General features: G+C 35.2%; 1 pseudogene; it reads right to left on the bottom strand.

Annotated features, from left to right (window-relative positions):
* Positions 1 to 40,055: 40,055 nt before the first annotated feature.
* LOC100712941 (L-lactate dehydrogenase A chain-like) lies at positions 40,056 to 40,647 on the bottom strand (annotated as a pseudogene).
* Between the last annotated feature and the right edge of the window lie 31,442 nt (positions 40,648 to 72,089).

Below are 72,089 nucleotides of genomic sequence, written 5' to 3'. Positions count from 1 at the left end.
AGTGATGCTGAAGATCAAATCCCTAGTATATTGTTGGACAGTAAGAAGACCCTTAAGTGTTATGCTGAATAGGTTTAAGAGTAATATAAACACTAAAATATAACCAAACCCCAAGACATATCACAAAGAGAGAGAATAACAAATGGAATCTCCACAGTAAGGACAAAGTTTCTGTTCCCCAACTACCCTTCAATCCACAGCACAAAAAATACTCAAAACAAGAGAAGACAAGGCACCATAATGCTGCTAAAAACTTCTAATTTTCCAAATGCTGATCTCATAGATTCTGATGTAAATGAAGGTATAGGCAAAAATTCAACACCTTTGAAGAGGTAAAAATATAAATGCATAAGCAAATACATATGATGTTTAATGAGTTCAAAGAGAAATTAATTAAAAAGACAAGGATCTTACCAATAGAATGTCTGATGACTTAAAAGAAGAAACACAATAATTGAGTTAAAGAAGACTAGATATGAATGATCACTTTGTTAATAAATTAATATAAAATGAAAGCAAAAAGAAATATATGATAGGAAAAGTTCAACATAAAACATGGGTATGAGACCTGATTGACGTGATGAAAAGGTGTCATAAAGAAGAAAAAATGAAAGAAGTAGCTCATAGACTCAGTGATGCCCTAGACCAATGAAACAACACACAAACTGGATCCAGAAGCTGTCAAATCAGCAATAGAATTACTAGAAAAAGGAAAAATTAGAAGATAACTAGAAAGGTATTATATTGATTTATTGACATAATAGCAGAAATTTTTTTCTAAATCTAGAGTAAGAATTCAATATTCAAGAAGAGGCATTGAGAACCCCAGTAACCCGGACCAGAAGAGAACTTACACTTGACACATCATATTCTAAATTCAAGAAATTTAACAAAAGGAACCAATACTAACAGATATTGGAGAAAAATACAGCAATCTGAAAAGAAAAGTCTACCAAGATAACTCAAGATTTCTCAGCACAAACCTTAAAAGCCAGGAAAGCTTATAGCAAAACTTTTTAATCCTTGAAAGAAAACAATTTTTAACATAAACTTCTGTATATTGCAAAATTAGCCTTCAACATTGACAGATAAGACTTTCTATGACTAGTAAATCCCAAAGAAGTATGTGACTACTGTGATAGCATTGCAGAAAATACTTCAGGGAATCCTAGGCAGAGATAGGGAGGGTCCCAGCAACAAGTAGCCCAAGTCAGAGTGTATATTTAACCAGATGAGTAATTAAACAAAGAGGCAAAAAAAAAAAAAAAAATCAGGAATGGAAGAATTATGCAATGGCATGACTCAATACAAATCTTACAATGTTATATTTCTAAGTCAGTTGTTTCAACTCTTTAATTGAAAGACACAGGCTGGTAGCTTATATAGAAAAACAAAATATAACCGTATATTTCCCAGAGGTGCCTGACTTCATTCATAAGAATGTACTGTACTGAAAGTAAAACGATGGGAAACAATATTCCACTCAACTAGAGTCTGTAAACTAAAGGCAGTAGCTATTCTGCTTTCAGACAGGGCAGACTTCAAGCAAAAAGTGATCAAAAGAGACAAAAATCGTCACTACTACTGGTAAAGGGAACAATTCAGCCAGGAAGAAACACAATTGTAAATAACTATTCATTGAATGTCAGCACACCAAATTTCATAAAAGAAAATCCACTGGATTTAAAAGATCAAAGCTAATAGAATCATCATAGAGGAATTCAATATCCCACTCTCACAATGATGTCAACCATATTTTAAAAAAAAGCATCAACCAAGAATCATGAAGGTTAAACTACACCTTTGCAGAAATGGACTTAACAGATAGTGTTCAAATATAAACAACATGGGGCCGGGGATTTAGCTCAGCAGTTTAAACACTTGCCTGACAAGTGTGAGGTTGTGAGTTTGATCTCTGGTGCCAAAAAGAAAAGAAAAAAACAATATATTTTTCTCAGCACACATGGAAATTTTTCCCAAGATAGATCATATGTTAAGCCATAAAGCATGCTTAAATAAATAGAAAAAAACAATTGAAGTAATCCTATTAAATCTTATTAGAATAAAGAAAAAATTGAATAGTAAAACAAACCTCATAAACTATGCAAATATGTAGAGATTAAGTAATATATTATTGAATAATGAATGAATCACAGAAGAAATTAGTGCACAAATAAAAGAGTTCCTAGAGTCAAATGACAATGGAAGCATAACAATGAAAGCAGTTTGAAGAAGAAAGTTTATAGCTATTGAAAAGAATACGAAGAACAAAAATAATAAAAAGAATAGGGTAGTCTTCAAAAATAAATAACTCAATGATTCATTTCAGGGTCCTAGAAAAAAACAAGAAGAATTCAAATCTGAGGTCATTATAAGGAAAAAAAAAAAACCCTTATAAGTGTTGATATTTAACCAGATGAGTAACTAAACATTAATTTCCATGTATGGAAATTAATGAAACAGAGGCTAAAATACAAAACAAGGGGTAAATAAATCAAAGAATTGGTTCTTTAAAATGAAAAAAGAAAATCTGGAGACAGAAAAAATGAGAATGAATAGATGGAGAAGGAGAAGTAAAAAAGATCAAGATATAATATGTATGTGAACCAACTCTTCCATGTCGAATGTATTTACTATGTGTCACAAACACATGCTAATAAAAATAGATTATTAAAACAGTTAATTTATTCAATAAAATTGATGAGTGACATTTTAAAATAAAATTATCAATTGAATAGGACACTATCCTGAATTTTTACTTAATAACTCAAAAATAGAAAGCCAAAAACCAAAACTCAATAAACATGTCCATTATAACATTATCATGAGAATATTTTAAACTAATAATTCCGAAAATTTATCTAATAAACCCTTTCTTTGAAAAATGGGCTCAAGCAAATTTGGAAGTTACATGTAAAGAACAAGTGAGTAAAGAACAAGAAAATATTACAGAATTCAGGAAACACAGTCTAAAGATGATTGTACTAAGCAAACCTACAAATCAGTCATCCAGTACTAGAGAAAAAGCACCTGCCATTGGAAGAGACATCTTGCAGACACGGGAGAACTGATGGAAACACTTGGTAGAATATCTGATAGACAACTGGTAACATTACCCCTGTAAGGAAGATACTGCAAGCAGTAAAAAAAACATAGAGCAGTTATAAAATTAAATGTAAAATAAAGACTATAATGTACTTATGATTTTATTTGACTCTGTAGTACATAAAAATGGTCCTAAGAACAGAAATATTTTCTAATGTTAACGAAAAATGATGTAACTATATTACAAGGGTAGAGCCAGAGAAAGTACATGTCTTGGAGACTGAAATTGACATCCACTGTAGTAAGAGAAAGGGAATATTCAAAATTGAACAACGAATAACATGATATGAATATTACTTAACAATATAGCAGCAACTCTGAGAAAAAAATATCCTAACAGGTGCCTAAAATCGGGTACAAATCTGGAGTAGGGGTAGGTTAATTCACATAATATTTTTCACTTATTTGCTGAATTTAATTATTATTTTCAGATACAAATTAAAATTGTATTTTAAGTGGGTAAAGTAACATTCTAGTTGTAGAAAATTTCAAAAAAAAAAAAAAGGCATCTTTACAATCCAAAGAAGACAGTTCAATTTCCAGTATAGTGCCTCAGTCATTTATAAAATTGACATACACTTTTTATAAACAAAATTGAAATTACATTGGATTAGTTTTTATGCCTAAAACTTTATTATGACTATTCCTCCTTCTATCTTATAAATCAAAAACACACATTTTAGTGTCTTTGTAGTTTTCTAATATCTATCTGTTGAGAATTTTATATCACCACTCACCAATGGTTGAATTTTTAAAGTGCTTCTAAATTTAGGAGTATTATAAATAATGTTGCAATAAATACCCTTTTACATAAACATTTCATATCCTTTTGCATAATCAGAGGTTGTATAAATAGTTGTAGCAATAATTGTCCTTTGCTCATTAAAAATACTGATTATTTCCTTATGATAAATACTCAAAAATAGCATCACCTACTCAAGTTTATGAATCACTTTAAACTTCGTGATATATACAAATCATTGCAAAATTGCTTCCTATGAAGGTTGAATGAATAATGCTGCAGTTTTAGAGGCCAAACCAAGTGGTACAGAGAATGAGTGACGCGAAGAAGGAGGCAGAGAAAGGTAAGCAGAAGTGGGAAGGCAGAGGTTGCAGGCACATTTGGATTTGACCTTCACAACCATCCTTTGCAAAGGATGCAAAATGTATGCTGTTCTGATCATCGGTGATGCCAAATATAATCAATAAAGAGGAGACACATTTCCCTGTAGTTCCTGCTGTTTCAACATTTCTCTCATTGCCCCCACTGCGGATCACAGGGCTTGTGCATGTTAGCCATGTACATCACCACTGAGCTGTGGCCTCAGGCCTGCTGCTTCCACATTTCTTGTGGAGAATCAGCCCCAAGAACCAAAGCACACTAATTATCCTACCAAGGAGCTTGGCATGCTCTTTGTTTACATCTATATCACTTGAGACATCTGGGTAACAACATGGATTTATTCTTACCTGCAAAGACTGTTTTTCTAAGATTAGCACACAGTCCAATAAAATGAGTTTAAAAAGGAGAGCTTAGTTCAGCTTGCTGCTGCGATGTCTGGCGAAGCCTGAAGGGTATAAAGCTGTCAATATAATTATGATCATTGGGTTAATTCATATAATTCTCCTCTGTTAAGGTACTTCCCGGTATTTTTAAAAAAATTCATTCATTCATTTACATAGACAGGGTCCATTAAATAGCTAAGTTGCCCAGGCAGGGGTTGAAAGTGTGATTGTCCCATTTCAGTCTAACATAGTCCTGAGGTTAAAGGTGTGCACCACTTTTAATATCTTCAGTATCATTTTATCACAACCCTGAATTTTCAAGGCTATGACTTACAAATCATATAAAAGCTGAAATCTGTTTAGTAGAACATAGGGGATGGTTCCCAAACAGTGGTCCATTCACTAGTGACCTTATACTTATGGAGGGAAATTTTTGAAACAATTGTATTGCAGGCTCCTGTCAAAGATTTTGATACTCCTGGTATTGAGTTGGTCCTAAAAGCCTGAAGTGTTAGAAAGCTCTCTGGGCTATTCTTTTTGATGTTCCATAGTGTAAAGAATAGATTAATCATAAATGGAGTAACTCTTACCAATAACCCAGAACTCTTACCAACACTGAGCTCTGTGTGTATGTGTATATATGTGTGTATGGATTTTATAGTGCAAATAAAGAAATATTGACACAGTTGAAATTTGCATTTTTCTTGGTCTTAGAATAAATACTCTTTTTTGTATTTTTAATTTTTGTTCCCTCATATTTCCTTTTAACACTATTAAAGTGTAAAACACTATTACAAATGCTTGTAACTTTTTTTATCGGTTTGTAAAAGTTCTTAAAATGTTAGATCCTTTTCTAATTCCTAAGAACTTTAAAATGGTTGCAAAAGTCTTATTCTCTAAGCTTTCAAATTAAGAATGAAAACATAGTAAAGTAGAACTGAAATACAAGAATAAATTAGCTTTAATTAGCTGTAGGTTAGCTTTAATAGAAGACTATCAAATTTGTTACTATATGTAAAACACGACTGTGGCTTTTTAAAAAATTACTTAACGTGTGAGTGAAAATGTGAGTTCAGTGTTAGGTGGCTAGTCAACATCATAATCTTAAAAACAGATATAGTTCTATCAACACATTACCTTAGTTTAATATTATTAGATATTCAAACTCTGCATCTAACTACTGTTTATTTGATTTCATTCTCCCCAAGGACCTTCTTCATCTGTTCCGTATGTGTCTTTAGGGAAACCATGTGCCAAGCAGAGGGCAGATGGGTTGATGTCTCAGCAATTTTGATTCTCATTACAAAATTACAGACTGGTGTTTTGATTATACTTTGTATTCTGAGTAGGGATGTGTTGATTGGCATTTAAAACTGCTTAGTTCCTTCTCCAGTTATATTTCATATTAATAATAAAACTGACATCTGATTTTATACACCAGTCTCATAAGCTAAGCAAATGAGTCCAGCCCTGATCAAATACATTTACTCTGTCACCAACAAACAAAACATCAAAAACATAGTCCAATATAGTCAAAGGATCCAATATAGTCTATTTAAGTATTTTTTGGAGATAGGCTTTTAGGCTGACCTTGGAGAGAGCATCCTGTAACCAATAAAGTGCCACCAATAAATATTGCTTATTAATCTGCAGTTAATTTATATAGCTCATCATTTATTTTTCATTGTGTTTTATTACTTAAGGATACTCAAAAATGTGGAATGTGGAATTTATAATTGTATGAATATGCTTATATTACATATTGGATGCTCAATAATGCTTAGTAATGCCAAGGAACATATTGCTTTTCTATTTTTAATTTTTTTTTTTGGTTAAATTGATCTTCACTAAGCAGAAAGTATAGTGAAAGCTAAACAGGAGCCCTGAAGCTGGCTTCTGCTTCACAAATTCTTCCTCCATTCTTTGTAATCTTGTGGCCCTTAATACGAGTTTAGTTGTTCTGGTAGATTCTAGAACATAAGACTTTTCAAGATGTGTGGGGAAGTTACAGGCAGGTCGGCATTGCTGCAGTGTGAAGCATCTGATGATAAGAGAAGAGGCTGGGTGCAGGGAGTCAGCAGCTGCGAGGAAAGTCTTCACCAACAGTGTTAAGACACTAGGGATTTACTCTGTGGCAAGTAAGAGCAACTGAAGGATTTTAGAGCAGAGTAATGGCAAAATGAGATACGTGTTTTTCAGCTCACTGTAACAGCACTGGTAGAAGTGTAGCCAGCCAGGAAACTGTGACTGTGTTTTATGCAGTAAAAGAAGAGGGAGCACAGGGAGGAGAGGTTCAGAAGGAGATATCACTCTGAACAATATTTGTGGTATGGAACAAGTAAAAATTAAAGCTTTTAGAATTTCATCGTTATCATTTTGAGGGCAGCATTTGAGGACAAGTACCTATAAGTTCAGATCATAAGAGACTAAGCGTGATTCAGAATGTGTGTAGTATCTTTTGAAATTTTCCACTAAAGGTGGGTATGGTGGTACATACCTGCAATCCCAGCACTCTTGCAGACTGAGGCAGGAGGATTATAAATTTGAGGCCAGACTGAGCAATATAGCAAAGCTCTTCCAAAAGAGAGAGAGAGACAGAGGGAGAGAGAGAGAGAGAGAGAGAGAGAGAGAGAGACAGACAGACAGACAGACAGACAGACAGAGAGAGACAGAGAGAGACAGAGAGAGAGACAGAGAGAGAGACAGAGAGACAGAGAGACAGAGAGGCAGTAAGAGAGAGAGACAGAGACAGAGAGACAGAGACAGAGAGACAGAGACAGACATAGAGAGAAAAGCAACAACAAAACAATCTTTCCACCAAACACCCAGGCATGAGGCTACTTTTTAAATAACATTGCAGACTAGCCCAAGCTTGTTTTTAGTCTTTTTCTCCTTTTTGTCTTAATTATCACTATGAAACTCTGTCAACTTCCAAAGTAAATTCTAACACTTTTCAACATCTTTTACTGCCTTTCAGCACTGCTTTTTCACAACTCAAGGCCTTTTCTCTTTTGTTGCCAGGTCCCCGACTTGGAAGGAGAAGTTGTAATAATTCAGTGATGTGCAAATTTATATGTATTTCTAGGAATTTCTTTTCAGATAAGATTCCAGGAAAGCAATTCCAAAGGTGCCAAAGTGTCATGGTGGAAGTGCAAATATCAGCAACTTAGCTGAGACATGGTTTAGGATAGAGGGATCGAACCTACCAATATTATTGCAAAGATGTCAGAAGTATTGCAATCTGGTCATTTCACTTATCAGAAAGGAGCTCATAACTCAGACTTGCCACTTTCTTTGCATGGTTTGAAAATGGAACATTACAATTACTGATTTGAACTTTTTATCTGGTTTTTATTCACTGAGGACAAAGTAACAGTAACTCTACAATTTCATCATTAATAGACCAGAAAATAGGGTAAAATAAAATCTCAAGTGACTTTATATCTATGAACAAGAGTTGCATTTAGCAGTCAGACAAAATCCATCCCTTCTTAATTAAAAGTCCTCTTCTGCCCTCTTTGATTCATCTGTAATGTCTATGCTGGTACCCCAGGGATGTCTCAGTTACACGACAGTCTTGTGCCAGTTTTCATAAAGTCACATATGAGATCTAAAAAAGACCTCACTAATGTCTGAAACTGTCCTTGTGGCCATAAGCCTGGCTTCCCTGCTGTGAGCAGCTGTCTGTCCATCAAGTCTCAGTGTGCTGCCTGAAATGATGGGACAGTCTCTATGATGGGCTTTATTTCTTTATATCGGCTTAGTTCTCTAGTTGGCTTGCTGGATTTGGAGGCTTTCCTTGAACTTCAGCCCAATAGTCTTGAGTCTTGTCAACATGCCTGGTACTTGACATTCCCTGCAATTTGGCAGCTAGATCCTGACTCCTTCATTCCAGTCACTGACAGGAGTCTTTTTCCAAATTAAATGGACCACCCAAAATGCCAAGGCTGCCACCCATCTGACCATGTATATTGCCTTTGCCTGGTACTTCTGGAATGTTTCCTTTTCTGCAGATGGGATCCTCATTAACACTGGAGATGCTTGGAACTGAAACTCCTTTGCACTGTGCTATACATTTTTTTCTATTCTGGTGAGGAGGGCAACTCAGTAGCCAGCCAATGCTCTTCTCTGTTCTGAGTTCTGCCCATTCCCAGTAACTTGTCCCCATTTTCACTCCCACCTTTCATGGATCACAGCATAGTATGCACTAGTACCTGCAAAATGAAACTTAATATATTAAGTTTCTTGTGTAAACTAGCTCTATTGACATGAAATTTAACCTTTGAATGATTTAATATTCCTTCTAGGGCTATATTATGCTCAACAAAGCATATAAAATCATAGAAGAAAGATTTGGGGTTTATAGTTCAATGTAATATATCTGGAAGGCAGCAGTTGACAAACCCCGTATTATACTGCACTCCCTTCTAAAGTTCATGTTAGAAATGCAACCAAGATTAATGAAATTTGAAAAGATAAGTTGAAAAAAAGGGTTCATAGCTGCTCTTCAAATGGGACTAAGAGAGAAGAAAAATGATTTTTATTACCAGTTTTCCATGGGGAAAACAACTCTTGCCAGGGGTTTTTCTTGTGCAATCATGTGTGTAGAAAACAATGGGATATGGAAACTTGTTATGGGAAAGAGAAGAACAGGTAACTAGCCCTTATAGAACATGCCAGTTATCAAATAAAACAATCAGTGGAAGTTCATCATAGAGCCCTTCATGAGAGTGGCTCTCAGAGGTCATAAGTACTTCCTTAATCCAATATTATGATGAATTAAGAACCGTAATATATTCTATGTTTGAGTTTCTAATTTGAAAATAAAAATGCATTTGATGCAAAACAGTATGAAAAATAAAGAACATATAATCACTTCCTGATAAATCAAGTTTATACGTTGTGTTGAGGTGAATCAATGATAAACTGTAGAACATGCTAAGTGCAGTCCCGCTATGTTCTTCCTATTTAAGCTTTGAAATCTGTCACCTCCTCCTATTCCTCCATGGCCTCATTTCCACTTGTCTGGAGGTGACACCAATGCCTATGTGCTTTCTCCCTTTATCCCTATTTACTATTCATTCAACTAATGCTTAATGAGCTTTCTTTGCTGCTTTCTACCACTATTTGAAAAAAAGAGTCCTGACCCTTTCTGAGGCCTTTACCATCTAAAGAACCACCTTTATTCCAAAAGTCACAAATTCAGCTGAGGGGTGGAATTAAGATAAAAGAATTGAGCTCTATTACTTGACTTGTGTCATGCAATAGGTAAGAGAGGTCTTTGTGTAGTGAAAAAATATCCACTGACCACATTATGTGTCACTTTATATAGATGGTGATTCCTCCTGTTTCAGGAAGCTGAGGTACTTAGAAATATTACAGGAAGTAAGACAGGGTTAGGTGAGCCAGTGCAGAAGCTCAGATACCTTGCAACTGTGGGGCAGAAAGACAATTCTTGCTGTGGGCCAGGCCTCAAAACAAAAGATTAAACAAATGCAAAATACCCTAAGGACTGATATTCTAAATAGTTCTAAATACTGATGTTCACTAGACTGATATTGTAAATACTGAGGAAGTCAGGAGTCTCCAGCCCAATCCCTTAGGGAAGAGTTTTAGCTCCATACGAATGTCTGCTTTCTATGTGACTTGCTTCCCATTTGTCCCTGATTTAATCAATTTTAACTGAGCAATTAACCTTATTGGTTAGCCATAGTTTTGTTCCACCTTATGCCCATCTGTCTTGCGTGTTTTCAGTTTTCACCACTTTGAATCCATCTCACCTCATGACTTTACAAAATTCTCTAGAAAAGATAGCCTTTGACAACCCACTCAGGGTCCCTTCTGTCTCTCTCAGACAGAAGCTTTTTTTCTCTCTGTATTCTGCTCTTAACTTCCATTGTTTCTAAAATTCATTCTTTGGTTTTAGAGAACATGACGTCAAACTGGACATATGGTAGGTCAGGAGTTTCATTCCCCTGTATCATTCCTACTATGAACATCTGTAGAACCATAAAGTTGAACGTAATAAAGTGAAAGATAGCCAATTAGTCCTTACTGTACTGTATAACTCTACTGTAAAGTGTGCTAGACCTAAGTCCAGGAAATCATCTTAGCATTTTATTATCTATCTAAAGTTTTAAGATAGGGCTAGAGATTTAACTCAGTAGCTCAAGGGCTTGCTTGGTAAGTGCAAGGTAGTAAGTTTGCTCCCTGGTGCCCAAAATAAATAAATAAATAAATAAATAAATAAATAAAGTATTAGAACAGTAGAACTCAGCAGTGAATATTTTATAATTCAGTTCTATAAAAGTTATAGAGTTATAGAACACTGATGTGGCTGCTAGCATTGACTTTATGGTGATGAAATAATTGTCACCAGCCTGACTTATACAATGCTAATTAAACACAATATTTGTGTGATGCACCCTATTCATTTATAAAAGGTTAGAAACCTGTATTACATAAAAGCAACTGGAAAGAAAAGTTGGACAATTGAGGTAAAATTGGCTTAAATCAGTTTTAAGTAGAAATATCTGGAGTCCTACTTATTGCTTAGTATTTAAATAATGTTTAAAAATATATAAACACGTTTTTCTATTTATAGCATAATACTATTTGCCTGTGCCACTTATTCTTCTATTCATTATTAGTCTGTCAATCAGGAAAAAAGTAAGTTGTCCCTTAAACACATAAAACAACACTGTCTTGTTGAGAGTGTTGATGAATACGTGAAATTTCATTTATCTGGAATAGATATACTCCAAATTTGCCAAAGCTGAATGAAATGGTAGTGGTGATTTGAGGAAAGCAGCATATATAATATTGTTGAAGAAAAATGTTCAGTGAAAAGATCTTCAGAAAATAATTTTCTTTCGCTAAAATTCAAACTTTGGTGTTTCAGAAGGAAAAAAGAATGGCCAAATGTTGGTGATACCTGTTCAAATATTTATATACTTATTTATACACTTCTTTAGTATTGAATTATATGGATATGGAGTTAATAAATAAATAGTTGTATAAATACCCCACAATCAAGTTGTGGAAACAGTTCATCCATTCAAATTCTCACATCCACACTCTTTGTATTATAACCATCTCCATATCTTTTTTAAAATTTTATTTTAAAGAGAATAAAACAAAAGAGAACAGATCAAGCAAGTCAGAACAGAACAATGTAAGCAACACAGCACTTCACAACAAGACAACCGGATATCAACAGTATTTACTACCATAACGCCTCTTTTCTTTGAAATAGTTGAGCATACCTTCTCACACAATAATATCAAACATAACAAAATAGTATAAAAGCACTCAAGAGAATGAAAGTATTATAGGACATTCAAAACCAAATAACAGGAAATAAGCAATGGCTACTATAATATCTCATTTTCCTTAAATAATTTGTTTATACTATCACATATTAAAATCCAATAAGAAACATCATGATAGAACAAATGGAAGCAGAAGAACAAAAGCATGGTAGGACTTCAAAGCAATATAATAGTAAATCAGCACATGGCTGCCATAATGTCTTGTTTTCTTGAAAATAGCTGTTCATACCATCACACATAATAAAATCAAACAAAACAGAATAAAACCAATCTAACCAATGAATGAAAACATTATAAGACTTCAAAGCAATATAAAGGGAATCTCCATAGCTTGACTCTCAATAAGGACAACTCTGTTCTCCATCCCCATCAATTGTATACAGTATTATAAGTATCAACAAAGCAACAATTCACACACACTTTATCTAAAAATCTAAGTTTTAAAAATTTTGAAATTAAATTTATGTAAATATAATTGTTGGAGAGATGTGTTTTCGAATGAGAAATTAAAAACTAGGGACAATGCACCTCAGACTCTATGCTATAAATTGGGTAAAAATCTGAACTTGTGTAGAAAAAAAGGAACATTTTTGGTACAGTAAACTCATTCATGTCAATGTAGAGTAGAAGCCTTAAAAACTTGGATGCTGGTGGAGTTCTAAGCAAGCAGGAGAGCCCCACCGGTTCCAGAGGCCCTGTGTCCTGGGGTAAGTGCCCCTTACACTTTTCCCTGAGCCCAGCTTGTTTGAGAGCCTTGAGCCTTCTGGGTGCACTGGAACAGCTAGGTGGGTCTGGGATGCTTGCATCCGCCTCCCCATGTGCTTGGAGGACCGTGGAGTTCTAAGCAAGCAGGTGAGCACCACCAGTTCCAGAGGCCCTGTGTCCCAAAGTAAGTGCCCCATGCACTTTCCCCAGAGCCCAGCTTGTTTGGGACCTTCACGCCTTGCGGGTACACTGGAACAGCTAGGTGGGTCTGAGGCACCTGCATCTACCTCATGGTTCCCGGTTGTGCTTGGAAGACTGTGGAGTTCTAAGCAAGCAGACAAGCGCCACCAGTTCCAGAGGCCCAGCAGCCTGGGGGAACTGGGTGCCAGAGTCCTCGAAGCTGAGGGCATAGAAGATGATTTCCAACCAAACCTGTGGAAGCTTAAGAATAACACTTGAAACACTTGAAACACAGAAATATAGGAAAATGACAAAACAAAGACCAAATTACAATCTCAAACCTCCAGCCCATCCCAAGAAACCTTAGGAATGGTGTATATAGAAGAAAATAAATGCCATACACCTCAAATATCAGACATAATAGTAACTGAAATAAACAAGCAACTCCAGGAAGCTTTAGAGGAATTTAAACTAGAAATAATCTCCCAGGTAAAAGAAGAAATGATAAAAGAAATGAAAGAGATGCTGAATATATCTAAAGAAAACACGTTTGAAAAATTGGAGGAACTAAACAAAAAGATAGAATCCCTAGATGAGCAATATAAGAAACAAACAGAATACATAAAGCAGATGCACAGAGATATAAAGGAAATCAAAAATTCCACTGGAAGCTGTAAAAGCCACCTCAATGAAATTGAAGATAGAATTTCAGATCCTGAAGACAAGATTGCAGCTAGTGAACAGCAAAGGAAAGATCTTTTAAAAATAACAGAGAATCAGGAAATAACAATTCAACAACTGCAAGATGACGCAAAGAATAACAACATAAGATTGATAGGGACTAATGAAAAAGAAGGGGGCCACATGAAGGACATCAAGAGGATGTTTAGAAATAGCTGAAAATTTCCTAAACATGAGATTGGAAAGCAACATCAGGATCCGTGAAGCATATAGAACTCCAAATGGTCATAACCAAAATAAAACTACACCCAGACATATAATAATCACAATCCCAGAATCCAACATAAGAATAGATTATTAAAAGCTGTCAGAGAGAAAAGACAGATCACTTATTTTTTTTAAATTTTATTTAAGAGGAAAAAGAGAAAAACACAAAACAAAACAAAGCGGTGTAAGGGTACACATAATACAGAACTACAAAAAAAAATAACAGTAAGAAATCACCTGTTAATAGATTACATATTATCATCTTGAAAATAGTTGCTCAAATCACAGTATCAAAGAATACAAAGTGGACATTCAAACAGGGAGACTGCAAACAGCTGTGTTCAATGATCCAAAAACATTGATATAGTCAGCTATTTAACACCCCTAAACACACTTGCTGTTATATCCGTTAGAGCTCTTTTTTTTTCCCCTCTCTTTTTTACAACAAAATTTACACATTTCGGATTTTATTACTCCTTAGTTCTTATTACTTTTTTTGGGGGGGGGGGGGAGAGAATAAAGTCAAATATGGCAAAACAAAGCTGTCAGTCAAAACCAAGGATAGACATAGCACGTGGTGTAGAACAGAGTACAAGGTTATCAACAATGGTTATCAACGTTGTCTCTTGTTTCCTTAAAAAGAATTGTCTATCTCATTAGATATTTTAAAGTTGGACAAAACAGTAGAGAACAAGACCAATAAAACTTAGGCATTGTAAACCTTACAGGACTTCCAAAGGAGACAAGAGTCAAACCAGAATGGGCATCTTAGTGAATCTTATTGCCTTCAAAGTAGTTGCCTATACTCTCAAACTTGATACTATCATACAGAATAGAACAGAGTCTAATCAGTCAAAACAAGATCGTGGGAGTATTACAGGACTTCAAAACAAGTTAATAGGATATCAAAAAGAGTTACTATTATATATCCTAATTTTTAAAATTTTTCCCCTTAATTAAGACAAACATAAGAAATAACTAAATAATTTTTTTAAAGAATAAGGGGGAGATTGAGATAAAACAGGACATAACAGCTATAAAGAAGGATCACATTGAGATATTTATCAATAAATGGGCGCAGCTTGAGACCATACTCATAAGTGAAATAAATCAATCTTGCATGTGTGAATACCGAATAGTTTCCCTAATGTAATGATTCAAATATATAAAAATATGTGGTAATCATGATTCCCCATTATGTGGCCTTGAAGCCTTATAAAGTTTTCACTCATTAATTAGAAAGGCTTTATCCTGGGCTTCTTGATATGGAAATATTTGAAGCTATAGTATATGAAATTTTATCCAAATATTTCAAGGAAAAAGACAGACACCATGGTAACTACTATTAAGTCGGGTTATATGGTGGTGAAGTACTAGGTTGCTGAAACAGTCATGCTTAGACAGATCACTTATAAAGGAAAACCTGTCAGAATCACAGCAGACTTCTTAGCACAACAATAAAGTTAAGAAGAGCATGGAGTGAAGGATTCCAGATCCTAAAGGAAAATGATTTCCAACCTAAAACAAAGTACCCTGCAAAACTGTCCTTCAAAATCGATGGTGAAATAAGATATTTCCATGACAAAGAACAGCTGAAGATCTTCATGATCATGAAGCCAACCCTGCAAAAAATATTGAAAAACAGTTTAGATACATTTAGGAAAAAACCACTAAGCAAAGCAGATAATTAAACAGAACAGAAAGATAAAGATGCAACAGCAGAAAGAAAACATGTCAACAATAAACCAACATATAACAGTTATAACCATTAATGTAACTGTTCTCAATGAACCAATTAAAAGAAGCAGACTGGTGAATGTATCAAGAAACAAAATCCAACCATATGCTGTCTACAAGACTAACCCAGAAAGATACTCACAGACTGAAAGTCAAAGGATGGAAAACAATACTTCATGCAAAAGGAAAAAAAAAAAAAAAACAAAAAAAACACAGCAGGAATGGCCATTCTGTTTGCATACAATGTGAACTTTAAACCAATAATGATCAGAAAAGACAAAGAAGGTCACTACATACTCGTTAGGGGAAAACTTCAAGAGGAAGAGATAACTATCTTAAATATATATGAACCAAATTCCAGAGCACCCAGTTACACAAAGTAAGTATTAATAGAAATGAAAACTCAAATTATCAGTAACACAATTATAACAGGAGACCTTAATATGCCATTGACATTAAGGGACAGATCAACCAGACAGAAAATGAACAAAGAAATAACAGAACTGAATCACACCTGCGAACAAATGAATTTGATAGACATATACAGAATGTTCCACCCAACAACATCAGAATACACATTCTTCTCAGCAGTATGGATCATTCTCTAAAATAGACCATATATTAGCTCACAGAACATATTTAAACAAATGCAAAAGAGTTGAATTCATCCCTTGCATGTTATCGGATCATAGCGCTCTGAAATTAGAAATTAATGATAAAAGATACTGCAAAAATCCCTCAAACACATGGAAAATGAATAACACAGTCTTGAGTAATCAGTGGATCACAGGGGAATTTAAAGAAGAAATTAAACAACACCTATAAGAAAATGAAAATACAAATACAACTTAGTGGAATCTGTGGAATGCAATTTATTGAATTTATAATTCAATAAAGGAAAATTTATTGCACTGAGTTCCCACATCTGGAAAACAGAATGAGTACAAATAAATAACCTGATGCTACAACTCAAACAGCCAGAAAAAGAACAAGTCAAGCCCACAACCAAAAGAAGAGAGGAAATCATAAAAATCAGAACAGAAATCAATGCAATAGAGACTAAGAAAACAATCCAAAGAATCAATGAATCAAAGAGTTGGTTCTTTGAAAGAATAAATAAAATTGATAAGCACCTAGCCAATTTTATTTTTAAAAAAATGGAAAAAAAGCTCAAATCCATGCAATAAGAAACGAAAAAGGTGAAATCACTACAGACTCTATTGAAATACAGAAGATCATCACACCTATTTCAAAAACCTCTGCTCTCAAAGGTTTGATAACACAGAAGAAATAGGCAGATTCCTAGAAATATATGAAGTACCAAAGCTAGGTCAAGAGGGTGTAAAACTGTTGAATAACCCAATTTATTAATGAAATTGAAAATGAAAGTAAGTCCTTATCTACAAAGAAGAGCCCAGGCCCAGACAGATTCACTGCAGAATTCTACAAGAAATACAAAGAAGACTTAATGCTGACACTCCTCAAACTATTCAATGAAACTGAAAGGGAAGCAATCCTTCCTAAGTCATTCCTGGAAGCAAATATTACTCTAGTACCAAAACCTGAGAAAGACCTAACTAAAAAAGAGAACTATGGACTGATCTCCCTATTGAACACAGATGCAAAAATCATCAATAAAATATTGGCAAATAGGATGCAGCAAATCATCAAGAAGATTATACACCATGACCAAGGGGGATTCATCCCAGGCATGCAGGGTTGGTTCAACAAACATAAATCAATAATGTAATCCACCATATCAATAAAGCCAAAAGTAAGAATCACATGATCATTTCTATAGATGCAGAAAAAGCTTTTGATAAGATCCAACATTTATTCATGATAAGAACTTTACAGAAAATTGGAATAGATGGTCTTTACCTCAATATAATAAAGGCCATCTTCTACAAACCAAAAGCCAGTATCATATTAAATGATCAAAAATTGAAGGTCTTTACTTTAAAATCAGGCACAAGACAAGGATGTCTTTTATCATCACTCCTTTTTAATACAGTACTGGAAATACTAGCCAGAGCAACTAGACAACAGAGAGAAATAAAAGGGGTAAAAATAGGAAAAAAAGAAGTTAAATTATCATTGTTTGCAGATGACAAGATACTCTACGTAGAAGACCCCCTAAACTCCATTGAGATATAATATATCTTAGATATAATAAATAAATGCAGTAATGTAGCTGGATACAAAATCAATACTCAAAAATCAATAGGATTCCTATACACTAACAACAAAATCACGGAGAGAGAAGCCACACCCTTCACACTAGCAACCAAAAAAACGAAATATTTAGGAATTACTCTTATGAAAGAAGTGAAAGACCTATACAGGGAAAATTATAATACACTGAGAAAAGAAATTGAAGATGATCTCAGAAAATGGAAGGACATCCCTTGCTTATGGATAGGAAGAATAAATATTGTGAAAATGGCCATTCTCCCAAAACTCTTATACAGATTCAATGCAATCACATAAAAATACGATCAACATACCTCATAGATCCAGAGAAATCACCCCTAAAATTCATCTGGAGTGAGAAGAGATATAAAATAGCAAAGACAGTTCTAAGCCGCAAAGGCAAGGCAGGAGCCATGACAATCCCTGACTTGTAGTTATACTACAAAGCAGCTGTAGTATAATCAACATGGTAATGGAATCAAAACAGATCTGAAGATCAATGGAATAGATTAGAAGATACAACCACAATTACAAACACATTCAACCACCTTATCTTTGATTAAGGGGCCAAACATGTTCACTGGAAGAAAAGCAGTCTCTTTAGTAAATGGCGTTGGAAAAACTGCCTCTCTATACGCCAAAAACTAAAATTAGACCCATGCCTATAAACATGTACTTTATTAAAATCTAAATGGATCAAAGTTCTGAATATTAAAACAGAAAATATGAAATCTATTTGAACACAAATTGGGTAGAAAGCTTGAAGACGTAGGGGTAGGTAGAGAATTCATGAACAGAACTCAAACTGCACAGGAAATACTTCCCAGAATCAATAACTGGGCCCACCTCTTATTAAAAGTTTCTGCATGTCAAAAGAAATCTCTAGCATAGTGAAAAGAAAACCCACAAACTGAGAAAAAAATCTTAGTGACCTCTCCCTGACACAAAGGACTTCTGTCAAAACATATAAAGAATTTAAAATAATCAGACCCCCAAAATTCAAAGATCCAGTCGAAAAATGGGCATCTGATATGAATACACACTTTTCAGATGAAGAAATACAAATGGAAAATAAATACATGAAAAAATGTTCATCATCATTACTCTTAGAGAAATGCAAATTAAAACCACACTGAGATTCCATCTCACTCCTGAAAGAATGGCCAGAATTAAGAAAACTACCAACAACAAATGCTGGAGAGGCTGTGGGGAAAAAGGAACTCTCCTGCACTGTTGGTGGGAGTGTAGATTGGTGCAACCATGGTGGAGGTCAGTCTGGAGGTTTCTCAAAAAGCTGGGATTGGAAGTCCCATTTGTTCTGGCTATTCCACTTCTACGCATATTCCCAGAACTGAAAGCATGATACCACAGTGATATATGTGTACCTATGTTTATAGCAACACAATTTGTAATCACCAGATGGTGGAAACAATCCAAGTGTCCATCAACTGAGGAATGGATAAAAAAGTTTTGGTATTTGTATACAATGGAATACTACTCAGCTATAAAAAAGATCACATTGAGATATTTATAAATAAATGGGCACAGCTTGATACCATACTCATGAGTGAAATAAATCAAACTCACATGTATGAATACTGAAGAGTTTTCCTATTGTAAGAAATGATTCAAATATATTAAAGTATGTGGTAATCATGATTCCTCATTATGTGGCTTTGAAAGTCTTATAAAGTTTTCACTCATTAATTGGAATGGCTTTATTCTGGGCTGTTTGATATTATTGCCTGTGATGATATGAACAGCTATTTTGAAGAAAGCAAGACATCATAATAGCTAGTGCTGATTTAATGTCATCTTGTTTTGAAGTCCCACCAAACTGTTGCTCTTCTGTCTCCATTGGTTTTGATCATGTTCTACCTTACTGAATTTTATTATGTGTGATAGTATAAACAAAAATTTTTATAGGCAAAGAGATAATATAGAAACCATTGTTCATTTTCCGTTAGCTGGTTCTAAATACCCCGTAATACTTTCATTCACTTGAATGGTTTTACACTGTCTTGATATGTTTGAAGCCATAGTGTACAAAGTTATACTGAAATATTTTAAGGAAAGAGACACTATGGTAACTACTATTAAGTTGGTTTATCTTGTAGTGAAGCACTAGGTTGCTGAAATTGTCATGGTTTGATCTGTATTGTTTTTTTTGTTTTTTTTTTTTTTTCCTTTTTATTGGTACCGGGGATCAAACTCACGACTGCCTGCTTGCAAGGCAGGCGCTTATGCCACTGAGCTAAACCTCCAGCCCCTGATCTGTATTGTTATGTTGTTATATCCTCTTTATCTCAATCTCCCCATTTTTCATAAAAATATTTTTAATTATTTTTAATTAAGGGAAAAATCAAGAAAATTAGCAGAATATATTATAGTAACTTTTTTGATTTCCTATTAACTTGATTTGAAGCCCTGTATTACTACCACTATCTTGTTTTGACTGATTTTACTCTGTTCTGTTGTTTGATAGTATCAAGTTTGAGGGTATAGGCAACTGCTTTGAAGGCAATAAGATTCACTATGATGCCCATTCTGGTTTGACTATTATCTTCTTTTGAAGTCCTGTAATGTTTCCAATGTTTAGATTTTATTGGTCTTGTTGTGTACTGTTTTGTTCAGTTTTATTATGCCTAATGATATAGGCAATTCTTTTTAAGGAAACAAGAGGCATTATGGTAATCATTGTTGATAACCTTGTATTCTGTTTTTACATCTTGTGCTATGTCTATACATTGTTTTGACTGATTGCTTTGTTTTGTCATATTTGGTTTTATTCTCTTTCAAAAAAAAGTAATAAGAACTGTGGGATTAATGAAACCCAAAATGTGTAAATGTTATTGTAAAAAAGAGAGGAAAAGAAAGTGCTCTAAAGGACACAAGTGCAAGTGTGTTTAGGTGTGTTAAAATAGATGACCATATTACTAAGGTTTTGTTGGATCATTGAGCACAACTGTTTGGAGTCTCACTGTTTGAATGTCCACTTTGTATGTTTTAATCCTGTAACTTGAACTACTGTTTCTAAGATGACAATATGTAATCTATTAACTAGTGATTTCTCACCTTTTTTTGTAATTCTGTATTACTTGTACCCTTATACTGTTTTTTTTTCCTTTAAATAAAAAAAATGGATGCTTAGTTGTAGTAAACAATTTGAGCAGCTCCCTTTGAATGATGGACACCTTGCTGTAACACCAGTTAAATGGAGAGATACTTGCACATACTGATATGTACAGAGTTGAGTATTGGCTCTAAGCATTGCAGATAAGGCCAGCTGAGGTACTGGTAGGCAATCTCTAAAGCCATCAGTACTCTAGGTAAAAGAGTGCAGCCAGGAGTGGTGGTGCACATCTGTAATCCCAGCACTCAGGAGTCTGAGTCAGAAGGATTGTTGCAAGTTTGAGACCAGCCTGGGCTACAAAGTGAGTTTAAAGCCAACCAAAACTGTATTTTGAGACTTTGCCTCAAAAAGACAAACAAAACAAGTCAAAACACCCCCTCCAAAAAACCAAAATACAGAAAACAAAAACCTGATAAGCTCAGTGGGATGGCATAGCCACTCAGTTCCTGGAAGGCCAGCTGGGCACAAGCCTCAAAGCAAGAGGCTGTGATTCTCCAAGGCACAAAATTTTACCTATCAAAAACTGAAGCAAGAACCTCCTAAAAGTGATCTTTAAGCATGTGCCAAATTTATTTCACTTAAAAGTTTGGTATCAAGGTGTATCCATTTACCTAGAAATGCCTCAACTTTATTCTTCTTTGTGTTAGAGTAATAAGCCATTATATTAAAAAAAAAAAAAAAAAAACAACAAAAAACACGTGTCCTCTTTAGCCATTCATCAGTGGATAGATATTTAGGCTGCTTCCAAGATCTAGCTTTTACAAATTGTACGACTATAAATATGACTGTGACATATTGCTTTTAAATCTTTCAGGAAGATACCAAGAAGAGGAATAACTGGATCAAATGAAACCTCTCTTTCTTCTTACATCTCAACTGCATTTATTTCTTGATGTTAGCCATGTTTTCTGGAGTGAGATAGAATCTCAGCATTGTTACAATTTGCATCTTTCAAATGAACAGTAGTGTTGAATATGTTTTGTTTGATATTTCTTCTTTTTTATCTGAAAAGTATCTATTAATTTCAAATGCCTTTTTTGGCTAGGGTATTTAAATGTGAGGGGAATCATTTTTTAAATTTCTTTGTGTATTTTAGATATTAGTCCTTTGTCTGAGGAAAAGCTGGCAAAACTTTTCCCCAGAACGGTAGATTGCTTTTCATTCTGTTGGTGTTGTCTGTTGTTGTGCAAAAGCTTTTAATAAGATGAGATTTCAGTTGTTGATACTTTGTGATAGTTCCTATGCAATCAGGGTTTTGCTTATAAATTCTTTGCCTACACCAACATCCTCAAGAGTTTTACATATTCTATCTCCCAGCATGTTTAGTCTTTATATTTTAATAGGTCTTTGATTCATTTTAATTTTAGCTTAGGACCTAGTAAAAAGGTATGGTCTGCGTTTAATATTCAGCATGTGAAACCAGTTTTTCTAGCATTATTTATTAAAGAGGTTATTTTTTTCCAGTGAAGGTATTTGGCTTCTTTGTCAAAGATAAGGATGTTAAATATGTTTGAAGTAGTTTCTGCATTCTCTACTGTGTTCTATTGATTTTTCCACTCCTTTTATTTCTTTTTTTGCCAGTAACATGCTGTTTCTGCCTCAGTAACATTTTAGCATAATTTCAAGTCAGGAATTGTGGTGCCTCCTACTTTGTCTTGGTTCTCTAGAATTGCTTTCGCTATTCTACGTCTTCTGCTTCCAAGTGGATTTAAGGATTGTTTTCTCTAATTCTGTGAGGTATGTTGTTACAATTTTGATTACAATGACATCAAATCAGTACAACAATTTTGGAAGTGTGGTCATTTTTACTATCTAGGTTCTTCCTACCCAATAGCAAGGGATATCTTTCAATATCCTGATATCAGTCTTTTTCAGAGCACTCTAGTTTTCAATACAGAAGACTTTTACTTCCTTCATTACACTGATTCCTAAAAATTTTAATTTTTGGATGCTATTGTGAAATGAGTTGTTTCCCTAATATCATTCTCCGTGAGTTTTTGTGTACAGGAGTGCTATTGATTTTTGAGTTTTAACTTTGTATCAACTATGCCTCTGAATTAAATTAGGAATTAATTTATTATTAAATTATTAAATCCAGATGCTTTTTATGGAGTTTCTGGGGTCTTCTGTATTGAGTATTATCATGTCATCATGAATAATGATTATTTAACTTCTTCCTTTCTATCGTTATTCTTTTTATTTATTTTTTCTTTTTCTAATTGTTCTGGCTAATTTTCAGTTGAATAAGAGTGGTGACTGTAGACATTCTTGTCTTAATACTGATTTCAGAGTGAAAGATTTCAATTTTTGTCTATTTCATGTGATACTGGTTGTTAGTTTATCATAGATGACTTTAAATAGATAAAGACTATCTATTCCAATTTCCCTATAGTGTTGAACTTTGTCAAAAGCTTTTATTGCATCTACTCAGATGATCATATGAATTTTGTCTTTGGCTCTGTTGATACACTGTATTACATTTATTGATTTGCACATGTAATCCCTGGAGTGAATCCTACTTGATCATAGTGTATAATCTTCTTGATAATGTGTTGCATTCTGTTTGGCAGTATCTTATTAAAGGAGTTTGCATCTATGTTTATTAAGGAAATTGGCCTGTAGTTCTCTTTTTTTGTTGAATCATTTTCTAGTTTTCTAGTTTTACTTCCAGGAATGATTTGTTAGTGCTGCTCTTCTGCATTTTTTGCTCCTCTGCTGCAATTTTATTAGAGTTTGAGAAGTCATGGCATTAGATCTTCTTTAAGTTTCATTAGATCTTCTTTAAGTAGAATTCAGCAATGAATCCATTAGGGCCTGGGATTTTCTTTTTTGGTAGATTTTTAGTTACATGTATAACTTAATTGACTGATGGTTTATTTAGCATTTTTATATCTTCTTGATCAACTTTAGTAGTTTGTATGTATCTAGTAAGCTGTCCATTTTTTCTATGCTTTCCAACTTGCTAGATATAGGTTCTTGATGATCTGGATTTCTGTAGGGTATGTTGTGATTCAGTCTCTTCATTCCTAATTGCATAGGTTTGTGTCTTCTCTTTCCTTGTTTTGATAAGGTAGGTTAAAGGTTTGTCCGTCCGTTTTATTTAATCTTTCAAAGAGTCAATGTTTCTATTCAGTGATACTTTGTACTGTTTTATTTAATACCCATTGCATTAATGTCTACTCTGATCTTTATAATTTCCTCCTTTGTTTGAGCTTTGGGCTTGACTTGCTCTTCTTTTTTTAGAAGCTTGAAGTTCAACATTAGGCTATTTATTTGAATTCACTCTGTTTTCTTGATGTGGGAATTCATCACTATAAGTGTCCCTCATGTGATTGTTTCATTGTGTCACACAAGTTCTGGTATACCATGTTGGCACTGTCACTTAATTATAGAAACTGTCTAATTTCTTTTTTAATTTCACGTGTGCCCCACTGATTATTCAAGAAGGTATCATTTAATTTCTATGTGTTTATAAAGTTTTTGTGGTTTCTTTTGCTATTGATTTTCAATTCATTTATACTGTAATATGACAATGTACATAGACTAATTTAAATTCTTTTGCATTTACTTTAAGGATGTTCTGTGAACTACTATGTGGACTGTTTTGGGGAACATTACTTGTGCAGCTGAGAAGAATTTATTTTTATGTTGTGTGGTAGAACACTCTTTAGACCTCTACTAAATCCTTTTTTCCAAAATTTTGTTAAGGTCTATTTCACTGTAGATATTTTTGCCTAGTTTATCTGTCTATTTGTAGCAGCAGGATATTGAATTTCCCCACTACAGTTGTGTTAGTGTTTACTTGATTTTTCATGTCCATTAATATTTATTTTATATATTACAGCATGCCAGTATTTGATGCATATATATCTATGACTGTTTTCTTTTCTCCTAGATTGTCCCTTTTATAAGGATATAGTGACATTTTTGTCTGTTCTACTCAGTCTTGTCTTGAAATCAACTTTGTCTCCAATTAGAATAGCTCTCCCTGCTTTTTTCCAGGTACTTGTCACATTGAGTATTGTTATTCATCCTTTGACTGTCCATCTATGAATTCATTTTTTTATTTAAGGAGAAAAAGAAAAAAATAGAAAAAAAGTACAAGTTATACAGAATTTCAGAAAACATAAACAGTAGGAAATCACTAGTTAATAGATTACATATTGTTATCTTAGAAATAGTTGTTCAAGTTACAAAATTAAAGCATATAAAGTGGACTTTCAAACAGTGAGACTGGAAACAGTTTTGTTCAATGATCCAACAAAATTCAGTAATATGGTTACCTATCTTATACACTTAAATATATACGTAGTTACATTCTTTAGAGCACTTTCTTTTCCTTTCTTTTGTACAATGACAATTACACATTTTGGGTTTTATTACTCCCACAGTTCTTATTACTTTTTTTTGAAGACAGTAAAACCAAATGTGCCATAACAGAACAGAGTTCGTCAAATCAAAAGGATGGACATAATAGATAATGTAAAAACAAAATACTGGGTGATCAACAATGGTTACCATACTGCCTCTTGCTATCTTTTTAAAAAGAATTGCCTATATCATCAGTTATAATAAAATTGAACAAAACAGTAAAGAATAAAACCAAAACATTGGAGACATTACAGGACTTTAAAAGAAGATAATAGTCAACAGGAATGGGCATCATAATGAATCTTATTGTCTTCACAGTTTTGCCTATACTTTCGAACTTGGTACTTGCTTTTGCTGTTTTATAATACCATGAACTGTAACCCCTCTGCCATTTGCCACCCTGCTTTGGAGCCAGCTAATCACAAACTAAAACCTCCACAAACTATAAGCTAAATAAACTTTCCTCTTTAATTTTGGGTGTCAGATATTTTGTCTTAGCAATGAAAAAATGTAATCAACACATCGGTAATGTATCTCTTTTTCTTAACACATTTTAATAGTCTGCTCTTGTGTTAAATTTCTGGAATCTTAACTATTATATGTCTTGGTTTAGATCTTCTTGCTAATCATGCCTAAATAGAGTTCCATATGCCTCACTATCTTCATAGCAAATTCTTTTTCTCTGCTTGAGAAGTTTGCTGTCATTACTTCTGTGAACAGATTTGTAAATGCCATTTGTGCTATCTCGTTTTTAGTTGAATCTGATCAATATTATGTTATTGTTCTTTGCTTCATCTATTAGTTGTACCTTGTGGTCTCTTGCTATTTTTAAGAAATAACTCTTTTCATGATTGCTAACTGTAATCCTGTCTTTTCTATCTAATATTCTGCCCTCACATTTACTTAGTCTACTGCATGTATTTTCAGTGGAATTTTTAATCTCCTGGATATCTGTTTGAATCTGATTCATTGCTTTCATTTGTTTCCTACGTTGGCTGTCAAATGAGATATTCTTAAGTATGATAACTGTATCATTTTTTAGGGTTTGAGCTTTAAAAGCTGAGATTATCTCTCTGTGTATCATATACTAATTTTCCAACAGAAATTCATTAAATCATGAATGCAAGACAGGATTATTATGAATCATTGAAGGAGTTACAACCCTTTGAGTACTAATGTAATGGCATCATGACATTGGGTGGGGTTGGCTAAGTGTTCTCAAAAATTTCATGGTTAATATTCCATAATTTGGAAATTTTACTGAGAAACAGTTACTCAGACAAAAGAAGAATAGTGGTATACTACAACTTTTAGGGCTTTTAAAAAAATGATATCATTGCACATTTTCTATTCACTTTCACCTAATTCTTTGCAGAAGACTTCAAGATACCCAGGGATGGTACATCTCTAAGACTGATACAGTTGGATCTTTCATTAACTCTATGAGGAATCCTGTTTGCTGACAGGCTATTCCTACATGTAATACAAATTAGCATTAGCATCAAATATAATCTTAAACCACTGAATTTTTAGGTTTAGTATATTATAACAAACAACATAACCTAATAGTTCAGTTATTTTACTATCTATAGAAAGACTATCTTTAGGTTTCTTTTAAAAAGCAACAATACAAGCAAAAAAGTGTTTCAAAGGAGCACTGGTGTGGCAAAGTGTTCTGTGACAAAGTGAACAAGACAGAGTGCTTTAGAAATTTTTCAGTGAGAAGGCTTTCCTAAAAGAATATATAAACCCACAGTACCTAAATAAATAAACAAAGTAGAAGCCAAAAGAAAGAAAAATGTTACCTAATGTAAATTCTGGGGACTCACACTATAGAGCAAACAATGCAGAAATAAACATTAATATGGCCTTCAAAACTATTAAATAGGCAGCAAAAGATAGAAAGAGGGAGAGATTCTATATAAATGTTTCTAAAGGTTAAATACAGTGAAGGTCACTTGCCATCTACTGTATAGATGCTCCTAGGCTTTGGAAAATCTGGATAAGAACAACTCTGCAAGGTTTTCCTTTCCCTGTGTTCTAAAGTTAGAGTTGAATAAATAAAAACACTGCAACTGAGACATTTAAAAGCTGAGAGCATCTGTCTAGATCAGATGAATAATTGCCCATTTCACATTTTGAAAAATCAGGGAAGTGAAAATGATTTCCACATTTTTCTATATTTCATCCAATAGCTCAAGAAACAATTACTTAAAATGGGTAAGATACTTTGGGGAATGATAGTTTTATTTTACTAAGTGCACAAGATGGGTGTGCTTGGCTGGTAAGAAAACAGGCCTGAGCACAAAACACTAAGGTAGCAGCCCTCTTTCCCTGCTCAGTGACTTTCTAAACACTTCAAAGATCTGTTTGCTCTGACAAAGAGAGTTAAACTCAAATGGCTTGGAGACAATTTACAAATTCTCAAGGGAGTTGGCTCCAAGGCCACATGGCATCTCAAGGTAGATTTTTTTTTCTGTGTATGGTAAATTTGAGAACATGAACAACAAAAAGATTTCCTCAGATCTGACTTCACTAAGTATAGATAAATTTGACAGCTTTGCTTCATGATCCTGAAAACTCAGGTTGAGACAGAGAGTCATTGCCAACCTTTGGAATACAGTTTAGCTAAACCATTTTCTGAGCCATATCTCTGACAAATGCACAACTGTAATGAGTGCTAAGAATTTTAATGTGTTAGATGGCTTTGCTCATTGCTTTCCAGTATTTGGAAACATATAATAGGTTGCTCCTGTTTCATCAACGTAACAGAAAAGACAAACTACTAAGCACAGTTTTGCTGCAGGCTGAAGTGGGGTCAACAAAAAACAGATTTAAACAGAGCTGACAATGGAGTTGCCACATTTTTCTTTCCAATTATCTCTATTTTTGCTGTATTTAATAAAAGTTTTTAACATTATCCAATATATGTTATTTGAGTTATAACCATGCCTAGTATTCAAAACCTGATTAATTAAATGCCAGGAAGCATGAGAAAGCAACTAATTCTGAATGGGAGAAATCAGCTGAGACTCTATAGAAAAGCTACTACTTGACATTTACTTCAAAGTATAAACATGTAAAAAAACTTTCCTTGATGGAACAGAGAGACAGAATCTGCCAAAATATGTGTACATGTTTACATGCTTTAGGAAAACAAGAGTGATGAATGATATGAATGAGTAGTCTTGATGTGTATTTCAGGTTTTGATTAAATTTTATTGCTCTGTACTACTCTATTTGATGCCCATACTCATTCATCCACTCTACTGTTAATGAAAATATAATTATTTACAGCATTTGGCTCTTACAAATAATGGCTCTTACAAATATTGTGAATAATTCTTGTACATGTCTCTTAGAAGTTTTTCTTGGGTTTAATTCTGAAAATGAAATTTTGGGTCACAGGTTATGTGTATGATTAGCTTGATGTGGTAATGTTGAACTGTTTCCAAGGTGATGATTGAACAACTTTTAGCCAAGACAACTGTAGGGAACAGAAATGGGGACAGAAAGAATTTCATGATACAGAAATAGGTTCAATAGGATCCAGCTTGTGTGAGGATTAGTTTTATGGTGACTGGAGTTTTGAGTGTGCAGAGGTTGTACTAACAAAGTTAAGCTCAGATAGAGGCAAAGTGTGGAAGACCTTAATCCTCTGCTAGGAAATCAGAACTTTATATCATAAGCAATGGAAAATCACCAGAGAGATTAGCACAGGGAAGCAACACCAGATCTGTACTTGGGAAGAGGAGCCGGTGTGAACTGTCTGCAGAGTAAGGGCTGAGGAGGAAATGCTGAATATGAAGATTAAGAATAGGAACTGAGAGTCATCCATGGAGGTAGAGTCACTGAAGTTCATTTTGAGAAGTGCTGAACCTTTCATAGTTTAGGGCCTTTGTTCTGCTCAGTTCTGACGGTTTTGCTTTACTCTTCCTTTTTGTAAAAATGTGTTTAACAACTAATAGTTATTTCAGAATAACTAATTTATTTTCTTTCATTAATATTTTATGTTAATAATAAGAGCTTCTGTGTGGTTTTAAATTTGAAACAAGCAACAAAAAAGGAGAGACAGTGTTAAATTTGTCATGAATTTTGGGGCTAGCAAAGAGAAGAGAAATTGAGTTTAAATAATTCTCTGTAAAATAGTGTCAAAAAGATGCCAGAAGACTTATGATTTTTGTTCACACATGCAAATATTGGTAAAATCCTCATATCTAGTGTCTGTTTGTAGTTTTAATAGGAAAGGCTGCAGTCTAACATAATTTGTATGAAACCACATTAACCATTGATCACTAGAGGACTAATTTAGCCTGATTATTTTATGATGGTGTTAACACACTATTAGAAAACCAGATGGGTCAACAAAGAAATAGATAATTATGTGGCAAAGAATGATTTCTGTCAATCAACTCTTTCCAGCAGCACAGAAAAATACATTAACACCCTCCTCCCGTGTTGAAGGCTTGACATAACCCTTGTTTTTCCACATAAGTCTGCCATCATTTAATAGCTTTGGGGTTTGGGCTCAATTAATTTCTGTCTCTGTGGTATGAGCCTGAAACCTAGGCCGAGGCAATCACAATAAATATTTGGTAGACTCCAGAAGAATAATTGTATTCCCTAGCTACAAGCAATTAAGCACTAGATGTATTCCTTGTAAACCTCTGAAAATGCAATGAAAAACATGTTTTAAAAGACAAATAATTAAATGGTTTCTTTCTTTCTTTTTTTTTTTTTTTTGCAGCATTTGGGCAAAGGGAAATTAAAGCCTATTGTTTTACCTAGGAGAAAAATATTTTTTTTTACTATAAATGTTGTGATGGCTTGCATATGACTTGCTGATAGATAATCTTTCAGAAATAAGAGAATGGGATAGATGCTAGAAATCAAAAATTCTGAAATTTGAAAGAAGAAAAAGATTGGCTTCTACAGACTAGTAGGGGAGAAGCTTAATTTTAACTCTCTTATTTTCTATAATGCATTAATAAGTTCAAATTTAAAAATAGGAATAAACAGCCTTATTCTTCAATTTTTGATGAGCACTCTTTTCCAGTGTCTTTTGGAGGGCCTTCCTTTTCTACTTTTCCATAGATAATTTCATCCCTTAGTCCTCTATTTTTACTAATTGAAATAGTTTCTGGAATATCTTGTGACATGTATGGTTTGCCCCAATACCTGAATAACTTTCAAATTTAAAACTGGGTCCCATATAGGTATTCTGGGATTCTTATATCAAGGGATATAGATTGTGCTGGTCCTGATACTGATCATGAAAGTCAATTCTTTGACCAATACCTGCCCAAGAAACATTCCCCACCCCAAACCAGTTATTCCTATAATCCCCATCTGCATCTCTATTTATACATCTAAGACAGAAAAGCAACAGGAATTTGTCTTTTTTTCATTTATTCAGTCTATACATCTTGTTAATTATTGATTTATGTTATTTCTTCTACCTGAATATGGTCACATCTCTCTATTCTTCCCATATTCACTACCCTTCATTTACACTTAACCTCTTCAATTGCCAAAATTACTACCCAGCTTCAAAATTTTCAGCTACTTCTGGAAAAGTATCTTACCTGTAGTGGCCTGATATTTTATGTAAAAAAATTTGTTTACTATGTCACTCCCTTCCTACACACTTTTTACATTTCTCTAAGGGGAAATATATATTAGTTTAGAATAAGAGTGCTCCTGTTTCTTGCAACTGAGAAATGTAGTTCCCCTTCTCTTTGTAGTAGCTCATGTATTTAAGCATGGGAGAAAAAACTTCTGTCTCAGTAGTTGAATATCAGAGTTTCTATAAAATACATAGATTTCTGGATTCCTTGAAAATTTAAAAACCTCTGGTTCTCACTTTAAACTAGCAATATTAAAGCACCTGGTCTTTGAACCTGCAACTTTAGTGAGTGTCTTTGATGATTAGAGTTCAGGCTTGCATGTGAGAACCCTAACCCTGATGCATAGGAGGAAGTCAAAGGGAATTCTTCACCCTTAATCATCTTCCACTGTGTTAGAGAAGTTAACATGACTTTATTTTCAACAGAAGATGAAGCAGAAATTAGGAGACATGAAAATAATAGCAGTAGATTATAATTTTGCTTTTGGAAATCAAAGTTATTTGGACAGTAATAAGAGGCACTTTTGTCAAGGAAGTATTTTTGAAAACTACATTTCATGTCAATCTCCCTCAACTAAATTTTCTACTTTGACAAGAGGCTGCAGAATTTCTGTTCCACAGATTTATATTGTTAATATGTTGTTTGTAATTTGCAATATTGTATTCAGCTTTTAAGACAAAGCCTATTAATACTTTTAAATATAATTTCTTAGCAAGAAAATGATTACTGTTGGTCGTAAGGCACAAGTGATAGGATGATTCCAGGGTAATGACTTTGTGGCTAATTCTTTCAGGTAATGATGCTGCTTAGATTCTCTGTATGTGTATAATGTTCCAATCAATATGCATGCATTCTATGCATTATGTTAAATCTTAACTACCTTTCAGACTGTGATTTCCAAAGCTCTGTCCACTCCAATTTATACTAAATATTTTTAGGATTTGAATGAATGACTTTTTCCACTGATAGTCATCATTTCTTTCTCTTAATATTGACCAGGTACCTACTTTGTAATAAAAATTGGATTAAACATTTACACAAAATATTTAATTTACAGTAAATTCAATTCCTATGACAGTCTCATAAATTCACCAATATCCTCATCTTTATTTTATAAGTAAATGCTTTAAGAAATTTGGTAAATTTTCCTCAAAATCATAACCCATGAATGGCAAGGTAGAGATTGGAGTGGCTACCCAGTATTGTCATTTTCTGGATTCCTCATTTCACTGATTGTTTTCCCTTTATTATGCTCTTGTTATTAATTTTTCTGTATTTTAACCATCTAGAGTACTCTTTGCTTCCTTTAGAGACATTGCCTGATATAATATAACAGTTAGAATATCCCAAGTTCTTTTTTTTTAGAGAAAAAAAGCAAAGCAGAAAAAAGGGTAGAAATAATAATTTCAAAAAAATAACATTAAGAAATCATTCTTTGATAAATTACATATTGTTACCTTAGAAGTAGGTATCAAAGTCATAAAAGGTGGACAAACAATGACAGTAAAAACTATTCTGTTTGATAAACTAACAAAAACTTAGTAGTATCGCATTTGTAAATGTCATATTGTCTCTCTAGTATAAAAAACAAGAATACCAGGTTCTTAAACTCAACTCTACTGCTAATGAGCCTAACATTTTCTTACACACCCAGGTATATAAATCCAATTCCTTAACATGACCAGTACTTCTTGGATGTCCCATGGATATCTCAAAACCTATACTTACAAAACTGAAGACATATATTTCTAGAAATTCTGTGCTTCATTGTATGTTTTCTATGCTTATGGCCAAATAATTCCAGCTAGAAACTTGGACTTCACAGTAACCACCTCTGCTCATTTGTCTGCCCATGGTCAGTGGTACCATATTGCTTGGTCTACTTGCTTACCATGGCTCAAATCTACTTCTTTTAGCTTTCCATGATGTCACTCTTTGTAGAACCAATAGTGGTGAACCTATGGCACATGTGCTACTGTTGTCTGCAATTGTCAAAAGCTCTAAAATGTTTACTATCAATAGATTCTTATGTCTATCATTTAGATGATTAAATTTCAGCAGCCTCTTAATTGGATTATTCAGTTCCAGTTTTGAACCACAGCACTACTGCCACGATGAATTTTTCTTCTGATTTGAAAATCAAAAAATTTTTATTTGAATAATATGTTTATAAAGTTATAGTCTTTTCTTTTAATTCCAGAATTACTCTATGATGGGAATGATTGAGTCTATTTTAAATTTGATCATTTTACACATGTATAAAACATATGTATATATTTATTTGTCAAACATATATGTTTATTGATACAAGTGGTATTATACTTACCGGTGGTTTAGAAATTTGTAACACCAGAGAAAGCAATTTTTCTCTTAAAACTAAAATCTAGCACTATAATCCTGTTCCCCCACTAAAACTCTTCAATGGATTCTTTGGTCATTTTTATGATCCAGTCTGTGTACTTTCAAATAGCAGCTCCAAACTCTCCATGATGAAGCCCTTGTCAAATTCTCCAGCTTCTTCTCTTTCTTGTTTTTTAACTAACAGAGTAGTCACTGTTCAAGCTTCATGTAGTGTTGTAGTTGGTATGTCACTTAATTGTATTGTTCACAGGTTGATCTTTCCTTTTTACATTATATGGTAATGTACACCTCTGTTGTTCACAAAATACAATATACTGCACAAAATAAAATTCTTAAAACAGTTATGGACGGCACTTGCAATATTGTATGCTGGATTACAGGATATACACTGGATACACTGGATTCCACGATGTGACCAACTGGGAAAAAAATGAGAATATGCTTGATTCATGAAGTTATACAGCAAAGTAACATACATCTAGTTTAAAGGGTAGGTAAAGAGGTAGAGCCTGGGCGTCACTGGCCATGGTATCTCAGGGATGGTGGGGCTACTTTATACTGGCCAGTTTAAGATTACACATTGTGTCTCTAGTTTAAAAAGTAATAAGAAATGTAGGAGTAACATAACCCTAAATGTGTAATTGCTATTTTAAAAAAGCGAGGAAAAGAAAGTGCTCTAAAGGATACAATTGCATATATGTTTAAGTGTGTAGGATTGATAACCACGTTACTTTTTGTTGGATTGTTGAACAGAACTGTTTGCAGTCTCACTGTTTGAATGTTCACTTTGTATGATTTACTTTTGTAACTTAAACAACTATTTCTAAGAGGTCAATATGTAATTTATCAACTAGTGATTTCTTACTGTTTGTTTTTTTGAAATTATGTATTATTTCTGTCTTCTTTCCTTTTTTCTCTTTACTTAAAAAAATTTTTTTAAATGATTACACAAGTTAAATACTACCTGGCATTAAGACAGAATTCTGGGCACCTGCCTGCACCCTCAATTCTGGAAATTGGGTGACTGGAGGTCTTGAGCCTACTTGCTCCACCCCCAATGACCCTTTCTCAATCCTGCGAACTGGGCGGCCAAAGGTGAGTGTCCAGCACCATCTCGAGTCTTGGGAGTTTGGGATCATCTCACCAGTCAAGGAATTCCCAGCTTCCTGTCACACTAGACTGGCTCTGCAGGTCTTGGGCCTGCCTGAGCCAAATTCCTACTGCACTCAGCCTGCTCTGGGGGTTCTTGTGCCCTCAATTCTGGAAACTGGGCAGCTGGAGGTGAGTGTCCCCACAGCGTCACGAGCCCTGGGAGTTTAAGATCATCCCTTCCACTGGCCAAGGAACTCCCCAGCTTCCTGCCACACTCAGCAGGAACCACCTGCCTGCTTCACCCCCAGTGACCCTCTTTCAGTCTAGGAACTGTGGTCCAGAGTCCCAGGAGCTGAGGGCACAGAAGAATTCCAACAGGCCCAGGGGAAGCCTTGAAACAACACTTGAAACAGGGAAATACAGTAAAATAACAAAATAAAAGACCAAAATGCAATCTCAAACCTCCAGCCCACCTCAAGAAACTTTAGGAGCTATGTACATAGAAAAAACTGTATGCCATAAACCTGAAATAACTACAATAATAGCAATAGAAATAAAGAAGCAACTCTGAGAAGCTTTAAAGGAATTCAAAATAGAAATAATCTCCTAGGTAAAAGAAGAAATGATAAAAGAAATGAAAGGGATGCTGAACACATCCAAAGAAGACACAGTTAAAAAGTTAGAGGAACAAAATAAATGGATAGAATCCCTGGATGAACAATATAAGAAACAAACAGAATACATGAAGCAGATTCAAAGACATGTATAGGAAATCAAAAACTCCACAGAAAAGTTGTCAAAACTACCTCAATGAAAGTTAAGATAGAATTTCAGTCTTGATGACAAGATTGCAGCTAGTGAACAGGAAAGGAAAAACTTTTAAAAATAAAAGGGAATCAGGAAATAACAATTCAACAGCTGCAAGATGATGCAAAGAAAAATAACATAAGTTTGATAGGGATAAATGAAAAACAAGGGACAACACAAAGGGTATCAAGAGGATATTTAGAAAAGTAACAGCTGCAAATGTCCCAAACATGAGAATGCAAACAGACATCAGCATCAGTGAAGCATATAGAATTCCAAATAGCCATAACCAAAATAAAATTACACCCAGATATATAATAATCACCATCCCAGAAATCCAACGCAACAATAGAATATTAAAAGTCATCAGAGAGAAAACACAGATCACCTATAAACCTATCAGACCCACAGCAGACTTCTCAGCACAAACAATAAAATCAAGAAGAGCATGGAGTGAAGTATTTCAGATCCTAAAGGAAAATGATTTCCAATCTAGACTGAGTTACCCTGCAAAACTGTCCTTCAAAATGGATGGAGAAATAAGACACTTCTATGACAAAGAACAGCTGAAGAACTTCATGATCACCAAGCCAACACTTCAAAGAATACTGAAAGATAGTTTAGATACACTTAGGAAAAAAAACCACTAAGCAAAGCAGACAATTAAACAGAATGTAAAGATAAAGATGCAACAGCAGGAAGATAACATGCCAAGAGTAAACCAATATACACAGTTATAACCATTAATGTAAATGGCCTCAATTCACCAATTAAAAGAAACAGACTGGCGGAATGGATCAAGAAATAACATTCAACCATTTTCTGTCTACAAGAAACCCATCTAACCCAAAAGGATACTCACAGACTGAAAGTCAAAGGTTGGAAAACAATACTTCATGCAACAGGAAAAGAAAGTGTGGGTAGCTATTTTGTTTGCAGACAATGTGAACTTCAAACCAAGAATGATCTTAAGAGGTAAAGAAGGTCATTTCATACTGGTTAGAGGAAAACCTTAAGAGGAAGAGATAACAATCTTAAATATATATGCACCAAATTCCAGAGCACCCAGTTAAACAAAGTAGGTATTAATAGAAATGAAAACTCAAATTAGAAATAACGCAATTAAAGCAGAAGACCTTAACACTCCTTTGACATCAAGGGAAAGATCAACCAGACAAAATCAGCAAAGAAATAACAGAACTTAATCACACCTGTGAACAAATGGACTTGATAGACATATACAGATTATTCCATCCAACAACATCAGAATACACATTCTTCTCAACAGTCACGGGATATTCTCTAAAATAGATCACATACTAGCCCACAGAACATATTTAAATAAATGCAAATTAGTTGAAATTATCCCATGCATGTTATTGGATCACAGTGCCATGAAACTAGAAATTGATGATAAAGGAAACTGCAAAAATCCTACAAACATGTGGAAATTGAATAACATACTCTTGAATAATCAGTAGGTCACAGGGGAGATTAAAGAACACATTAAATAATACCTACAAGCAAACGAAAATACAAATACAACTTAACGAAATCTGTGGGCTGCAATGAAAGTGGTGCTCAGAGGAAAATTTATTGCATTGAGTTCTCACATCAGGAAAACAGAACACATACAAATAAATAATCTGATGCTACCCTTCAAACATCTAGAAAAAGAAGAGCAAGTCAAGTCTAAAGACAAAAAAAAGGGAGGAAATAATAAAAATCAGAGCAGAAATTTATGCAATAGAGACAAAGAAAACAATCCAAAGAATCAATGAATCAGAGATGGTTCTTTGAAACAATAAATAAAATTGATAAGCCCCTAGCCAACCTTATTTAAAAAAGGGGGAAAAAAGCTCAAATTCATGCAAAAGGAATGAAAAAGGCAAAATCACTACAGATTCTGTAGAAATGGAGATCATCAACACCTATTTTGAAAACCTCTACTCTTTGATAACACAGAAGAAATATGCAGATTCCAAGAAACATATGAAGTACCAAAGCTAGGTCAAGAATATGTAAAATTGCTGAATAACCCAATTTCTGTTAATGAAATAAAAAGTGTAATTAAGTTCTTTCCTGTGAAGAAGAGCCCAGGCCCAGACAGATTCAGTGTGGAATTCTACAAGAAATACAAAGAAGACTTAATGCCCACCCTCCTCAAACTCTTCAGTGAAATCAAAAGGGAAGCAATCCTTCCTAAGTCATTCCTGGAAACAAATATTACTCTAGTACCAAAACCTGAGAAAGACCCAACTGCAAGAGAGAACCACAGGCCAGTCTCCCTAGTGAACACAGATGCAAAAATCCTCAATAAAATATTGACAAATAGGATGCAGAAAATCATCAAGAAGATTATACACCATGCCCAAGTGGGATTCATCCCAGGCATGCAGATATGGTTCAACATATGTAAATTAAAAATGTAATCAACTATATCAATAAAGCCAAAAGTAAGAATCACATGATCATTTCTATAGATGCAGAAAAAGATTTTCATAAGTTCCAACATTCATTTATGATAATAACCTTACAGAAAATTGGAATAGAATGTCTTTACCTCAATATGATAAAGGCCATCAATGACAAACGAACAGCCAGTATCATACTAAATGGCCAAAAATTGAAGGCCTTTACTTTAAATTCAGGCACAAGACAAGGATGTGCCTTATTACTGCTCCTATTAAATATATTAGTGGAAATACTAGCCAGAGTAATAAGACAAGAGAGAAAAATAAAAGAGGTAAAGATAGAAAAAGAAGAAGCTAAATTATCATTATTTGTGGATGACATGGTACTTTACATAGAAAACCCCCAAAACTCCATTGAAAGACTCTTAGATAAAATAAATAAATTCAGAAATGTAGCTGGATACAAAATCAATATTCAAAAATCAATAGCATTCCTATACACTAACAACAAAATCACAGAAAGAGACGTAAGAGAAGCCACAACCTTCACACTAGCATCCAAAAGAATGAAACACTTAGTAATTATTCTCGTGAAAGATATGAAAGATGTATATAGGGAAAATTAAAATACACAGAAAAAAAATTGAAGAGGATCTTAGAAAATGGAAAGACATTTCTTGTTCATGGACAGGAAGAATAAATATTGTGAAAATGGCCATTCTCCCAAAAATATTATATAGATTCAATGCAATCAAAAATACCATCAACATACCTCACAGATCTAGAGAGATCACTCCTAAAATTGATCTGGAACTAGAAGAGACCTAGAATAGCAAAGACTGTTCTAAGCAGCAAAGGCAAGGCAGGAAGCATCATAATCCCTGACTTGTAGTTATACTACAAAACAGCTGTAGCAAAATCAACATGGTGCTGGAATCAAAACAGAGCCGAATATCAATGAAATAGATTAGAAGATACAACCACAATTACAAACACGCTCAACCACCTTATCTTTGATAAAGGGACCAAACATGTTCACTGGAAGAAAAGCAGTCTCTTTAGTAAATGGTGTTGGAAAAACTGACTTTCTATATGACAAAAACTAAAATTAGACCCATGTCTATCACCATGTACTTTATTAACATCTAAATAGATCAAAGATCTGAATATTAAAACAGAAATACTAAATCTATTGGGAGACAAATTGGGTAAAAACCTTGAAGACATAGGGGTAGGTAGAGAATTCATGAACAGGAATCAAACTGCATGGGAAATACTTCCCAGAATCAATAACTGGGATCGTGTCTTATTAAAGTGTTTCTGCATGTCAAAAGAAATCTCCCAGCATAGTGAAAAGAAAACCCACAAACTGGGAAAAGATCTTAGTGAACTCTCTCTCAGACAAGGGACTCTTGTATAAAACATATAAATAATTAAATAAGTCAGACCCCCAAAATTCAAAGATCCAATCCAAAAATGGGCATCTGAGATGAATACGCAATTCTCAGATGAAGAAATACAAATGGTAAATAAATACATGAAAAAATGTTCATCATCATTGGTCGTTAAAGAAATGCAAATTAAAACCACACTGAGATTACATCTCACTCCTGAAAGAATGGCCAGGATCAAGAAAACCAACAACAACAAATGCTGGAGAGGCTGTGGGGAAAAAGGAACTCTCCTACACTGTTGGTGGGAGTGTAGACTGGTACAACCTTTGTGGAAGTCAATCTGGAGATTTCTCAAAAAGCTGAGATTGAAAGTCCCATTTATTCCAGCTATTCCACTTCTAGGCATATTCCCAGAAGAACTGAAAGCATCATACCACAGTGATATATGTGCACCTATGTTTATAGCAGCACAATTTGTAATCGCCAGATCTTGAAAACAGCCTAAGTGTTCATCAGCTGAGGAATGGAAAAAAAAGTTGTGGAATTTTTATACAATGGAGTACTACTCAGCTATAATGAATGATAACATTTAGATATTTATAAATAAATAGACGCAGCTTGAGAACATACTCAGAAGTGAAATAAATCAAACTCACTTATATAAATACCGAATAGTCTTCCTAGTGTAAGAAATGGTAAGAATACATAAAATTATGTGGTAATCATGATTCCCCATCATTTTACTTTGAAGATTTATAATGTTCTCATTCATTAGTTCGAATGATTTTATTCTGGGCTGTTTGATTTTATTGTCTGTGATGTACTTGTGCTTAAATTTTTCTGTTCTGACATTTTTTTATGCCCTCTTCTATCTTAATCTTTTTTTTTAATAAAAAAAAGACAAAATTGTGAGATTTTGTGAGTCATTTCTATTTATAATTAGGAAAGTGGTATTTTCCCCTAACAATATTGTTGCTTCAACTGCAGATCAAGTAGAAGGACAACACGTGCAATTTCAAATGAATCCTCTTGCAGCTCAGACTATGAAGTGATGTGATACTAGAAGATGTCAAAATTGTAGCTTCTGGCTGGGAATACAGCTCAGCGGCACAAGCACCTGCCTGGCAAGCGCAAGGTCACGAGTTCGATCCTCAGTACCAAAACAACACAAAATTGTAGCTTCCTTTGAGTGTCACACAGGTATTTGCACTCATTTTCAAACAGGCTTCTTTTGTAGGAGTCAAAGTCACTTTCACAATATCTAAGCACATATCTCATCCCAATACACAAGGATCAGTAAGGAATAATTCTTTATTCCGTGAAGTTTGTTAATCATAGTAGAAAATGAATCCACTCACCTAAGATTCTTTATTATACTTACTCTCAAATCTGCCACAGATAGTCCAATGGCCCAGGATGTGAGGCCTTTTAATTTGATCACTTCATAAGCGTTGACAATCCCATGTTTGTGAACCTCTTCCACTGCTCCTTATCCCCATCAGTTCCTAACTCAGGGTGCAAATTCTTCAGGAAGACACTAATAACACTCACTCCACCCCATACAGGTGCACTAGAATCTCCACACTCCCAGAGGATCCATCCACAGCAGTGCAGTGAGTGTACCCCCAGCCTTTCCCTGATCACGTAACAGGACTGGGATGAATCCAGATTGCAACTACTTCCAATAATACAATTTTGGGGAAAGCCACTTATTTTCCAAGATACATAGGGTAAGATGTACATTTTAGGCTGCACTTTAAAACATGAAAAATGATGAACTTAAATATGCTCACATTACACCGAACCAAATTAAGCTCAGTCTCATATCTTTCTGTAGTTTCCTGTTCACTTATAGCCCAGGTGTATGGATGTGTTCACTGTTCCCTGAAACCATCTAATTATGCCATGTTCTCATTATGAAATCACATTTTTATTTGAACTCCACAGTCTGCATTATTTCCATTTACACTAATGTGAGAATACATAGGTTTTATCTTTTGAGGAAAAAGCTTTCAGAAGTTCAGTTAATGTTTGTTTTTGGGATCTTCAGAAAACATAGAAGCCTCTGATTGCCAATTATAATTTTATTGTCATTATCTCTATTTCTTATCGTGGAATTATATCCTAGTTTCTGACAAGATGCTAAAAATTTTTATATTTGAAAAAGTGTGCCTCTGAATGTCATGCTCCCTCTTCTAAATGTAACACTATTATAAATTTGTTTTAAAATATCTATTTAGTATACATTTTAAATGGTTATTTTCTATAAGGGGTCAGAAAATAAATATAACTTATTGCTATATAATATTTTATTTATCCTTTAATATTCTATGATGCTAAATAGATTTTTAGACTTAGCAATTTTACTGCTGATTTTCATTGAATCTTGAAAGTAAATTGTAGAATATCAAGGAAACAAACACACAAAAATCCCTGACAAACATAATGTAAACCTATTACTATTTGTACATGCCATACATATAAACTCAGGTGGCAAAAAAGGAGAATAGATACATATAAACTGTTTTTTTTTTAAAAATCTTTGGAAAAATGATGAAAGTATACATTTCTGTTATAGAAATAACATAGGGTAGGAATAGCCGTGTAGCTGATCTATTAAGTCTAGGCTGCACTTGGACTGCAAGTGGCCAACTCTATGGTACTCATCCTTAGTTATCTACAAGAGCCTATTAAGGTGATGAGAAGATGCTTTAATTATTTTATAAATTTAAAATGCTTTCAAGCAGCTGGATGTTGTATCAGTTCTAGGAGTATAAACAGTTGCCAGTAATTAGTAGGTCAGGGCAGGGTGTGTTAGTACTAAAAGTTCATTTCCCTAAGTGAAGACTGATCAAGAAATATTTGCAGAACTTTTTATTTTCTAGAAATTTTTGGTTGAATGTAGGGAAAGTCTAAACACTTCCAAATACTCACGATAGAATTATTAGAAAGAATTTAGAATATAATTAGTCCACTTAGAATGTTTGCAGTGATAATAACCCAAAATCCATCTTCTCAAGGGAGAATTTCCTTAGCAAGAAACCCTGCAGAGACTGTGGGAACATTTGTGATATGTTTCTCTTGTTTGCTTGTTTCTCTGTAAAGAAAGAGTTCACGATTCCACTGCTGTGCAGACATTGGGTTCTGGCAAGAACAGAGAATTTCTCTCCGCCTCCCCATTGCAGTGAAATTAAAATTAATACTCACTATGAAGAATTAGCTTATAATGTGTGTTGAGACCTGGTTTATGTCATCTCAGGCACTTGTAAAAATTTTCCCTTCCTTAGTTTTGTACTGGTATTATTGCTTAATGTACTAAAGGATATAAGGGTAATAAAATGATGAATACAGAAAGGTAGTGGCCAGCTAGCAATTATTCTCTTGGAATAAGTGAGATCTCATCTCCCAGGGAATAGTGCTGGCAAAGCTTTCAAGACAGAAAAAGCAGCATGAGCAAAGGCTGCATAGTACAGAATTACCTGGTGCTTTTGTCACCATTATCTGTTAAAGACCAAGGAGAATGATAAGAACAGTACTTATTCGTTCTATTGTGTCATTTGTTACACAATCCTATTTTTCTGACCCTCAGTTTGTGACAAACTATTTATGTACATAACTGAGTTTGGAAGTGAAGAGTGAAACTAGTCTATATCTAGGGCTACATCTCAGCTCTTGCTTCTGAGAGCCATGTTCCTTTCATGGATGCTATGCATCTCATAGAATTGAAGGTGATTGTGATAATGTTTCATGTAAATTCTTAATGATCCTTCCTAGAGAAAAGTGTGACCCAATGACCCTAGGTACAGAAATGTCTAGGTGATTGTCACATTTCCATTTACAAAGAAATATACTTAGTGTTTTCTGTTCAGTAGGCCTAGTAACTGTTTGCTTGATTAGTTTTGATGCACATGTATTGCTTCCTCTGGAGTTCATAGGAGCTTCTCTGTATGTTACAATGTTGTGTAAGCTTTGAAGGCAGGGAAGATAAATTGAAGAAAGGGACTACTGTAAATCCTAGATTACTTTCTCTGAATCTCTCCTTGATTACTTAGCATAATATTAGTATTGAATATCTTCAAATGAAGCAACACAAAGTTAAAGAAGTACTTCTCCCAAATCCTGTCTTGTTCAAAATGTTAATCAGTGTCTTGGAAATCTTTATAGAAGGTGTATTTTTTTATTTCAATTTGGGAAGGAATGTCACCATTGCATGTTTGCTTATTAATATGCATTCAGCATTATTTGATCACTTTCTATTGTCTCATACAACTACTTCCATTCAATGAATCAAGGGCAAAACACTTATGAAGTGATATGAGAGTTTCTAGTTTTCTCTCATGCGATACTGAAGGATTTATATCTACATAGTATAGCTACGAAGTGTGGAAGATTGTTGCAGCCTTTGTCTTTAAAGTGATTCTACAGAGTATGTAGAACTCTTTCTCATCTTGTTGAAAAATTACGTGAACAAGAAGACAACTTAGTCGTATTAAGCCTAGGAGTTTTCAGGGTTATAGAGTTAACACAGCCTAGACAATTCTGATTAATTCACATAGATAAGAACAATATTGCAAATGATTCTGAAAGACACAAACACTTGGAAGCTCAGTATATAGGCTAAATGTAATTCAAGATGGGTAAGCGATAGCTTAATGGTGATTTAAGTTAAAATATATGAGGGAGCAAGATGGTTAAAGAAGATAAATGGACTTGTGCTTGTACTCTTTAGATATTTCAAAAATGCTCACAGATTCAGCTTGTTCTGGTTACTTGGTGGGGATCAGAAGAAAGGCCAACACTGGAAAAACTGTATATACTTATAGACTTCATTTAAAAAGTAATATTTTATCAGTATCACTAATCATAAGGGAACAAAAATATTTTTGAAATGATGAGTTTAGGAACAGTTGAAATAACCATGCAGATGTTGGCTGCCCAATGATTAGTGATGCTAATGACATTTGTGAAACTATTTATTGCTTATATTCTATCAAATATGTACATTAATGAGTGCCATAATTTCCATGTATGTACTTTAAGACATTATTTTCTTATGCAGAGGGGAGTTTGACTTATAACAATTTACCTACCATTTCATGCCTCCCTATATGATGAATTTTTTTTCTTTTTGTATTTTAGAGACAAATGCAGTTTAGGCTGACTTTGAAATCACTATGTAACCAAGGCTAGCCTTGAACTCACAGTAATCCTCCTGCTTCAAACTTTGAGTTTTGGGATTACAGGAACTTCCACCGTGGCTGGTTTATGATGAAGTCTGGACATGGCCTTCTGCCATAAAAATAAATTGCATCAATGATGACTTGGTTAAATTAAATTAAATAGGCCCAGGAAACTAAATGAATCGTTTCCAAATTTGGTCCAAAGATGATACTGGCTGCAGCACTGAGGATTTCAGTAAAGATACTGACTGATTCATAAGTCTCATCTCTTGACCATTTAGTTTAATCTATAGGTTGACTGTGGAGTCTGGGAAAATGTATAAATAAGTTTTACAGACTATTCTGGTGTTGTATCTAGTCGACCTCATTTTATTTAGAACTGATCTGTTTCTCTATTTCTGTGGATGTTTTTGATCTTTTAGGTTTGCTTATTTGTTGATATTAAAGGAAAAAGTTCTTTCTCAAATCTCTAAATCTATCTCAAACTGAAGAAAAAAAGAAAGGAGATTTCTCTTTAAGTGATGGTCAGTGTGGTCCTGAGAGATGGTAGCAGAAATAATTATATAGGCTTGAAAATGTGGCTTGAGAGATAGGAGAGGCACAGTCTGCTTGGCCATCAGACTCAACACCTTGCAGTCTGTCACCTCTGTTTTCAAGGAATTGATTTAAAGTGACCAGGTCAGGGCCTGAAAAGAACCCAAGTATCACTTTCAGGGTGTCATCAGAGATGACTTGATTTTAGTTGACTTAGTCTTGGAGCTCTGTGGCATCTGGTTTTGATTGAGTTCAGAGCTCTTAATGCAGCATTTTGGGAGAATGAACTTCTGAAGAAGGACTCAGCAAGGTTTGCTTTCATGGTAGATGACAGATGCTTAGAGCCATGGCGGAGAGCTCTGAGCACAGCAAATAACTAGCTTTTGGTCAAATTCCCCCTAAAGACTACCAATCAGATCTTGCCATTCCTATAAATATCAATGGTTTGGGTTATGCACACTAAGTCTCTCCAGGAAATTCTTTTATTTATTTATTTTTTTCTGGGTGCAAGTTGTACTACTACTGTGTTCCTTTAGCTAAGATTCCTTCTACTGAATCCTTGCTGTAGAGCCTGTAGTGAATTCTAAAGTTTTGTTGACTGATCCATTTTGAAGGGTAAATCAAAGTCCCCAAATAAATCTAAAAATTTAGAAAACTAGGATTGGCTCAACAATTTAGAGAACTGTCTACAAGTTGAAAATAAACCAGATAAAGAAATATTTTACTTATTCACATCTGGAAGCCTGAACTACTATAGTTTTTAACTGAGTAAAGTTCCTTTTTTTTTTGGCATACTTGCAGTGCCAAATAAAAAAATATTTCACCGTACATGGACTTAAATATTGGCTTAATAGCTTAGAACAGATGTATTTTGTAAAAACAAGCTAATTGGAATATTGTTAGATCTAGGATCAATGCAAAGAAAAAATTTTCTTGCGCAAATATGTAGACACACACAGTCCACACATGTATGATGATCCTGATTGCATGGAACAATATTTGTTTATCATTTTAGTATAATTGTTGTTGACACATCTATTTACTCAAATATATTGGATATAAAATTGGATAGATTATCTTCATATTCAATTTTTCATATCCTTCATTAAGAATTATTTTTCTATTATACTCAAATAATCTTTTTTCTTTTTCTTGGTACTGGGAATCAAACTCATGACCTCATGCAGACACCATGCAGCTGAACTATATCCCCAGCCCCGTTCTCTAATAATCTTGACTACTTCTTGTATTCTACATTTGATTAGCACATGTTGAATGGCCAGCAGGGAATAAAAATACTTACAAGAAGCCTTTGGAAAGCAACTCTGTTTTATAGTATAAATAAAGATCATTCTATAACACAGGCAATCATGGGATGTACCTAAAACAATTTTACCAAAATCAGTGCAAATTAAAATATTTTGATGTGTCAGTTATCTGAAAAAATAACTCATCTTCATATATATTCAGATAAATAATCACTATAATACGTAACACACCAGTCTATTGTGTGCACTATACATTAAGGATAGATACACAGAAATAAGTGTTCATGTCTGAGAGCATTACAACATATAGCAGAGCCTTAATTAACCACGCTTCTTCTAAAACCCTAATTAACTGGGTTTTTTTTTTCCTTCTGTACTTGCAAAGGAAACAGGCATGTCATAAGAAAGTAAATCAATATTTAAATTTAGTTTAAAAAGAGAAGGAAAAGCAACTGTCCCTCTTGATTTTTCCAGGTTGTCTCAGATTGCAATCTGTCTAGTTTTCTATGCTTTCTCTTGCTCCTTTGACAGTGAGAGACAATGAAGCCTGGTGCTGAAATGAATGCTAGATCACTGTAGGGCCTGTGGTTTCCCACACTACTAAGTATGTAGCTCCCTTTGCTCCACAAAGATGAGTAGACTTAGTTATTAATTGAAAGATTTTCAGTGTCACGCAACTAAATTGATTAATTCTGAATAGAGTAGAAAATGCAGTTCATCAGAGTCCCTTCTTCCTAAATACCCAGGTGATTTGCTGCCCTTGGAGATGAATAAGGAACAGATAAAAGCTTTGTAGCTGATAGTGCACAAACTTTCTTATTCCAGTGAGGAGGAATCCAAAGGTGAATGAGAGTGTTGTTTACATTAAGATATTTGACTCCACTTGGCAGAGTTAAACAGAAAAAAAGACGCAGGACTTCTTGTGGACTATTTTTACCTATACAAATGGAGGAAAACTCTACAGCAAAGTAGTATTTTAACTTTAGAAAAATATAGCTTATCTAGCACAATCTCTGTGTCTTGAGCAAGGTGCAGTTTTTCCTCTCCTTGTGGGGATGCTACATGCTACATAGCTCCTCTCAGCTGATCTGAATCTTATCCTTCCTGCAAGGTCAAGCTGTGTTCTGAGACCCCTCATTGTCAGCCTTCCCAGGCAGTGTTCAAAGCAACATTGTCATTGTTTTCAACTCTTTTATTTACAACTGGCTGTGGCTGTGGGTTTTCTTTATCTTGACAGTTTTACAAATGGCACAGGACTCTCTCTAAAATGGTTTAAATGGGACCCTACCCAGAGGCAGCCACGAAGGCTGAGCGCTTCTGCTTTCCTCTTGCCTAATGAGCCCTCGATTATTGTTTGGCATTATTAAATGTCAACAGTAGGATGGCTCCCCTCTGGGAACTCGATGAAAACGGCAAGAAATATGAGATGAGAATGGAGAAACCACACAAAGTAGTTGTTATTTATTGGCAGAGGGGAGAAAAAGCTACGAAACATCATTTCTATGTCCCTTTTTATCAACAACTGTCAACTTCTCCTTTCTCTTGCTTAAGGGCAGTAGTTTCATCTGGCTCCATAACACATTAAAGTGACAAGTTTTCTTTCAATAATGATATTAATAATCGAGTTAGAAAACACTTATTTGCCAATTGTTTAAAAGGAAATTTAAGTTGCAAATGATTTCCTGCTCACACTTCTGTATAATAATTTTCTCTGACTCTGAGACTCTAGGTTGTGAATGTAGCTCTCTGGAAATTTTGTTGGAGAACTGAAAGAAAACTTGGATGTTTATTGAACACTTCCTATGCCTGAGGCCCAGAGTTGGGTGCTTTTATTCCTTGGCTGCAAAGGTTTTAATGTGTCGTGTCCAAAACTCAGGCTTTGCTAGTGAGTGTAATTGTATTAAGATATGTAGCTGATAGAGGTGATTAGGCCATAAGCACCCCGCTCTGATGACAGGGATTAGATAACCTGGTAAAAGAGCTTCACAAAAGGAATTCGTTACTTTTTGGCCCTTCTGTCTTTTGCCAGGTGAGAACAAAATGTTCTGACCATCACATAGAATCAGAGTTTAAGGCTTCATTTTAGGATTACAGAGCAACCCTCAGCACACACTGAGCCTCCTGACACCTCTATCCTGGACTTCCCAGTCCCCAGAGATGTGAAATTAATTAATTAATTTTTTCATTCATTCACACTGAGGATGGCTGTATGGAGCTTTTTATGGTAGGCAAATGTTAAGCTACACTCTTAACCCTCTATTCTTTTTAAATTATCAATCTTCTGGTATTGTGTTATACCAGCACAAAATGTAGAATTGAGGTTGCTTGGTTTTCTTTTTTTCATTTTTTAATTTTTTTAGAAAAAATTTATTTAAAGAAAGGCTAAACAAAACAGAAAATAGGTAGACATAATACATATGTTCAGAGAAAAAATAAGCAGTAAGAAATCACTAGTTGATGTTTACATATTCTTATTTTACGTATAGTTGTTCATGATACAAAAATGGAACATGTAAAGTGGGAATTCAAACAGCAAGACTGCAAACAGTTCTGTTCAACTGTCCAACAAAAATTTAGTAACATGGTTGTCAATCCTATACACATAAACATACATGAAATTATCCATATCTTCATTTATATTTAGATTAAACAAACTAAAACAAATTAAAATCATTCTAAACAAAGAATAATAGTATTGCTGGATTTCACATCATGATACTCCATGATCAGCACTGGGTACTATAGTGTCTTTTTTAAAAATTTAATTTAAAGAAAGACTAAACAAAACAGAAAATGGGCAGAAATAATACATAATTTCAAAGAAAAAAATAAAGAGTAAGAAATCACCAGTTGATGATTACAGATTGTCTTCTTACAAATAGTTATTCAAGATATTAAAGTGGAGCATATAAAGTGGGGATTCAAACAGTGAGATTGCAACCAGTTCTGTTAAACTATCCAACAAATCTTAGAAATATGGTTATCAATCCTATACACTTAAACATACATGCAATTATCCATATCTTCAATTATGTTGAGATTGAATAAACACCAGCAGGCTAATATCACGCTAAACAAAGAATAATACTATTGTTGGGTTTCACATTATGACACTCCAGGATCAGGGTACTTTAGTGTCTCTTTTTCTTCAAAGTATCTGTTCATTTCATCATGTGTCATAAACTGTTTATAGATTCTACACATGCATGAGTCTTAAAATGTATTTCTATCCTTTCTGTATTAGGGAGAGAAACAAAACAAAGCATGGCAAAACAAAACATATTCCTATAAACACATGAAATGAAATAAACATATAAGACTGTTGTACAAAGAGTTCTACCATGGTTCCTGTGTTGTCTCTTGCTATCTCCAATAGAATTGGCTTATATCATCAGACATAAATTAATTGAATATATCAGTACATAACAGTATTAATAAAAATACAACTTTGTATATAGTATAGAACTTCAAAAACCAGCAGTTATGAAACCAGAATGTGTATCATAGAGTCTTGTTATATTCAGTTTAGTTGCCTATACTCTCAGACTTGATACTATCAATCATATGAGTTTCGAATAAAATCTTCTCTGCCTCTTTTCTGTTATGCTATTTTTTTGCCATCAGTTGTCTGCTTATCTTATTCATTTTGTTTTCTGCCCCATTCACTGAGACCTTTCTGCCACTGTTCTTGGAATCCTAGTACTTTTCTCTCAATGTAGAATGCCCTGCAGTATTCTTTGTAGAGTTGGGTTGGTGGTTGCAAATTTCCCAAGTTCCTCTTTGTCTTGGAAGCATCTTGTTTCTCCATTAATTTCTAGAGACAGTTTAGCAGTTTATCAATCTGGGATGGAGGTTATTTTCTTTCAGGGCTTGGAATATTTTGCTCCAGGCTCTTCTTGATGGTTTGTGTCAAGAAGTCTGTCATTATTCTAATGGGCCTTCCTCTATAGGTTATCTGTTTCTTGTCCCTAACAGCCTTTAATATGCTGTTCTTATATTGAATTTCTGGGATCTTGATTATTATATGCCTGGGTGTAGCTCTGTTTTGGTTGTAGGTGCTTGGAGTTCTGTATGCCTCATATATCAGAATATCATTTCATTTCCCTATGTTTGGGAATTTTTCCTTAATTATTTCTGTGAATAAACTTTGTAGTTCCTTTGTTTGTACCCCAGCTTCTTCATTCACATTCTTTATTCTCAACTAATAGATCCTTTTGTCATCTTCTAGCCTTTGTATTGTTATTGCTTGTTTCCTTATTATTTTTAAAAAGTTTTCCCTTTAATACTCCCACATTGCAAAATTGTCCTCTAGTTTGGATAATCTATCCTTACTTTCTTTCAAGCTGATCTTGCCATCTTTCCACAGAGTTTTTAATTTCCTGGTTATCTCTTTGAATCTGCTTCATGTATTATATATTTTTTATATTCTTCATCAAATGGTTCTCTCCTTTGTTTGAGTTCCTCCCTTCTTCAGTCTGTGTCTTCTTGAGGGATGCTTAGTATCTCTTTTGTTAATCTTCTTATGTCTTGTTTTATTTGACTAAATATTTTACTTTTGAACTTGTCAATGAGGTCCCAAATATATCTCTTTACATCCACTGGCACTGTGTCTGATATTGCACGTTTGCTGTTCTCATTCTCCTTTATATATGCCTGTCCTGGATCAACGTTCTCAGGGTTGGGAACTGGGGACTTTTTGTTGTTGCTTCCTCTTCCTATCTGTTTTGCTTCTTCCAGGAAGCCCCAGTTTCTTTCTTTGTTGGTCACAATTCTTCTGAAGCCCACTGGCTAGATGACCCTTCCCACTGCCATGTGCTAATGTGTTGCAGACAGGGAAAGCATATGCTGGCCCCTCCCCTCCAGATTAGTCAAGCTGCTATGGCCCGCACTGTATTACTTTGTGCCCTGCCTCCCCTCCAGGTCAGTCAAGCTCCTGTGGCCTGCACTGTATTACTTTGCACTGCCTCTAGATCAGTCAAACTTCTGAGGCTTTACTGGGTTAGTGTGGTTAGTGTGCACCACCTCTGTAGGAACTTGATTTCGGGTAACCTATTGAGTCTCAGCCAGGTCACATGACCCAAGCCTAGCTTACCCGAACCAATCCCATTTGGGAAGCGAACAATTGTCTAAAGCCACTGCTGCCCCTTGTAATTGTCAGTCCTGCCCAGTCCCAGAATGTTGTCTGCTGGAGACCCCCTATTTATGGAATGGCTCCATTCCTGTCACTCACCACAGGTCGATGTAGGCACCCTGCCAATTCAGCTCTCTGTTTGGCTCACCAACCCCAAACTCAATGTAAGTGCACCTCCAGTGAGTCAAAGCAGCAGGACCTTGGATGGCTCGGCCAGTTGTGGGAGGACCTTGCCAAGCTGTGGTAGGACCTCAGCAAGTCACATCGGGACCTTGGATGGTCGACAAGTTGCCTTAATTTCTTCTGGGGATGAGATAATTCATCTCCCTCTGTTTAGGGCTCCCCACTCTGTATTTTCTAAGTTGACTATCTCAGGGAGCCTCTGTAGCCAGTTGTTATGTATCTGCCATCTTTGATCCTCCCCATTACTTGGTTTTCACAATTGCTTTATTAAGTAGGTATCATTGTTCACATTTCTTAAATGAGAGACTGGAGTAACATGAGACAAAGAAACTTGCCTAGTATCTTACCTATGTAAAGAATGAGCTGGAATTTGACTCCAGAGCAATTACTCCCAAATTCTCTGTTCTGTACAGTCAATAGGGTATAGTGGTTGGTAGTGAATAGGGTAAGGGTCAGTGAATGTCTCTTTCTGCATCTTTGCACTGTATGGGGATCTTTTACCTGATATCAGAAAGTAGAGTGTCCTTGACATCTTGCAGGTGGAGAGATAATCCTTGACAGGTGGGGAGATAATGCAAGTTCATGGCTGTTCTGCTGACTTATCTGTTAGGATGTGGAGATTCTAGAGAAAAAGCAATAGTGCCTAAGGATTCTAAGGACCTCAGTTTTCAACCAGACCCTGCCAATGGCTGTCTCTAAAATCTTATTTCTTCATCTGTGATGAAGAGATGCCAACACGTATGTGTCTGTACCATTCCAGTGAGGTTCACTGCTCTACCTATGACTAATAATTCTTTCACACCAAGGACTTAGTTATCAGTGATAGATAATTACAGCACACCTATGTATGTCTTTTAAATGAAGTAATTTGGCTATTTTGGCATCTAATTCTAGAAAGAAAGAAGGTAAAAAGAGAAAGAAATAAAAAAGTAAGTAAGAAAGAAAGAGAAAGAACAGAAAGGAAAGAAAAAACAACATTGAAGAAAATTAACATTTTTGACTTATTAGGAAATACTTTCATACTCCTTTATTTCAGATGGCAAACTACAGGCCACAAAGCCTAAAATATTTATTTGATTCTTTATAGAATCAAAAGAAGTTTGCTCACCCTATTTATACCATCAAGGCATTACAATGATACCCTATGGAATATATTACACACATTACTCAGATATAGAAACTGAGATATATTTATCGGTACAAGTGTAAAAGACACAATTTAATCCCAGGTCTAACTGGCCTACAGTGTTTGTTTTGTCTATTGAGGTGCACTGCCATTCCTCACAGTGCAATACCATGCTGTGCAGAGAGCAGGCAAACTCAAAGTTCGGGAGGGAGAGCAAAAGTCATGTTCCTAGGTGCCAGGGCTTTTTGATAGGCAGTTGGACTATTTTCCTGTAGAATTTTGATATTTAGATTATTTCTCCTCTTCCCTATGCCCATGGCAGATACTGATAATTGTTTAACACACTATAGTTTGCTGAGTCAAGGTATAATCACAGAATTTCTTTTAAATGCAACCCTATAGGAGTAATATATGAAATACAAGCATCAGAAGTCATTGAGGTTGAGAGAGAAGAAATTATAAGAAAAAAAAAAAGAAAAAAACTTGGATTTTTATTTTATAAGCAAACTTTTGATGGAGAATTCCATTATGTCCAGCATAGTTAGGAGCTACACAGGTGGGACCATGGACCAGGAAATCACAATATCCAATTACCAGCTCTGTTACTTATTGTATATGATTCTGAATGATGCTAATTTATTTATTTTTATTTTGTCATCTAGTAAAGTAGGAAAATAAGAGAACCTATTTCATGGGATTATTGTGAAAATTAAATGAGTTAATTTATATAAAGCATATAAGGCAATGCATGCCAGAAGATAAATATAATATAAATGTTAGAAAAACATACAATAGCATCTTAGTTATGAATACCTCTGTTCCCAAACAATTTGGTTTCCAAACAAATGCATTTGAAAAAAAAATTATTTCTATTTACAACCTCCACATCTAGTTAAAACATAATTTGTGACCATCTTCCCCACACAAGCACAAAAGTGACATCTTCCCCCAAACCATAAAACAAATTAACTTGATGAACTGAAGTACCAGTGTAATCAGAGAGTTCCTTTAGAAATGGCTTGCTGGTCAAAAGTGTTCCAGGTCCTCCTGGTCTGTAACCAAAAATCAGAGAAAATAAAACAAAAATGATGCCAACAGTTTATTTGAAAAGTATAGGAAGAATGGATAGTGGAGAAACTAGCTCTGCAGAGTGAACTTGGGCTGAGCAAAGAGAAAAAGAAGGTAAAATCAAAATTAAAAGTACATACTGCTTCTGAGAAACAGTGGAAAGTCGTGATAGCAGCTCACTGCGGCATCTGATGTTCTGTGTCATCCACTTGTCATGGGAAGTTCTCAGCAATCTGAGAATTATTTGACACTATCCTGGGATTCTGAAATTGACAGGTTCCACTCATTTTCTCAGCCAGCTTTGCCACACCCTATCACCTATATCATTTTCCACTGAAAGACATAAATCCTATAAATCTTTTTTTGAAGAGTGATACTTCAGTTTATTAAAGAGTGAAGATCTCTACCTTCTAAAGCTTCTTCAGTTACAAGGGGCTATAGACCCTTTCTACTAGAGATTATGTACTCTTCAACTTCCTAAGGGTGTTGTGGCTTGTGGCTAGGTTGAAGGAAGTAACACCTGTCAGAAAATAATGAGAAAAGAGTAAGCCTTGAGCTGCTTGTTTGATGGGAGAAAGAAATTTTATTATTAGCCCAGATATGAGGAGCTAGTTGGACTTTCACTCTTCCTATAGAGAAGAGTGTATTTTAGAGGAATATATCACATGAATTATCAAGAGCGTAAGAGCTATGGCCTTAGGAAGATCTTGTTTACTTATCTGTAGCACTACTGAAGCTTTGTTTTTTGAAAAAGAAATTTTAAATCTGCCAGAGGTTCCCAGGAGTTGTCTTTTCTTTTGGGGCTATTTTGGTTTTTTACACAGTTCAGGTGGAGCTAGATTTAATATAGAAAGATGAATACAATTATGTAACTTAGTAACTTTATTGCAGTGTATGTTGCAAGGACCACTGGAAAGGGGCTTTTCCATTTTGGGTTTAACTTTACAAGCACTTGGTCTCCAAGGTGGACACAGGTGGTCTCCCTGGACCAGAAGCTGGCAGAACTGTGTTTTCATTCATTTGTATGCTCTTGCTGCTCTTGCTGTAAATTGATGAGATATTATAAAAGTCTGTATTCTCTGGGGCAAGTACTGTATCAGAGGATAAAAATGGTCTTCTGTATAACAGCTCAAATGAGCTCCAACTTAGCCCAGTTTGGGGAATGGTATGAACCCTCATGAGTACTATTGGTAGCAATTGGAGCAAGGATTCTGGCATCTCTTAGTAAAGTTTTTCCAGAGCTCACTTTAGGGTCTGGTTGAGTCTTTTTGCTTTTCTGACATTAAGGTGGTACCTTATCCCTAAATTTGTGCCATTGCTTGAATTATTTGGGAAGAAAAATGTTTCTTGTCACTATTGAAAGACTGGAATTTTCCAAATCTGAGGGTGATTTCCATAGAGGCACCTTGACTACCTCAGGGACCTTTCTGAATGGGTAGGAGAGGCTTCAGTCCAGCCTATACAGATGTCAATTAGGACCAGTATATGTTAACTTCTTCAGATGGTGGTATATAGTTAAAGTCTAATTGCCAGTCCTCTCCAGATTATATCCCCCTCTCGGTACAGGAAGTGGTTTGAGCTTGCCAAGTTTGTTATAGGCATAAATTGGGCAACCTTTGCAGACCTGTTCAGTGGTTGTCATTAGTCCCAGTCCTGTGAAAATTTGAGTGAGCATTTCCAATGGAGCAACTCTTCACACATGGAAGGAATCATTCAGTGCTTTTATAGCTTTCTACAGTATGCCTTGGCGAAGGAGCAGTTTGTTTCCTAAATACCACCAGAGTTTCTTTCTAATTCTTCCTTGTTCTAAGGTTCATTTATCCTCCTGATGGATATAAAAGGGTTTTAATTGTTCTTCAGGAATTGGGAATAAGGCTACAGTCTTAAGGTACCACAGGGCTGTTCTTTTATCCTCCCTAGCAGTCTTTTGATTTCCCAAGGAGATTTGAGACACATCTCTCTGGTGTCCTTTACAGACTATGACTGAGACCTTCCTGGGAAGACAGAGTGTCTCTAGGAGTTGTAGAATTTCCTGTCTGTGTTTTATAGTGGACTGTATATTTGTCAGCAAAACTCTTTGCTTCCAGATTGATGCGTGAGCATGTAGTACCACAAAAGTGTATCTAGAATCTGTATAGACGTTTAACCTTTTATCTTTTCCTAGTGTCGATGTTTTAGTAAGAGCTATCAGCTCTGCTTGTTGAGCCAAGGCTCCTTGGGGAAGAGGGTTAGCTTCAATGACCTGTTTTGAGCTAACAATTGCATAACCTGTCTTTTGATGCCATTCTTGGACAAAGATACTTCCATCAATGAACCATACTTCCTGAGGATATTTCAAGGCAGGTCACTGATGTCCTGCCTGCTTGCATAGATCTGAAAGGCTGCTTGTTCCCCAAAGTGGCTAACCTTTGGGTCTGTAGGCATCGAAAAAGCAGAGTTAATAGTAGTGCAGGTCTTTATAACAACCTTGAGGATGTCTAAGATTTATTAATTAATTTTTTAAAGTCAGGCAGTACTGAAGCCAAAGTAAGGTCATTCTTTATTTTTCTAAAGGCATTGTCAGTCATTTTTATCCATTGTAGGACCACAAACTCAAGGCTTTTACCATGTCATATAAAGACTTAGCCATTAGTACAAAATTAGGTAGCCAGATCCTACAAATACCTGCTATTTCTGGGAATGAGCAAAGCTATTGTTTGATGGCAGGAAAGCCCAAGGTCATAGATAATGTGATTCTGCCTCTAGACAACTATAGAAAAAACAGAATCCATCCTAGATACTGAATTTTTTGGAGGGATAGCTGAGTCTTTTCCTTGAGAGTTTCTACTCCTCTCTGCTGGAAAGTTAAGTCTACATGGTTTATAGTTAGGTAATTTCTGAGTTGGGCTACAAACTAAAATATCATCTCTATACTGTAGCATGGTTCTTTGTTCTAGCTTTAGGTTCCTCAAAGTCAGGACTATCTCTAATCCCCAGATTAATTTAACTGGGCATGTACTAAGTGGATACTGGGAGACAGATGAGTCTTGTATTACTTTGATTAATTGTACCTATGTTTGAGTGAATAAAAGGAGGAGGAGACAGGTGCTCAAAGCTTCTCTCTCTACTAAGTGGTAAGGTAGGAGACCTATCCAAGTATATTGCTGCTTTTCTCTTGTAATGGGATTTTCCCATTGAATGGCACACAGAAACTGAGAGTTTAGAGGGATGGAGAAGAATGCATCTTTTAAATCTAAGACTAGAACCAGTTAGTATCATCTGGAATTTGAGAGAGAATTATATGTGGATCTGTTCCTTGAGAATGCACTGGAATGATGGCCTCGTTAATAAGGCAGAGTTCATGCATGTAACAGCCTATATTCTCCTAAAGGCTTTATTATAAGAGAATGGAAGTATTATAAGGGAACTGAAAAGGTTTCAAAAGGCCATATTTAAGAAATCTGTCTATAAGAGACTAGAGGCCTTTATGGGCTTCTTTCTTGATTGGATACTACTTTTTGTTAGGAAATCAGCTGGGGTCTCTTAATCTTATAGCAACTGACAGCTGAATTTGTGCTACAAGGTATTCCATTATACCATGCAGTAGGATTTTATCTGTTCATTAATTTGGTCAGAGAGACCTGATGTGGTTCCAGGAAGTAAAGGCATTTTGGCCTAAGCAGAAATTTGAGAATTGCCCCCAATTTTGTTAATAAATCTCTTTCTAGCAAGGGAGCAGAACACTGTAGGACAATTAGAACCTTAGGTTTAACATCTGACCTTCAAAGTGACATGTTGGAAGATAAGTACAGAGTCTCAGGCTGTGGGTACCTTCAGCCCCAACTATGTCTCGAGACTTAGAGGAGAGTTTTCCAGAGAAGCAAACAAAATAGACTAAAATTCCCTTCTATGTATAAACAACTGGGTTGGCCCTCCCATGATCTCCATTTGTGGGGGTGGGGGAATGCTGTTGTGGTCCTCCACTTGCTGCAAAGGCTACAAGAATTCTTAAAGGAATGGAACACTTTCTGTGTGGGAAGTAAAAAAGGTTTTTCTCTTGTTCTCATAAGTGAATATGCTGTTTAAAATAAGAAGTAAAGTAAAAAAAGAAGTAGAAGAAGGAGGAGATATGTGGGAGTTCTGTTAAGGAGTTGAGGCCTAGTTTGCCTCCTGAGTGAGCATAAAGGAGAAAGGTAACATACAAGGTAAATGGAACACTGTAGGTTCTAGAGAAAAGTTTATACGATTAAGATTAACTGAGCATGTACTAAGTGGATACTGGGAGACAGATGAGCCTTGTATTACTTTGATTAATTGTACCCATGTTTGAGTGAATAAAAGGAGGAGGAGACAGATGCTCAAAGCTCCTTTCTCTACTAAGTGGTAAGAGCCACCTGGATGCCCACATATTAAAATGATTCTGTATCTTTCATTCGTCTTTGTTCATCCTGGTTTAAGGGAATGAAGTAGCAAGACTAGGTCCCTATAGTGCAGGTGGATGGGGAAAGCATGGAGGAATGGGCTGGTACTCCATGGGTTGTGCCTGCAGCAGAGACCTGAGACTGAGGCAGGTCCAGTCTCCAACAGAGAAAGAGAGAGAGAGAGAGAGAGAGAGAGAGAGAGAGAGAGAGAGAGAGACAGAGAGAGAGAGAGAGAGAGAGAGAGAGAGAGAGAGAGAGAGACAGAGAGAGAGAGAGAGAGAGAGAGAGAGAGAGAGAAAGAGAGAGACAGAGAGAGAGAGAATAAGCTGGTGGCAGCCAGTGACTCATGTCCATTTGAAACACATAATCCCACAAAAAGACAAGATGGCAGCTGGCCATGTGGCAAGGCAATATGGCTGCTGGTCACATGGCAATAACTATGGTAATCTTCACCAAAACACAAACCAAGGAAAAGTCATTTGCAAACTAGAGTAAGTGGAGACCAGACTAATTAATAACAAACAAATGTGTGCACAAGGCTATCCTTGGAGTGAACACAAGCAACTGGAAAGAAAAACAGAAGCCTACATTCGCTTTCCTCATCCCCATAGCTGAACCAGAGCACCCCTGCTTGGGGCCTTCAGGTGAGTGCCCTGATTCCTGGCTTAGAGGAGAGAATGAGGGAAAGAAAGAGAAAAGAAACTTTGTGGCATTTTAGGTAAAAAAAAAAAAAAAAAGTGTGTCCTAATGGGCCTTACCTTGGCTTCCAGTACCTAAAATTTTACTTTAATGGCTAGCCAAATCAAAACATTCTCTTTTGTTTTCTCAGCCACTCAAAAATGTTATCTCCTGCTTGCTTCACCAAAATGTTACCAGGCAGTACCTCTGGAAATGTCTCACCTATCAAAAGTATTCTTGGTCCATCTTGCCTTGATAAAGAATTATTTGAAACAAATAAAAAATCATGTCAAAAGTTATTTGAAAAGTGCACAGTGAATGAAGATGGGAGAAAATAGTTGGCAGGGCAAAGTTGGACTAAACAACAACAACAAAAAGAGTATAAAAGCAAAAGTGAAAGCCACTGAGTAAGAAACACAGCATGGACTCTGATGGGAAGTCATGACAGTGGCTCCTCATGGCATCAAGTTTTCTTTTATGTCAACTACATCTCATGAGAGCCTGAAGGAAGTTCCACATTTGGGGTCTCGAGAATCACTGGTCTTGCTCATTTCTCCAGTCAGCTTTCTCAGTCTCTATCTCCTATGTCACCAACTGTGTAGAGGAACTAAGAAACATAGAAGCTGGTAGAGTGCAAGCCATGCCCAAAGTCTTTATTTTCTGGGTTATTTGCATCTTGATTATCTTTCTTTCACCTCTAAAAGTCAAAAATAATGAAAACATTCTGAGTCATTGTGTTCTGCATTTATACATGATAGTGTTTCATCTCAGTGGATTTTATTCTGTCATCTTGTAGAGTTTTCAATAACCCTAAGACAGCACAGTCCCATGGGAAATCTTGCTGACCTACCATTTGTCCTGCTTTTCTGCATCTAGGGTCAAATACACATTCTTGCTATTGTGGAAATTTGAAAAATAATTCATGTCATGTCAGTACATTTTCAATAATGTTGATTTACCAGTGCATTTAATCAGGTAGAGTTAAGACCTTATTATGTCATAAAGCATCTGTGATAAGGAGTTACCTTTAAATATTCAAAATAATTCATTTTAAATTATAGGCACCATTTGTGTTATAATACTCTGCAATAATACTCTAGGGATATCTGGGCAATCACTAACAAGCTAAAGTATCTTTTTAGCAATTTGCTATAGAAGACAACTTCTATGATAAATGGCTTGTGGTCATGTTGTATTTTATCTCACTCTTTAATGATATATGAAAGTTTGGCTTTAAAACGTGTTCTCCTGTTAGTATGGTATCAGCAACAATGAACAAACTACAAAGGTATACATAAGGAGAAATGCTCTTATTGGAACATTTAAGGGCTGTTTGATAGAGCTGTATACAGATTGAAAGTATATTCTAGCAAAAGAGATGTTTTGATTACTTTAGACCTGCCCCAATTCCTCCCCTCCCCCCAAGAGTCCTAATTTTGCATATTGATTGAGTTAGGATCTACTTGAAAGGAATTTGTTGTTATGATTTATTTTTACCTATATTGATTTATTCATTATTTACTTTCCTTTCTCCCATTATAGTTGTGTGTATGTATATATAGCTATGTGTGTGTGTATATATATATATATATATATATATATATATATATATATATACTTTTCATTGCCAAAAATCCTCATCACATGTTATTTTTGTATTGTTAATCCGTTCTAGTCGGCGACTCTTCACATTTGGAAAATGGAGACCAAAAATACTATCATAGAAAAAACCCAGGAGTGTGACTTTGTATCACAATGTTAATGCATTGTTCTTTAAGATTTATTCCATGACAAAGAAGACTGATGTTTCAGTAGCAAAAACATGACAAATATCACAATGTATATTCATATTTACTCTTTCAGATGTGACATATAAACAGTTTGAAAGTTCCTTCCTTATAGCAAGAAAAAGCTATAGAATCTCTCTGTCTCTGTCTCTGTCTCTGTCTGTTTCTCTCTGTGCTTATCTATCTATCTATCTATCTATCTATCTGTCTGTCTTATTCTTTGACCCATTGGAGATCTTGGGAAAATTATAATCATGAAACTGAGTTAAGACAGGTGCATCCAAAGAATCATAGCTAAGATCTGTTTATTTGTTTTCCTGGAGCCAACGTTATTAGAGCCATAATATCACAGGAACACTTTGGTTGTAAATTTGATGGAGCAACTAGAGGGTGCATATTGGGTAGCACAATTCTAACCATCACACAAACAGGACCGCAACAGAATAAAGTCTACATGGAAGAGCAGTAAAACAAGATCATACAGCACCATATAGCAGTTTACATATTTATAATCACAAGAAACAGGGAGTAACACAAATGCCATTTAACAGAGGCTACATACATGCAAAAGAAGACCATAATGAATGAATCTTAAACATATATTACTAAGTAAAGTAAATCGGAAAAAGTAACATGCTGTTTTTAATTACCTGAAATTCTGAATAAGGTAAAACAATGGAGCCATTTAACAGATGAGTAGTTGTCAGGAGTATGGGCAGGGAGGACTGCAGAGATGAAGTAAGAATTTCTCAGGGTTGTGAAGTTATTCTTCATGATGTTGGAATGGTAGATAAATGACCTTATGAATTTGTCATAGAATTTACGGAGCAAAAAATGAACCTTATTTTATACGAATCTCAAAAATCATTTAGGAAATGAAGTAATTCCAGGATGGAATTTAGCCTTTGACAAAAGACTCTAACAATATTGTAAATGAATGGAATAACCTCACTTAAAAAAACTGGGAAAGAAGTGCTGATTTAAGTAACTTTGAAAATAAATGCAGACTATAAGACTAAAAACAAAGCAAGCTATAGTTAAGCATATTTCTCTTACTGATAGAGTTGTTTCCCATTGCTGCATTGGTTAGCAAACTTGAAACTATTCACAAATACTAGAATTGAAGAATTAACTTAATGGATAGTGGAAGGAAGGAGACATTTCTTACTGTTGTTCTAGAAACTTATAGATAAGCAATGTAAGAGAGCTAGTATACTGCTGATCATAATGGGTAAGGATGGAGATAACAGTGTAGATTGATACAGATACAGAAGATTACATGTAGAAGTATAGATATGTTTATGTACAGGTATAGTATACCCACAAACTTCCAGCCAGATTCTTGTAACTTTTAAAGAAAACTAAAAAATTCTCGACACACACAAATGTAACTGAGATGATGATCATTTATTTTGATTATGGAAAATATTTGACAGTGTTTATAATATCACACATTATATACCTTAAATTTATACAGTGTTGTCAATCAGATGTCGATAAAGCAAGACATTCTCTCTCTTGCTCTCTCTTACTTGACCCTCTCATGAACATACATATATATGAAGGGACTGGACCATTTTATAGAGCCAGAAAGTAAGTGCTCAAAAAAAAAAATCAAACCAAGAAAATCTAATTAAACACAATGAAAGAGTAAGTTAAACTAACAAAGGGACAAAAGAGCCAACCACAAGGATCACCAGTGGAAAACTTTCAACAACAAAAGAAATACAATAGTAGTGAAGCAAAACACCAAATATAAAATAACTACCTATGACTGTATATTGATATAGTAATGACTGAAGAAATAGTGGAAAAAGTGGCAACCCGCTCTTCGCCATGCAGAATACCAGATGTTATATATAAATGCTCTCCCTTTAAGGAGACGGGGCAAAAACTCCTACTCATGAAAGATGGGTGTCACATAGTGAATTTCTTCTGTAGAGTGTATCATGTGAGCAAAAAGGGTCCATGAAGTGGATCAATCTTACAAACAGTGCCTACGTCAAGTGCTTAAGTGATGCATCAGTGGTGTCCCTGGTATAGAGTTATATAGTCTGACAAAAAGCACTTCACCTCTGTCATCCTATACCTAAAAATCCATAGCCTCAGCCTAACTATAAAAAGAGATTACCAAGTCCTTAAAAATATTGACAAATATTTTCCAAAACTCTCTGACACACTTAAATCACGAAGTCTGAGAAACTGACAGTCACAGGAAACCTCAGGAGACACTCTGATTATGGGTCATATGGAAGCCTGGGTGACATCCCAGAGCAGAAAAAGTTCATAAGAAAATACTGAGGATATCTATATTAAGTATTAACCCTAGTTAATATCAGTGTATCAGTATCTTGTCTTTAATTGTGACAAGTGTAACCTAATGTAAAATTTCTGCAACAGGAAAAGAAGGACTTGGAGTTTTTTCTGTAAATATTAGATAGATAGATAGATAGATAGATAGATAGATAGATAGATAGTCTCCTTTTTTTTTTATTCTTCAGACTGTGAGAAATGTCCCTTTGAATCTCTCCTAGTTAAGAAAAAGTAAAATATAAGGTGGGAAATGTTCAGTTATGATCAAATATACTTGGAAATACTGGGAAGCAACTTGTGAAAAATGAAAGTCTGAACTTTTAAATCTCTGTATTTGAAGTCCTTCTCTTAAGGACCAATAACTCTCCATAGGTGACTGTGAAAAGTGCCTGTCTGTCACATCTTTTTAGGATGCTTCTCAAGTTTCCTAGCCAATAAAGTCTAAGGCTAAATGATAGTGACTTGTGGCTTCGGGAAAATCAGAGGTAGCTTCTGAAAAAAAAGTACGGGATTTCTCTGAAAGTTGGTATTTTGCTTTTAAAATATGAGAATTTTGTATTATGCACAGGAGTGCATGTAAATGCTTCCATTCTACCTAAAATGTTTCTATACGATGGATACTGCAGGAAGTTATCCCTTGGTGTCAGATACTTCTGTACATCACTGTCCATTTACTTCTAATTTAAAAAGCAGAGATGTTGTGACAACAGTTAGAGTGAGAGGGATTTGTGGTACTGGAACTCAATGTAGATTGAAGCAGAATTTTCTTTTGCCCTTGCTTAGCTCCCACAAACACCAGTTCAATCACTTTAATGTTTCTGTTTAGGTTTTCCATATGCCACTTTTCCCATTAGCCTGATCATTTTCTTAGAGATTGTCAAACTGACTTATCTATTTTGTCTCTAAAGGAAGGCAATATGAGTTGTTCATTGTATCCATTGTCATTATCCAAGGGTAAGTCATTAAAAACCATAGACGGAGAATATTCCTTTATTAGCTATTGAATAGTGGCAAGAATAAGGGATTTAACACTGTAAGATACAGATAGAGATCATCACTTTGGCCTCCATCACAGAGTCCCTTCTTAATTCTGTTCTCGCCTCATTCTCTGAAACCTTCTGTTGAATGATCACTTATATTTGCTATTAAATTTACAATTGCTACTTCCAAATAATTTCTCCTCAAGATGAGATACCGGGATTTCAAAAGCATTTGTTCAAAATATTGTGAGAATCACATTTTTCAAAAATACGTTTGGAACCTGATACCTTAGAATTGACAATAGAGGCAGTTTTGTGTATGCAGAAAAAAGGGAAATATTGGCTATGCCTAGGGCAGCATCAAATAACCAACAGGAGTAATTGCTCTCAACTTCCGAAGAAGACCTGAGATGGGCCGTTATTCTGAGCAGCAGCAGGTGGAGAAACAGATGTCAGCATCTCCAGATGTAGACTTCTTTTACAGTTCTGTTAGGTGGGTCAAAGAGCATGAACATTTATTGAATCCTCAGAAGGTGGTCCAGGTGGGGAAGAGGAAAGCAATTTTCATTCTGCATTAAGAGAATGCACAGACACGGGTCAGTGAGAACGTCAACTACATCTGGATGACTGATCTTTGCTGGACAGTTGGTGAAAGGAACACTTGACGAACAGTAGGAAATTGAAATTACAGAATTATGCAGTGGGGTCCTTTATTCATCCCATAAATTGTGTCTCTAGAGGAAAAAGGTCTGATCTAATCTAGATGCACAAGTTGTGGGTCTCTGTTTAGGTGATTAAATAGAATACATGATAATCTTCAGTTATGTGCCATGTAAAATGAGACACAAAGTATAGTTACTTGAGATTGTCTGTTTTTTGTTCAACTAATGTTCTTAGAAATCTGCTTGAATCACAGGGATGCTTTGTTATGAAGTAGGACAGAATCTACTCTCCAAATTCTACCCAAGTGCCAGGGAGGGGTCTTGGGATATCCCAAGTGTCCATTCTTCTGAACCATCACTCTCTGCTGCTCTGTGTTTACTTGCTCAGCATTGGCAAGGCAGATGCTTGGTTAAAGAGAGCTTAAATTAGGGCCCAGGATCTGCTAATTTCTAAACAGCCATGGAAGTAGCCCAAAGGATATGACTGGAAATCATAACTCCTCATAGCACCTTCCTGTAAAGAATGATTCTAATAAACCTAGCCACAGAGAAAGGCAATGACAGACATTGCTCCTACAATTTATAATGTAACTGGACAGAATACAATAGATTAATTAGAGAACATAGTTCGAATTTGCATTATGCAGACAGCAATTTGTTATAATGTGATTGAGTTCAGGAACTAGCAACTTGGGAACTGCAAAAAATATATATTTGTTGGCAAGATGCAGGAACAAAGGCACACCTTGCCAGTGTTGAGGGACTACTCATTTGGCCTTTAGTTTATTTTGTCTTAGGGTGAGGATCTTGGGAGGCTGGGAGTGCATTGTTAGAACATAGTCGAGGTGGACTGTATTTTTAGGTCATTGAAGAGAAACAAACTATGAGCTCAATTAAAGCCCCCTTGTCACTTATAAGTCTGTCATAGCTCTTTGGAATCTTAGGCTTAAATTTTGTTATTGTTTTATGTAATGTGTAGGAATTTTAGGATCTCAACTTATGGGGCTTTACAAATACATCAAGAATTAAAAATTATTCCTGTTCAGTGATTCAGAGAAGGTGTAGGGTTTAAGGGAAGAATGTGGTGCTCCCAAATTTCAACATACATTGTTCTGTTCATCCCAGTTCCAAACTTCCATCACCAAAGAAATACTTGTGTCAGGAGGAAAGATTGTGAAGTTTTCCCCTTTTACAATTCCTGGAGAGCAGTATGAAAATTCTCAGCTTTCTAAAGATAATATAAAGTGATGTCTGTGGAGGAACACTAATTGCATTTTAACATCTTTTTAGAAATATGCACAGTTGTGTGGTAGGATGTCTCCTTGAGGTATAAGGGTCAAGTCAATAAGGAATGGAGGGATTTATCTAATTTGTTTGCAGGTCTGTTATACTAGTACAATGGCAATCAACAAATCATTTAAAACAAAACAAACAGGCCATAATTTGACTGTGTTTTCTTCTGAACACTGAGAAATGGCCTTGCCTACTCACTAATATAGGTCTGGGTTAGAGAAGGGGTTTTAGGAATAGTTAAGAGTGTTTGGTTAAGTCTGGTTGCACTTGGTTAAGTGTAGTGTCCCAGGTAACACTGACGTTTTGGGGTCAAATGGAGGAAGACATCTATAGCCAAAGATGGTACCAGAAGAGTATAAGCCCAACCAGAAAAAATTAATATCCTAGAAAACAAGGAAGAAGAGAGTTCCAGATGGGGGATGATGGAAATTTGCGCCATACCACTAACAGGTAGCAAAGTCTGTTTCTTCTAACAAAGATCTTTCACTGATGTTGTTTACTTTGGGAGGTGAAGCTAGGAAGAAGGAGCCTGTATTAGCTGACTGAATGTTCCTAGACCTCTAGGGTTAGACCTCTCTGGACTTCTAAGTAGTTGTAAGAAATAAGAATGATTTTCCAGATCCAGGCCTTGACTATTTGATATGGAAATGAGAGCTACTTGTATTTTTCAAAACATTCATGCTGGCTGCCAAAATCTCCCTCTAATAGAGTTAAAGTAACTCAGAGCAGAAAAGGAGCACTCTGTACTATAGGGAGCTAAGTCTCTCTAGATGTTCTGAGCTTTAATATACATGGCACTTGTGAGTTATAGCGTTAGTGAAGGCTTAGTACAAGGACATAAAGGAGGACTCAAGAGATCAATGCAGCATAGAAGTAAAACTCAGAGTAATGTTTTAGAAAAACAGAAAAATAACTCAAGCAGTATGCCTTGGTTATTGTTCTCTTGTTGTTCAGACAGAATGCCTGGTGCACAAAATTAAGAATGGGATGCTTTATTTAGCTTACAGTTGGTGGAGGTTTCAGTCCATAATCAGTTCACTCCAAGTCTACTTACCCAGGATGGGTATAGCATTCACACTCATAATCCCAGCATTAGACCATGAATCAATCACAAATTCTAGAAACCCACATTTATGACTGTATGAGGTTATGGGCAGGCATCCAGACACAAACTGTCACACAATATAACAATATTTTAAGCTCCAATTACCCATCATTTTAGGACTTTACAAACTTTAAGTATAGCTGGACCCAGAAGACTTTATTGATGTTTTCACCTTTCCTGAATCACCTCTCAGTTTTGCTTTACTTTGTAAAATTTCCAGTTCCAGAAAGCTCTCTCTAGAGGAAAAGAATCGTGCCTGGGAGTTCCATATTTTATGGTATTTATAGGTCATAATTTCAAAAGATAAATATCTTTAATGTTTCATTTTCCCAGTATAACAGAACATCTGAGATGAGTAATTCATAACGAACAGAGTTGCATTGGCACACAGTTATAGAAGGTGGGAATTTCAGTGGCTGTCTGTTCATTCTTGAAAAGGTTCCTTTTGCTAGCTTATCACATGGGGAGAGGGAAGGAGAGGTACCAAAGAGGGGCTGAAATTGTTCTTTTATAATGGCACCAATGCTACCCTTGAGGGCAAAGAGCTTGTAGCCTAATCATGCTTAAAATTCTCATTTTAAATACTACTAAAATGGCAGTTACATTTCAACATGCACCTCAGAGGACAAATATTCAAACCACAGCAACATGGTACTTTCTCTTTTTCATCACTAGTATTAGCCCCTTCAAAATAACTGATTAGTCTTATTGGGTCAGATGAGCATTCAAGATATAATTGCTGGGCCCAGGGTGATGGCCACTTGTGATTAACCAGCTGATGTCATGAGCCTCCATTGTGGCCTTTTAAGGGAGACTCCTCATTGATTAAAAAAAAAAAAAAACAAAAAAAAACAAAAAACAGAAGCACATACAGCCATGAAGGAGTTGATTCAAAACTGCAAAGTTGAGGAGACTGCAGACCCAGCAGAAGAGAATATGGAAAGAAGTCATTTGTTAGAACAGGTATGGGAGGGAGAATGTTCAGGGATTGTTAACATGGGATCCTTGAGTGTCCTGGTCTCTAGACTAAGCTCTGCTATTTACCAATTATGCAGCCTTGTACAAGTTAATTTCTTTGAATCTTAGTTTCTAATATAAAATTCTATAAAACTTTAAACTTTTTTAAAAATTAAAAATTTTAAATAGAATGATGAAATTCTTTTTTAAAAATTTAAGCTTTACTTAAGCATTTTCAACTGTAAAAAAAAAAAAATTATCCAAGTCCAACACTCAGTCTCACCACAAGCAGCATCTTGTGGATGATGGTCATTAGAACTTCCTCTCTTCTCTGAGACACCTGCTGTGTTCACTGCTGAACTATGCTGCACAGCTGCCATGAATTCAGTCAATATTCTCGATCCTAACCTCCCATCAGCATCAGTTCCTGTTTTCCTAACTATGTATCAAAAACAAGACAATGCAAAATTCACAGCATTGACAAGGGGAATATTTGCCTCATTTCACTGAACACATCGAACCCATTTAAGGCACCCAGAAATTAAACCTATTGAAGGACTCTCAACAGATGTGGATATCCCTTAAATGTAAGAAGCAGCCACACATTATTCACAGTGATTGCTTTTTGTAAATCCTTTCATCAAAGCTGTGGGTTTAGGATGTCCATGTGGACAAGTTTTATTTTTTTCATTTCTTTTTTTTTTTAATGCTTTTTATGCTACTGAGCATCTGCATGTGCTCTTTGCTTTTTTTCATCTGAAAGTCTTCATGCCAACATCACTATCAATATCTCCGAGGATTTCAAAAGTTCAAACACTTTCTGTTCCTATATCACAGCACTGCACTCCGTTGATGTGACTCTATAGAAGGAAAAGTGGTGTTTTGAAATGGGGCACCAAATGTCAAAGATGCAGCAAGTGCCATTTAAAAGCATTCTTATGTGAAAAAGTATGCAGATGGAAGGAACAACAAAATATTTACACAACCCTGAAGTGTATTTTCCATAGGATTTGAAAAAAATGTTACCAAAATTCAGTGGCAATTTTATATTGTATTTTATAATTAAAGAGCAATAGTATTGAAAATAAGCAAAATTATAATACTGTGTAGTATAACTTTCAAAGAAAAATTTTTTTCTATGAACAGAGTATTATACAATAGGACTTATATCAAAATAAGAAGAAACTGTATTCTAAAAGGCTCAATTTTAGACATTAAAATAATATATTTGAATATCCAGAGAGGAACATTATCAGCAGGAATCCTTTGTACCAGTCGTACACAATGACTTATTTACGTCTGAGCAACCCTTTCCTTCTAATCAAAATGTTTTAGCATTTTAGATAACAATAGCATTCTTTTACTTTCATTTAAAAAGTTAAAAATCCAAAATATTAATTAGTGTATCTTCCACTGTCACATTAATTCTGAAAAAGGTAGTGGTGGTGGTAATTGCGTGGCACATGTGCCACAGTGGGGTTAGTCCACACAAAGCTCTACCAGGTTCACTATCATTGATTAGAACATAAGTACTTTCACATAACACCTTTATGTTCAAAGGTCCTTCATCGGCATGTTCAGCCAACTGCGAGAATATCCCCACACAATGCAATGTAGCAACTATTTACTTAGTATTTACATTGCATTGCATTGATACTGCAAGTAATTTAGGGTTAGTTAAAAGAGTGGGGCAGAATGTGAGTCAATTATCATTTCATTTCACAGTATCATTTTATTTAAGGGACATAAAGTTGTGAATTTTGGACATTAAGGGTAGGCCTGGATATACTTCTTGACTACATATGTAGAGACAGCTGTACATACTATTACTTTAGAAAACTTTGACAAGTTTATGAGAGACTGGTCTGCATTCTTTAGCAAGAGGAGTTAAAATGATTATTCTAGTCAAAGATCATGTTAAGCCATCTTATTATCATGCCACTAAAAAGCAAACAGGAAGTATTGCAGGGAAGTGCAGTCTGAGGTGTTAATGATAGAAACACTGATAAGAGACAGCAGAGCAGGATATGGAGCACTCCTATATGGGAACTTCGTGAGGCTACTTCTTCCTCTGATGAAAGCACCTGATTCCACCAAGGGATACCATTTCATCAAAACCGGTCATTTTGTTCATTTTGTTTTATAGAGATAATAATAGGTTAAGTTATTAACATTTCAAAGCTCTCTATTTTGGGCAAACCAGTAATTAGTTATTCTGAATATGTAAGGAAGCCAAAGCAAATTTTTTTTTTTCTTTTGGTATTGGGAATCAAACTCAAGACGTTAAGCTTGCCAGGCAGGCACTGTACCAAGGCAATACTTGATTCATCATAATTCATTCAAGCTTTATTGAGTGATTTCTCTTTTTTTTGAAGGTACAAGGAAATATTCTTCAACTATACAAAGGCGAGTAATGATTCCTACAAAGAGTTTATCATCTAGCTTGGGAAATATTATATATAGATATATATTACATAAATGTTAGATAACAGAATTATTCCATGAGAGAATGCTCCTTAAGGTCATGGAAGTCAAAACTTCATTCTAGCCCTCAGGGTGAACAGTGAAGTCAAGGAAGGAGTGTATTGAATCGGTGGTACTCAATACATTTCATTTCTTGAACAGATATTTAGTGGGTACAGGAATGGCTTTGCATTTTTATTTAGCCTGCACTCAGAGAAAGGCTATGAGGTTGGACCTTCACTGAACAGGACTAATGGCTTCAGAGTGTTGAGGTCAGTGTGCTGGAGCTGGGTTTACCGGCTTGGAGGAGCCAATCATTAAATGTTAAGGGATACTGCAAGCAGGTCAACCTTTTCTTGATTGAAATTGTCATTTGGAAGGTGTGCATGGGAATTAGCAAACACTGCAATTCAGGATGTCCCTCCACGCCCATCCAGAGTCATTTGATAAACCTTTGTTGGCTTGGGTATGTTCCCGGAAGAGGAGAAAAAATACAATAGTCAAGTAAAATAAAATACTCCTCACATGATTTCAGGTAACCACCTCGATGGTCCATGCTTTTTCTGTCTATAAATAGTTTGCTATTTCAGATTTTTCTAACTCTAAAGTCTGACTATCTATAGAAGAGTAGAGTGGTAAATAAAATCTTAAAAGCCAAAGACCAAAGAGTTAATAAAGAAGGGCACTTTTCCAGGCTGCCTGTTCAGTGCTGGCCAGGTGCTCAGGGGGAAGTGCTAATAAGCATTGATCTCCAGACCTTAATGAGGGGCTGCCCTAGCCTCTCCACAGGAGTGCTGTTTCCCCTGCTATGAAGGTCTTCTGAAGTGGCTGAATAGAGCCCAGAGCCCACACCCCTCCTTCCAGGGTCTCTGTGGGGTAGCAGGGCAAGTCATTTAACCTCTCAGTGCCTGAGGACCTTCACTTGCAAATTAATCTCACTCTCTACTTCTGTTGCCCCTGCTAGGACACTGTTTAAACCGTCTACAGGCCCAGCTGAGACCATCTATAGGTTGCAGGGAGCAAAGAATTGTGAAGCATATAAATTATTGCTGTCATTAAGTCCCAAGAAGGGAAGAGGTCTTAATAATTTAGCCAAGAAGTGTAACAGCATCAAGTAGCTAATTTCAATGATATAAGGAAAGGGAGACCTGGTGACTATTTTGACTCACTGAGATTTCCAGGAAGCACAGAAGGTAGAAACTGGGGTTCTACATCCTTTAGTCCTGATTTTTCCCTCTTTGTTACTTATTGACTTCCTGATTTATCTAAGACTCTGTTGTCTGTTTCCTACCTTTGTATTTTTAGCAGTAAATACTGACAAGGCACAGTAGAGCACACCCACAATCTCAGAACTCAGGAGGCTGTGATAGGAAGATTACTTGAGCCAGAAGTTTGACACTGGCTTGGGCAACATGAGACTGTGTCTCAAAATAAATAAATATTGGAAATAGTTTGTTTTCTTGGGTAGATCCTGATCTATGTAGTTGACGATGCACCTTTTATAGAGAATGTTATTAGATTTAAAGAAAATCCTAAGCAATTTCTTACTAGGGTAAGCGCTCAATAGATGTCCATAGGATTCTCTTTGTTACCAATCTTCTTATATTGCTTGACCTCAATATACTTTCTCTTGCTCTTTGATATTCTAAATATTCCTGCAAAATTCAAATTCAATGCAGATGCTTCTAGCTTTGTTAAATTTGGTTAATCCCTAAGAAGATGGTCTTTTTCCTGATTGTCTGAATTTAGCATATTCTTCCAAGAAGTTAATTATTTATAAATTTGCCATTTCCCACTAATCTGTAAGATTTTTGTTCCCTCTCTAATGTTTGTGTCTTTCATAAATTCTCAATAATAGAAAAGGTGCGTTAAAATATGTTCTGAAATGAGTGTAATAGAAGTGCCCTTCTTGATAGTTTTCTCTGCTAATAGATTCCTGAGCATTATGACAGATGCTAAGAATGAATTTCCTAATCAAGGTTTGGATACATTTTTTATGCAGGTAGAAATAACAGTTTTTTTCTTTAGGGGTATTACTGCCTTGCATATCTTTGAGT

The sequence above is a fragment of the Cavia porcellus genome, unplaced genomic scaffold (genome assembly GCF_034190915.1).
Source record: "Cavia porcellus strain 051 isolate PalLab524CR breed Dunkin Hartley unplaced genomic scaffold, mCavPor4.1 scaffold_20, whole genome shotgun sequence".
Classification (NCBI taxonomy): domain Eukaryota; kingdom Metazoa; phylum Chordata; class Mammalia; order Rodentia; family Caviidae; genus Cavia; species Cavia porcellus.
The sequence above is the reverse complement of the archived record's forward strand: the minus strand, read 5'-3'. Positions and strand labels throughout refer to the sequence as shown.